The sequence below is a fragment of the Canis lupus genome, chromosome 23 (assembly GCF_003254725.2).
Source record: "Canis lupus dingo isolate Sandy chromosome 23, ASM325472v2, whole genome shotgun sequence".
Taxonomy (NCBI): Eukaryota; Metazoa; Chordata; class Mammalia; order Carnivora; family Canidae; genus Canis; species Canis lupus.
The window spans coordinates 11,566,965-11,629,916 of record NC_064265.1 but is presented as its reverse complement, the minus strand read 5'-3'; the positions used below and the strand labels follow the sequence as shown (position 1 = coordinate 11,629,916).

General features: G+C 41.9%; 1 protein-coding gene and 2 long non-coding RNA genes across 9 annotated transcripts; 2 read left to right on the top strand and 1 right to left on the bottom strand.

The window, feature by feature from the left end:
* Positions 1-13,336: 13,336 nt before the first annotated feature.
* LYZL4 (lysozyme like 4) lies at positions 13,337-30,989 on the top strand. Of its 4 annotated transcripts, none has more exons than XM_049099953.1 (6): positions 13,411-13,532; positions 13,847-13,993; positions 16,820-17,021; positions 17,135-17,284; positions 23,702-23,780; positions 30,738-30,989. In XM_049099953.1, the coding sequence occupies exons 2-6, from the start codon at positions 13,928-13,930 to the stop codon at positions 30,853-30,855; spliced, it is 615 nt and encodes a 204-aa protein (XP_048955910.1). In that variant the 5' UTR covers positions 13,411-13,532; positions 13,847-13,927; the 3' UTR covers positions 30,856-30,989. The 4 variants fall into 4 exon arrangements, with proteins under 4 accessions (XP_025316970.1, XP_025316971.1, XP_048955910.1 ...); XM_035704730.2 differs by lacking the exons at positions 13,411-13,532; positions 13,847-13,993 and adding exons at positions 14,470-15,487; positions 25,748-25,812 and having other exon boundaries at positions 30,738-30,874; XM_025461185.2 differs by lacking the exons at positions 13,411-13,532; positions 13,847-13,993 and adding an exon at positions 13,337-13,390.
* Positions 30,990-34,143: 3,154 nt separating this feature from the next.
* LOC112668705 (uncharacterized) lies at positions 34,144-60,875 on the top strand. Of its 4 annotated transcripts, none has more exons than XR_003141816.3 (5): positions 34,144-34,275; positions 43,036-43,183; positions 43,485-43,548; positions 53,162-53,276; positions 60,186-60,874. It is a non-coding gene; the product is annotated as an uncharacterized LOC112668705 (long non-coding RNA). The 4 variants fall into 4 exon arrangements; XR_003141814.3 differs by having other exon boundaries at positions 34,148-34,350; XR_007405295.1 differs by lacking the exon at positions 34,144-34,275 and adding an exon at positions 37,477-37,770 and having other exon boundaries at positions 60,186-60,875.
* On the bottom strand, positions 57,418-58,475 carry LOC125753436 (uncharacterized). Its single transcript, XR_007405296.1, has 2 exons — positions 58,150-58,475; positions 57,418-57,605 (listed from the first exon to the last, which is right to left on the bottom strand). It is a non-coding gene; the product is annotated as an uncharacterized LOC125753436 (long non-coding RNA).
* Positions 60,876-62,952: the final 2,077 nt, after the last annotated feature.

Sequence of the window (62,952 nt, the reverse complement as noted above, 5' to 3'; positions counted from 1 at the left end):
TGTCATTTGCAAATATCTTCTCCCATTCTGTAGGTTGTCTTTGAGTTTTGTTGACTGTATCCTTTGCTGTGCAAAAGCTTCTTATCTTGATGAAGTCCCAATAGTTCATTTTTGCTTTTGTTTCTTTTGCCTTCGTGGATGTATCTTGCAAGAAGTTACTTGCCGAGTTCAAAAAAGGGTGTTGCCTGTGTTCTTCTCTAGGATTTTGATGGAATCTTGTCTCACATTTAGATCTTTCATCCATTTTGAGTTTATCTTTGTGTATGGTGAGAGAGAGTGGTCTAGTTTCATTCTTCTGCATGTGGATGTCCAATTTTCCCAGCACCATCTATTGAAGAGACTGTCTTTCTTCCAATGGATAGTCTTTCCTCCTTTATCGAATATTAGTTGCCCATAAAATTCAGGGTCCACTTCTGGGTTCTCTATTCTGTTCCACTGATCTATGTGTCTGTTTTTGTGCCAGTACCACACTGTCTTGATGACCACAGCTTTGTAGTACAGCCTGAAATCTGGCATTGTGATGCCCCCAGCTATGGTTTTCTTTTTTAAAATTCCCCTGGCTATTTGGGGTCTTTTCTGATTCCACACAAATCTTAAAATAATTTGTTCTAACTCTCTGAAGAAAGTCCATGGTATTTTGATAGGGATTGCATTAAATGTGTATATTAACAAGGCAGGAAACAACAAATGTTGGAGAGGATGTGGAGAAAAGGGAACCCTCACGACACTGTTGGTGGGAATGTGAACTGGTGCAGCCACTCTGGAAAACTGTGTGGAGGTTCCTCAAACAGTTAAAAATATACCTGCCCTACGACCCAGCAATTGCACTGTTGGGGATTTACCCCAAAGATACAAATGCAATGAAACGCCGGGACACCTGCACCCCGATGTTTATAGCAGCAATGGCCACGATAGCCAAACTGTGGAAGGAGCCTCGGTGTCCAACGAAAGATGAATGGATAAAGAAGATGTGGTCTATGTATACAATGGAATATTACTCAGCTATTAGAAATGACAAATACCCACCATTTGCTTCAACGTGGATGGAACTGGAGGGTATTATGCTGAGTGAAGTAAGCCAGTCGGAGAAGGACAAACATTATATGTTCTCATTCATTTGGGGAATATAAATAATAGTGAAAGGGAATATAAGGGAAGGGGGAAGAAATGTGTGGGAAATATCAGAAAGGGAGACAGAACGTAAAGACTGCTAACTCTGGGAAACGAACTAGGGGTGGTAGAAGGGGAGGAGGGCAGGGGGTGGGAGTGAATGGGTGACGGGCACTGGGGGTTATTCTGTATGTTAGTAAATTGAACACCAATAAAAAATAAATTAAAAAAAAATAAAACCAAAAAAAAATGTTGCTGTAATTTTTAAAACCTGCTTAGGTATCCCACTATGCTATGAGCTCTTCTTGACATCTCTGGTGCTTGGCACGGTTTTCTGTCACATACTAGGGCATAATAAATATTCTGGGTGAAAAAACATTGCACAGAACCATAAGCAATTGATCTGAGAAAGAGAAGACCCCCACCCCAGCCCCAGTTTACCCAGTATATTAAATTCCGTTGGTAATACAAGACCCATTCTATCCAGTTATGCCCATGATTCAGTAAGGGCAAATGATGGGGTGGCAAACTCTGGTGTCTTTGCCCAAGGTGGCTCCTTTTCAGGAGGGCTTCTTGGTCAATTTTTCTGGCAAAGGTAAATGTCATATAAGGAAGAAAAGGAAATCCTCTTCCCTGTGGAAATTATACCTTTGCTGGAGGTTGTGTGACTGCAGTATCAGCTTGACCAGCCAATTCTGCGCAGTCAATAGGGTGGGTTGTCAATAGGGAGCCAGAGCAGATGGCCAATGTGCTAAGGTCCCAGACAGATGGTTGCCTAGAGACTTGAGGCAGGGCAAGAGTACAGAGTTGAGGGGATGTGTCAGTTATCTATTGCTGTGTAACAATTTCTTTTCTGATAATATGCCTTTTAGAGATTGTAGTTTTTGCAGAGGGGTTATTTATTGATTAGCCTGTAGTTGTGAAAGGCACTTTGGTTCTTGGTTATCCAGTCTCCAGGCCTTGAAGCTATCCTTGAACTACCCCTTCTCTTGTATTTCACCTACATCTGAGTTTTCTGAAAGGTCTCCAAGGCCAAGTGTGCTGGATATTGTCAGAAATGAGGCCTAGCCCATGGACTCACTGGCTCCTGAAAAAGGAAAAAAAGGACTCTTTCATAATAAGCCAAGGAGATGTCTATCACCTGGTCAGCTATTGACTAATGGTTGCTTAGATGGTAGGGGTAGGCTGGACCCATGGTAGCACCTTCTCTGGCTGCGCAGAAAGCTGAAAAGACAAAAAATGGTGTGTAGTATGGTTTCTCAAGGACCAGCTTGAGGGAGAGGAGCCTGGGAGGCTGGAGAGCCTGGGAATTGGACATGGCAGAGATTCTAGGTCTACAGGAGAGGATGTATCTCAGTAGTGCACGTTCTTCAGAACCAACACATTCCTTTCTAACCCCAGAGCACACAGAAGGTCCAGATAACAAGAAGTACATATAATGCCAATTCCCAAGGTCACCACTTTCTCTCTTCATGAAAATTCGGTTTAGGTCATGGCCAATGAGGAAAGCATGCTGATGCATCATTTCTGGGAGGGGCATATGACACCAGAGCTCCCGGGATCACGGAAACCTACCAGAGCCACTCCCCAGGAAAACCAGAGGGCTCCTAACAGCAGGAATGTGGGTGTCCCATAAGGGAAATGAATATACCTATTTCACGAGTCTAGGTACACTGGCAGAAGCTTGTTTGGGGGTAATTTTGAAGGACATAAATGTCAGTCTGGCCTTGGGATGAATTTGGTGTGTGAGGAACATCAGGTAAATCAATAGTGATTCAATTACTTTCTATTTTTAGAATAAGCTAAAAAGCCAAACAAGGTGAAATAAGCCAAACACAAAGAGTAAATATTGTATGCTTCCACTTACATGAAATACCTACAACAAGCAAACTCGCAAAGACAGAAAAATGAAAGGTTACCAGGGGCAGGGAGGAGGCAGGAATGGAGAGCTATTATTTAATGGGTACAGAGCTTCTGTCTGGGTGATGAAAACATTTCGGAAATAGCGGTGATGGTTGCACAACATTGTAGATGTAATGAATGCTACTGAATTATACACTGAGAAACAGTTAAAATCACAAAATTTATGTTACACGTATTTTACCATAGCTTAAAAAATGTAATATTCCCAAAACCATCCAATTGTGTATTCTAAATGGGTTAATTGTATAGAATGAAATATATTTCAACGAAGTTGCTTTATTTTTTTGTTTTCTTATTTTTATTTATTTATTTTTACATTTTTAAATTTAAATTCAATTTAGTTAACACAGTGTATTATTAGTTTCAGGGGTAGAATTTAGTGATTCATCAGTTGCATACAACACTCAGCACTCATTACATCAAGTGACCTCCTTAATGTTCATCATCCAGATACCCCATACCCCCACCTACCTTCCATCCAGCAACCCTCAGTTTATTTCTTAGAGTTAAGAGTCTCTTATGGTTTGCCTCTTTCTCTGTTTTCGTCTAATTTTATTTTTCCTTCGTTTCTCCTATGTTCATCTGTTTTGTTTCCTTAAATTCCACTTATGAGTGAAATCAGATGGTATTTGTCTTTCTCTGAATGACTTATTTTGATTAGCATAATATTCTCTAGTTCCATCCATGTCATTGCAAATGGCAACATTTCATTTTTTTATGGCTGAGTAGTATTCCTGTAGTATTCCTGTGTATATATATTTTATCCAAATGTTCTTTGTTTATTCATCTGTCGGTGGACAGCTGGGCACTTTCCATAGTTTGGCTATTGTGGAGATTGCTGCTATAGACATTGGGGTGCAGGTATCCCTTCAGATCACTACATTTGTATCTTTGGGGTAAATACCTACTAGTGCAATTGCTGGGTCATAGGGTAAATCTATTTTCAACTTTTTGAGAAACCTCCATATTGTTTTCCAGAGTTTCCAAAGCACCAGTTTGCTTTCCTACTAACAGTGTAACAGTACCCTTTTCTCCACATCCTTTCCAACATCTGTGGTTTCCTGACTTGCTAATTTTGGCCACTCTGACAGATGTGAGGTGGTATCTCATTGTAGTTTTGATTTGTATCTCCCTGATGCCAAGTGATATTGAACATTTTTTCATGTGTCTGTTGGCCATTTGTATGTTTTCTTTGGAAAAATGTCTGTTCATGTCTTCTGCCCATTCTTGACTGGATTTTTTTTATTTTGGGGGTGTTGAGTTTGTTAAGTTCTTATAGATTTTGGATACCAGCCCTTTATCTGATATGTCATTTGCAAATATCTTCTCCCATTCCATAGGTTGCCCTTTAGTTTTGTCCACTATTTCTTTTGCTGTGCAGAAGCTTTTTATCCTGATGAAGTCCCAATGTTCATTTTTACTTTTGTTTCCCTTGCCTTGGGAGATGTGTCTATCAAGAAGTTGCTGTGGCTGAGGTCAAAGAGGTTGCTGCCTGTGTTCTCCTCTAGGATTTTGATGGATTCCTGTCTTACATTTAGGTCTTTCATCCATTTTGAGTTTTTAAAAAAGATTTTATTTACTTATTTGACAGTGAGAAAGAGATATTAAGAGAAAGCACAAACGGGGGGCGGGGAGAGGGAGGGGCAGGCTCCCCACTGAGTAGGGAGCCCGATGTGGGACTCAATCTCGGGACCTCAGGATCATGACCTGAGCTGAAGGCAGACACTTAACTGACCTACACCCCAATTTTGAGTTTATTTTTGAGTATGGTGTAAGAAAGTGGTTCAGTTTCATTCTTCTGCATGTGGCTGTCCAATTTTCCCAAAACCATTTGTTGAAGAGACTGTCTTTTTTTCCATTGGATATTCTTCACTGCTTTGTCGAAGATTAGTGACCATAATTGTTGGTTCATTTCTGGATTCTCTCTTCTGTTCTATCGATTCGTATGTCTCTGTTTTTGTGCCAGTACCATACTATCTTGTTGATTATGGCTTTATAATATAGCTTGAAGTCTGGAATTGTGATGTCTCCAGCTTTGATTTTCTTTTTCAACATTCCTTTGGCTATCTGGGGTCTTTTGTGGTTCCATACACATTTTAGGATTGGTTATTCCAGCTTGGTGAAACATATTGATGGTATTTTGATAGAAATTCCATTGAATGTGTAGATTGCTTTGGGTAGCACAGACATTTTAACAATATTTGTTCTTTCAATCCATGAACATGGAATGTTTTTCCATTTCTCTGTGTCTTCCTCAATTTCTTTTTTTTTTTAAAAGATTTTATCTATTTATTCATCACACACACACACACACACACACAGAGGCAGAGACACAGGCAGAGAAAAGCAGGCTCCATGTCGGGAGACCAATGTGGGACTCAATCCAGGGACTCCAGGATCACGCCCTGGGTGGAAGGCAGGCACTAAACCACTGAGCCACCCAGGGATCCCCCCTCAATTTCTTTCATAAGGGTTTTATAGTTTTCAGAGTAAAATCCCTTACCTTTTTGGTTAGGTTTATTCCTAAGTTTCTTATGGTTTTAGTGCAATTGTAAGTGAGATTGATTCATGGATTTCTCTTTCTTCTGCTTAATTGTTAATGTATAGAAATGCAACTGACTTCTGTGCACTGATTTTATATCCTCTGACTTTGCTGAATTCCTGTATCAGTCCTAGCAATTTCTTGGTGGAGTCTTTTGAGTTTTCTACATACAGCATCATGTTATCAGTGAAGAGTGAGGGTTTGACTTATTCTTTGCCTATTTGATTGCCTTTTATTCCTTTTTGTTGTCTGATTTCTGAGGCTAGGACTTCCAGTACTATGTTGAACAATAGTGGTGAGGGTGGACATCCCTGTTGTGTTCTTAACCTTGGGAAAAAGCTCTCAGTTTTTCCCTGTTGATGATGATATACACTGTGGGTCTTTTGTATATGGCATTTATGTTGTTGAGGTATGCTCCCTTTATCCCTACATGGAGAAGAGTTTTTATCAAGAAAGAATGCTGTATTTTGTCAAATGCTTTGCAAAATCCAAAAGTACATTAAAAGGATTATTCACCATGACCGAGCGGGCTTTATTCCTGGGATGCAGAGGTGGTTCAGTATCTGCAAATCAATCAATGTGATACACCACATTAATAAGAGAAAGGACAAGAGCCATATATGATCTTCTCAATAGATGCAGAAAAAGTATTTGACAAAAACACAGTATCCTTTCTTGAAGTTGTTGTTGTTTTTTCAAAAAGGATGGGACGCCTGGGTGGCCTGGAGGTTGAGTGTCTGCCTTTAGCTCAGGGTGTGCATGATCCTGGGATCAGGGATCGAGTCCCACACCAGGCTCCCTGTGGGGAGACATAGCCTCTGCCTATGTCTCTACCTCTTTCTCTCTGTGTCTCTTATGAATAAATAAATAAATCTTTTTTAAAAAGGGCAACAAAGGGTATGTCAACTGAAAGAGGAATGAAATCCAATTACTGACACACAGAATACTGAATTTTAAATAAAGATAAACACAGAGAAGATCTTTGTTACCCATGAAAGAATTCAAAATGAAAGGGATAGTTCTGATGGTCTCTGCTACTGACCAAGATGGAGAGCCATGAGCTTTTCTCACAACGTGAGTGGGTCAGGGCTACTCAAGACATAACTTAAATTGGATGAATCCAAGAGGAATGGGAAAGCCCTAAGGTGGGCTGGCTTCAGGTACAGCCAGATCCAGAATTCAAATTATGTCACCAGGACTTAGTTTATCTTCGTTTCTTGGCCCTGCTGACTGTCGAGTTGGCTTCATTTTCTGTCTTCTCATGGTGGCCTTTGGCAGTGGCAGGATCAACCTTCACAGTGACACAACCATTTTAGAATCTTGCCTCTTCTCAAAGATTCATGGACACTGGAATATGCTTCTTTTCTAGAAGTTTTTATCAAAATCTTAATCTTCCTTCTGATTAGTGCAGCTTAGGTCACTTAATCATTCCTGAACAAATCATTGTCCCCAGAAGAATGTGATGTGCTGATTGATTTAGGCCTGGTCATGTGCACTCCCTCCTCTCTCTCCCCCACCTCAGAACTATGCATGGAGCCCTCTGTAGATGGTGGGCAAGTGAGGGGTGGGTGCATTGAGGTAGAAAATTTAGAGTGTTCATACTGTGGAGGCAAAGTATGAATCCACCTTACAGAAGTTGGGAGCACTCTCAGTAATGACAGAGACAGACTTGTCCCCAAGAGATGTACATTTAGCACAAAACAAGTGGGAGAATCTTATCTCTTAACATTACTGTTTGGGCTTGCTGCCTTGAGGCTGGTTCTGTTAATCTGTGCACATAAACTTTTCCCTTCCTTTTTGCTCGGCTTACTACATTTTGTTTTTGATGTATGTCTTCCCATTAGCCTGGCAGTTCCTTCAAATTTAAGGGCAGAGGATGTGTCTGGTTCCTCACTGAGCCCACCTTAGATACAGTACATAGTCTATGCTTAATAACTGCTCTTTTAGTGATTGAAAGAATAAGGAAAGGCAGAGAAGTAGGATGTTCCAGTCTGACTGGTGGGAGAGCAATTGTTATGATCATTGTCTAACTTGACAGGTCAGCTAGTTAGTTGTGGAAATCTAAGCACTCTTTCCAATTTTTTAAAATGAATTAGTTCTAGAAAGTTCTCATTTCTTTCATGCAGCGAAGTTGGTCAAAACTTGTTTGGTAGGGCATGCTTTGTATGTGTATATAAGTGTGTATAACTCTAAGCATAAGAACAATTATTCAAAGTCTACTTTCTGCTCTGTCATTAAAACTTTTAAAAATATTTTAATTTTTTTGAATAGGCAATTTATTTATTTGTTTTGAAATCATGGCCAACTGTAATAAATTTCTTGCCTATTTTTCCATATACATAATAAGCAAATATGCATGGATATTACTCTGTTTTGCAAAATGATAGCATACTGAGATACTGATTTGAGGCTCCTTCTAACTTAACAATATTTCATAAATATTTCCATAATAGTATGTGGAGAGCTGATTCCTTGATTCCAAGGCTGAAAAGAATTCCATCCAATGAAATCACTTCATAACTTTTGTAATCAACATCTGTTGATGGAAATATAAGTTATTTTTAATAGTTTCCTATTTTAACCTAATTCATGAATGAATAGGGGTGGCTGTGTTCCAATAAAACCTCATTGTCCATTATAATAATATATAATAATAACAATAACAACAACAACAATAATAATGATAGCATGCTTTGTGCTTTCCAGGGTACTCTAGTGAATGCACTTAAGTCTTGCACAGGAATGGAAATATGGACAAATAATAGTGGAAGTGTGGGGGAGACAGAGGAGGGCTAATAACTAGACCTCCCCTAAAAGAACTCTGTTCCCTTCTTCTGACTCCAGGAGAAGAGACATAGTCCCTCTTGATCAGAGGTTTTCTGAAAAGCATAGGAACTCAGGATTATCTTTGAAAAACTACTTAAAAGTACATAAAGTTGAAAATATTCTACAGTGATGAGTAGTAGTGGTGACTTTTGCAAATTCAGTTGAAGAGTTAAGAGGAAGTAGATATGTGCCATTACTACTGATCTGTCAACTATGCAAATATAAGGCTTTGCCCAGCTGAACCAGGAAAGTTGGTCATTCCAGCTAAGTTAATAATCAAACTTAAGATGAATGCTTTGAAAGACTTGAGAAAAGCAAATTATTAAAAACCATTTTACTAAAGGGATAATTGTGAGTAATTTAAGAAAGTTTAGAAAAATCTTGAAAATCTAGAAAGGAAATCTAGGAGATGTTGCTTTGCTTTATGTCTTTAAGTTCTTGCTTTGCCTTAAAGTTATGGAAACTATAAATGGAATATGGCATCATAAGATTTACACAAAAACCTCAAGCAGTGCTACAGTCCATGACACATATCTTAGAAAAGGCCATCGCTGAAGATTGTTGAACCAATGTGCATTTATGGGTTCATCAATTTAAGTTTTAGTGTTTATGGCCTGTTTCTTTTATGATTCTATATTTTATCACTTTTAATTAATAAACTAATAACCAATAATAATTGAGTCAGCCAGAAGGGCTTCAATGTTTCAAAAGGCTAGCATTATCCTTAGTCATTTCAACATCTTTTAACTCTTTGGAGCTAGAAGGGATTTTAAAGATAATCCACATGGGCAGCCTGGGTGGCTCAGCGGTTTAGTGCCGCCTTCAGCCCAGGATGTTGGGCTGGGCTCCCTGCATGGATCCTGCTCTTCCTCTGCCTGTGTCTCTGCTTCCCTCTCTCTCTGTGTTTCTCATGAATAAATAAATAAAATATTTTTTAAAAAAATTTAAAAATATTTTTTTAAAAACCTAGGAGGTTGCCTAGGCTCCAGAGATGATGTCCTTGACCATGACCTCATTATGAATAAAGGAGCAAAATAATGGCTTCTCCCACTGCTCCCTACTATAAGGCAGTTCTGTGGGGGTCCAGATGAACACTCTGATAGGCAGAATAATCATCTCCCAAAGATGTTCACACTCTTACATCTGACACCTCTGAACATGTTATTTACATGGCAAGAAGGACTTTACAGATTAAGGACTTTGAAATGGGGAGATTATCTTGATAGCGTGGGAAGCCAATTTAATCACTTGAGTCCTTATAAGTGAGAGAAAGGTGAGTCAGAGATACAACAATGTAAGAAGAGGCAGGAGGGAGTCAAAGCATGAGAGGGTATTGATCCATCATTGCTGTTTTGAAGATAAGGAAGGGAGGTAGAGCCAAGATGTGCAGACAGCTCCTAGAAGCTGGGAATGGTCCCCAGTTTACAGCTAGCAAGGAAATGGGATCTCAGTCCTATAGCTACCAGGAATTTTATTCTGCCAACAACATGAATGAGCTAGGGAATGAGCTAGGGATCTCTTTTAGGACCCTCAGAAAGGAGCTCAGTCCTACCAATACGATGATTTTAGACTGGTGAGACTCATGTCAGAATTCTGATCTAAACACCAAGGAAATACAAACAATTTTAAAAACATATTATGAACAGCTATACGCCAATAAATTAGGCAATCTAGAAGAAATGGACGCATTCCTGGAAAGCCACAAACTACCAAAACTGGAACAGGAAGAAATAGAAAACATGAACAGGCCAATAACCAGGGAGGAAATTGAAGCAGTCATCAAAAACCTCCCAAAACACAAGAGTCCAGGGCCAGATGGCTTCCCAGGGGAATTCTATCAAACGTTTAAAGAGGAAATCATACCTATTCTACTAAAGCTGTTTGGAAAGATAGAAAGAGATGGAGTACTTCCAAATTCGTTCTATGAGGCCAGCATCACCTTAATTCCAAAACCAGACAAAGACCCCACCAAAAAGGAGAATTACAGACCAATATCCCTGATGAACATGGATGCAAAAATTCTCAACAAGATACTAGCCAATAGGATCCAACAATACATTAAGAAAATTATTCACCATGACGAAGTAGGATTTATCCCCAGGACACAAGGCTGGTTCAACACTCGTAAAACAATCAATGTGATTCATCATATCAGCAAGAGAAAAACCAAGAACCATATGATCCTCTCCTTAGATGCAGAGAAAGCATTTGACAAAATACAGCATCCATTCCTGATCAAAACTCTTCAGACTGTAGGGATAGAGGGAACATTCCTCAACATCTTAAAAGCCATCTATGAAAAGCCCACAGCAAATATCATTCTCAATGGGGAAGCACTGGGAGCCTTTCCCCTAAGATCAGGAACAAGACAGGGATGTCCACTCTCACCACTGCTATTCAACATAGTACTGGAAGTCCTAGCCTCAGCAATCAGACAACAAAAAGACATTAAAGGCATTCAAATTGGCAAAGAAGAAGTCAAACTCTCCTTCTTCGCTGATGACATGATACTCTACGTAGAAAACCCAAAAGCCTCCACCCCAAGATTGCTAGAACTCATACAGCAATTTGGTAGCGTGGCAGGATACAAAATCAATGCCCAGAAATCAGTGGCATTTCTATACACTAACAATGAGACTGAAGAAAGAGATATTAAGGAGTCAATCCCATTGACAATTGCACCCAAAAGCATAAGATACCTAGGAATAAACCTAACCAAAGAGGTAAAAGATCTATACCCTAAAAAGTATAGAACACTTCTGAAAGAAATTGAGGAAGACACAAAGAGATGGAAAAATATTCCATGCTCATGGATTGGCAGAATTAATATTGTGAAAATGTCAATGTTACCCAGGGAAATATACACGTTTAATGCAATCCCTATCAAAATACCATGGACTTTCTTCAGAGAGTTAGAACAAATTATTTTAAGATTTGTGTGGAATCAGAAAAGACCCCAAATAGCCAGGGGAATTTTAAAAAAGAAAACCATAGCTGGGGGCATCACAATGCCAGATTTCAGGTTGTACTACAAAGCTGTGGTCATCAAGACAGTGTGGTACTGGCACAAAAACAGACACAGAGATCAATGGAACAGAATAGAGAACCCAGAAGTGGACCCTGAACTTTATGGTCAACTAATATTCGATAAAGGAGGAAAGACTATCCATTGGAAGAAAGACAGTCTCTTCAATAGATGGTGCTGGGAAAATTGGACATCCACATGCAGAAGAATGAAACTAGACCACTCTCTCTCACCATACACAAAGATAAACTCAAAATGGATGAAAGATCTAAATGTGAGACAAGATTCCATCAAAATCCTAGAGGAGAACACAGGCAACACCCCTTTTGAACTTGGCCACAGTAACTTCTTGCAAGATACATCCACGAAGGCAAAAGAAACAAAAGCAAAAATGAACTATTGGGATTTCATCAAGATAAGAAGCTTTTGCACAGCAAAGGATACAGTCAACAAAACTAAAAGACAACCTACAGAATGGGAGAAGATATTTGCAAATGACGTATCAGATAAAGGGCTAGTTTCCAAGATCTATAAAGAACTTCTTAAACTCAACACCCAAGAAACAAACAATCCAATCATGAAATGGGCAAAAGACATGAAGAGAAATCTCACAGAGGAAGACATAGACATGGCCAACATGCATATGAGAAAATGCTCTGCATCACTTGCCATCAGGGAAATACAAATCAAAACCACAATGAGATACCACGTCACACCAGTGAGAAAGGGGAAAATTAACAAGGCAGGAAACCACAAATGTTGGAGAGGATGCAGAGAAAAGGGAACCCTCTTACACTGTTGGTGGGAATGTGAACTGGTGCAGCCACTCTGGAAAACTGTGTGGAGGTTCCTCAAAGAGTTAAAAATAGACCTGCCCTACGACCCAGCAATTGCACTGTTGGGTATTTACCCCAAAGATTCAGATGCAATGAAACGCCGGGACACCTGCACCCCGATGTTTATAGCAGCAATGTCCAAACTGTGGAAGGATCCTCGGTGTCCATCGAAAGGTGAATGGATAAAGAAGATGTGGTCTATGTATACAATGGAATATTCCTCAGCCATTAGAAACGACAAATACCCACCATTTGCTTCGACATGGATGGAACTGGAGGGTATTATGCTGAGTGAAGTAAGTCAATCGGAGAAGGACAAACATTGTATGTTCTCATTCATTTGGGGAATATAAATAATAGTGAAAGGGAATATAAGGGAAGGGAGAAGAAATGTATGGGAAATATCAGAAAAGGAGACAGAACATAAAGACTCCTAACTCTGGGAAATGAACTAGGGTTGGTGGAAGGGGAGGAGGGCGGGGGGTGGGGGTGAATGGGTGACGGGCACTGAGGGGGGCACTGGGATGGGATGAGCACTGGGTGTTATTCTGTATGTTGGTAAATTGAATACCAATAAAAAATAGACCTGTCCTACGACCCAGCAATTGCACTATTGGGGATTTACCCCAAAGATACAGATGCAGTGAAACGCCGGGACACCTGCACCCCGATGTTTATAGCAGCAATGGCCACGATAGCCAAACTGTGGAAGGAGCCTCGGTGTCCAACGAAAGATGAATGGATAAAGAAGATGTGGTTTATGTATACAATGGAATATTACTCAGCTATTAGAAATGACAAATACCCACCATTTGCTTCAACGTGGATGGAACTGGAGGGTATTATGCTGAGTGAAGTAAGTCAGTCGGAGAAGGACAAAAATAAATTTATTTATTTAAAAAAAAGAATTCTGATCTATAGAACTTTAAGATAATATATTTATGTAGCTTAAGCTTCTAAGTTTGATGTATCTTGGTACAGTAGCAACAGAAAACTAATACATTGCATTGGGGACAGACCCTTCTCTGCTTCAGAATGTTCTGGCACGTAGCAACTGATGTCATAGAAAAGATTCTAGAAGAGCAGGTTATAGAGAAGCACTTGTAGTTTAGAAGCTCTTAGGTGAAGGTAAGTGGGTTATCAAGGAAGTAGAATCTGAAAAGGCCAGGGAACCGAGTGCAGGTAGAGCAACTTCCCTGCGAAAGGTCAAAACTGCTGCAGTTGCCCTTCCCTGAGGAGGCTCTACCTCTGCAGAGGGACTGGTGAACTGGTAAGCTGGTATAGGGTAGGTAGGAATAGGGACAGATATGATGATACCCAGGTGCAGGAGACACTCAGAAAATCCATTTATTGCTTATATGATGACAATTCTGTTAGGAAGAGTTGGCTTTTTCCCCATTCATTCATTCATTCATTCATTCAACAGAGATTCACAAAGCATCTCCTATACACTAGGCTCTAAGTTCTGGGGATAAAGCAGAGAACAAAACAGACCAGGTTTCTGCATTCCTTGTGTTTACACTCTGGTCTAAGACATAAACAAATTAAACAAGGTAATATCTGAAATTTACTTATATTTTGAAGAAAATAGAAATGATTTTCTGTGATAAAGCGGTGATAAGAGAGCCCTATTAGATATGCTGAGCTCACTTTTGAGCTGAGACCATGACCAGAAAGAGCAAGCTCTGTGATGTTCCAGGCAGAAGAAACAACAGGTGCAAAGAACCTATGGTAGGAATGAGATTGGAATGTACAAGAAAAAGAAATGTGATAGGGGAGTGTGGTGGTGTGAAAGTGAACAAGGGCAAGAGAGCTGTGAAAACAGACTAGAGTGGTGCTCAGGGGCTAGAGCAGGAAGGATCTTGTCGGCCAGGTTGAGGAGTTGGGATCTTATTTAAAGTGCCAGGGGAATCTATTGGAGATGGATGATGTGGCTGGATATATGTTTTTAAAGAGGACTTTCTAGTTGCTATGTGGATAATAGGGCATGGGGGAACAGGAGAGGATTGTGGACTATCAGAGTATATCTAGGAGACTCTACAGAAGTCAGAGATGATGGTGATCTGGACTGGGATGATGGCAGAAGGGATGGTGAGAGGTGGATTGGTTTTGAAAGAACAGGGGGAAGGGCTCCCAGTGAATTCACTGCAGGGGAAGAGGGAAGGAGGGAAGACTCAGCATGCCTTTTATGAGTATGTCTGGGAGACAGGTATCACCTGAAAATATCATTTGCTCTACTGGGAAATGTAAACATGGACTTCTCTTCCAATATGCATTAAATTTCAATTATTAAGCTAAGAGCACGGATGTGTGACCATAGTTCAAAAGATAAGTGTTTGCTGGGGATTCAATACTTTGTATATTTCATTCATTTACTTTTAAAGTGAACACAATTAGGTAAGTATTATTTTATTATTTAGATGAGGGAACTGAGGTACAGAGAGGCCGAGTAACTGTTTTAGATCACTCCAGGGATTCCTAAAATCAGAATCTGGATCCAGGCAACCTGACTCCCAAGTCTGAACACTTAAATGTTAGGCCCTCCTCAACAATGTTTTTGGTTTAATGGTGATGTCTGTAACTAATTATGTGACTTGAGAGTTTAAACAAATATTTAAAAGCAAAATTCTTTTAATTCAGGAATACACTTATTTATTTCTAACTTTTCCCCAAGTTAGACATTTAAGTCATTGGTTCACAATAGGGGATGATTTTGTCCTCTAGGAGGTGTTTGGCAATGTATGGAGACATTTTTATTTGTCGCAACTGCGGGGGAGGATGTACTGTATATCTAGAGGCCAGGTGTGCTCCTAAATAAACTCTAGTGCACAGAAGAGCCTCCAGAGCAAAGAATTTTCCAGCCTAAGTGCCAAGGTCAAGAACCCCTTGTGCAGGTGAAGATAAGCTGGAGGACATGCATACACCTGTCAATGATGACAAAGAGGAGGGTCCAGTTAGTTGTCCAGTTGATATATATTTATGCAGTGTTGCAGGCTGTAGGGCATGCCAGGAAGAATATATGTTATAATTTCCAAATGCACATCCTAGTCTGAGGGATAAGACATGGAACAGAACAGGACAATCATCTGCTAGCTGTTCTGGAAGTGATTTTGAGAGCAGTAGGGTCTCAGAGAGGGAATATCCATGCAGGATTGCATCAGGCTTCAAGGAGGTGGCACCTGGAGCAGACACCTGAAGATGGAGCATTTGGTGGAGAAAAGCATGGTAGGGCCTTGTGGATTGGGAAGAGCCATGTGTGGAGAGCTAAGAATTAGCAGAAGCATGGGCAGTGAGGTTTGGGTAGGCAGAGAGGAACAGAGAAGGAGCAACATGGGAATTCAGAGTTCACTGAATTGATTCCTCCTGATGGAGGGAGGGCAGGGTAAGGCCAGGTTATGGAGGGCTCAGAAAGCCAAGTGTGGGTTTGCTATGATAAGGAATAGGGAACTAGCAGCATTCCCAACGTGGCATTGTGCACATGCTTTGGGGACATTCCTCACTCATGTTAGAAAGCACCACCTGGAAGAGGTGGCCTGGAGGAGTGGAGACCAAGAGGCTGGACTATGACTCAACTTGCAGTGATTAGGGTGCAGGGAAGGGGTTACGTGAAGGTGATGAAGGGATGAAGGGGGTTTAGGGAATAGAGATGAGGGGGATTTAGAGGATGATGATGAGGAAGGTTCAGGGGATGGAAATGAGGGAGCTTTAAGGTGATGAAAATGAGATCAGGGGATGGAGATGAGAGGGGTTTAGGAGACAATGATGAGGGGGGTTTAGGTGGTGACAACAGAAATGGAGGAGAAGCTCAGGAATCAATTCTTTGAGCATCCCACACATGACCCCCCTTTTCACAGATGAGAAAAGAGAGGCCCTATGAGGCTAAGGGCCTTGTCTATTACTGCCAGTGATGAATCCCCCTATGACATGGCAGGTCTGGGCTGGACTGGGGTTTGTCTCCTTGTGTGGACAACCATAGAAAAGCTCAGAGGAGTTTGATCTATAGATAATCTGGAGATAAGACTATGGCAAGGGTAAGACCACAGCTCTGAATGTATTCTAGGATAAAATGCAATGGTGGAAATAATTCAGCGTAACAGTAGTGATTATTCTTGAGTAGTGGGACCACAACAAAGTTTTCCCTTCTTTTTCTGTTTTTCAACATGTATCTAATGGACAAGTTGTACTTTCATAATAAAGGGGAAGAGAAGATTTGAGCATGTGTATCTAACATGAGAGAGAAATGAGTGAGAAGAAAATCAAGCAGAAGCCACTGGGTTTTGCTGGAGGGAAAGAATGTGTGTGTGGGTGGGGTGGGGCGGGGAGGTGACCTTTTCAAGAGCTGTTTCCTTAGAAAATAGGGTGTCCAGAAGAGAAGGGGAGGCAGGGTTTCAGGTGTCTTGGTTTTGGGGTAATGTGAAGCCAAGGATTAGAGTGGGAAGAAGGATCATGGTAAGCCAGGTGGGACTCCCCTTTTTCTGAACACATTAAATCACCCGCCCCCACCCCCAGTGCCCTTCTTTACCCTCAGAGACACTAGTGTCCTTGGGATCCTGGCAGGACTCTGTGACTCCACCGGCTTACCCGGCCACTATTGCCTTAAGCTGCCAGGAGCCTGAGAAGATGAAGGCATCTGTGGTTCTCTCCCTCATTGGCTACCTAGTGGTTCCAAGTGGTGCTGCTATCTTGGGGCGCTGCGTGGTAGCTAAGAAGCTCTATGATGGAGGCCTGAATTATTTTGAGGGCTACAGCCTTGAAAACTGTGAGTAGGCTCCTCTCAACCCCGTTCTTCCTCCCCTCCTTTCCCTCTGGCCCCTGCCCAGGCATCCCCAACTCCTCCCTCCTCCAAGCCACCCACCTCCTGTTCTATCTTAGGGGTGTGCCTGGCTTATTTTGAGAGCAAGTTCAACCCCATGGCCATCTACGAGAACTTGCCTGGTGGCTACACTGGCTACGGCCTCTTTCAGATTCGCGACTGGGACTGGTGCGACAGGGGCAGGAACCTCTGCCACATGTCCTGCTCTGGTAGGTCCCCCCTACTGACACACTTGGGCACTGGGGGCTGCAGCACAGAGCTCAGAGGCCAGCCTTCCAGGGGGGCCAGAGTTTATAGGTTTGGAGCAGGGAGGCAGAGGGCCTGGCAGGCTTAGTGCTGCACAGCAGAGTACACAGAGAGGAGAGTCGGGTGGTGGCCAGGGACAGAGTCATGGATTCCCCCATCCAGATGGGCAGAAAAGGCATCAGGATGTGGAGAGGTGGTGGGGAGGAGGCTGCAGGCATCAGAGCCCACCTGAGCCTGAAGGGTTCGAGCAGAGGGCTCTGCTCTGCATGGGCCTCATTTCACCCATGCTCAGCCACACACTCTTCTTCAAATGGAATAGATGCTGCCACTTGGACAGGCACAAGGGGTCACTGGGAGGAGGCAGAAGTAGGCCATTCCAAGAGAAGCTTTCCCTGCTGCTCTTAGGGGTCCCAGGTACCTGTAGTCAAGAGGATGCCTGGCCCAAGATCCCCTCCTCCTAGCATTCACTGAATACCTACGAAGTGCCAGGCCTCCTGGAGCTGACATTCTAGTGCTTGCTAACTGCCAGGTACTCCTTTATGCTCTTCATGGGTCTGAGTTCATCTAATCTTCACAAAGATCCCCATGACATGGGCACTGTTATTATCTCACTCTTTAAATGGGGAGACTGAGGCCCAGAGAAGGTAAGTACATGCTCAAAGCCACACAGCTGGTAGGTGTTATTGTTGAGGGGCAAACTCACACAGCATGGCCCCAGAGTCAGAGCCAGACTAATGGGCTGCACAACCATGCCAGAACTCTCTCTGACACCTGAGGCTGTCATTCTGCAGCAGGAGGGTCTGAGAGCCTGGCACTCTCAGGGTCTCCCTAATGAGCAAAGCTCCCTTCCCCATGATGAGTGAGAAATGTTCCAGAACCTGTGCCTTCTGAGCTGGGTCTTTAGGAGACAGAGTGGAGAGGTCATGGTAAAAGCTTTTAACTTTCTTATGTGGTCCAGAAGGAAGCTGCTTGATATTGGGCCCTATGCTTGGCCTTGGGATTCCAGAGAGGAGTAAGATAGTTTCCAGATTCAAGAAGAAGCAGAATTGCAAAGTAGGAGGGAAAGGTGCAGAAAACACATAGGAACCCAGTGAGAATCCCAACGGCCCCCAATATGAGTGAGCTACATGAGCCTGTGTAGGTCCCTTCTCAGAGCTTCCTCATCTGTGAAGTGGGGATGATACTAACTACTTCTTAAGGTTGCTGTGAGCATTAAATGTGATATTGTATGTGAAACACTGTGCAAGGCCCGTAGGAATCATGTGATCAAAGCTAGGGGACACCTACACATTAAGAACATAATTTAATTACTGTGATAGAACATTCAGTATTGCCCTGAGCTTCCTGGTAGCCAAAGAAAAAAGAGAACCCCACTGGGCCCGTAATTTATATCTCATAAGAAGATAGATAGATGATAGATAGATAGGTTGCCAGACTCTGACAGGAGAAACAAATAATTACCTGTAAAGGAAGTGGTACTACTGAGTGCTGTGATAAAAATATGGTGGATTAGATATCCTAAAAAACCCTCCTACTAGACAAAATGGGAAAAAAATTCTGGGTGCCTGGCTGGCTCAGTTGGTAAAGCATGTGACTCTCGAAATTGTGAGTTTAACTCCCATTAGGGCATGTAGCCTACTTAAAAAAAAATTAATTAATCTACTGTAGTATCTGGCTGAGCTGGCAAGAACATAAAATCCTTAAAGGTTAAAATGAGAAGTGAGAATCCAGACAGGTAAGTGAGGATTGAAGTCGATGGTGACCTGGGGGGACATCAGCTGATTCCCTGTGGCCTAAGGCACAGGTTTGACGTCATTGTGTAGATAGGGCCTGAGCAAAATCAGGAGATGCATTGGAGACTCCACCAAAAGCCAAGACCCCAGAAAATCAGCTGAAAGGTGAGCTAGAAAGTCCTGAAAGCAAAGACATTCCAAATGGGGAAGGGTGGGGGGAACAGTCTCTTGGGAATTTGTCACCACAAGCCAGTAGGACTCACAATGAAGTAAGGTGTCATGGAGAGGTACGAGGCCCTGTGCTAAGTCCTGGGGGGCAGTTCAGAGGAATTGTCTACTGTCCTTGTCCAGCAAAGTGAGGGACAGAGAGAGCACAGGCTTTGAGGCCAGACAGAATCTTGGCTCCACCTCTTACTAGTTCTGAACGTTTGTTTTCTTATCTGTAAAGTAGAGGTAATAATAGTACTTACCTCACAAGGCTTTTGTGGGTTTTTAACATACTACAATGTATATAAAGTGCTGAGCGTAGTGTCGGGTGTACTTCCTGGTGTGTGATTAATACAACTTCATTCAAAGAATTTATAAGGTAGCTGGGGATTAGGGTGTGTGTGCATGCGTGTGTGTGTGTGCATGTAAGCATGTATGCACACGTGTATCTATGTATGCACATATGTATATTTGTATATATGTATTTAACATATTAGTGCTGAATTGAAGTGACATTTTATTCAGAAGAGGGGAGAAGGCACCGTGAGCTATGTGGGCAATGACAGAGTTTTAAGGACTGTCCTTATGAGCAGATGAACATGAACAAAGTCTAGGAAGAGGAACTGCATATGATGCATATGGTTCCCAAGCTGTGGGTATCAGGGGCAGAGCACCCACTTTAAGGGCAGGCGCTAGCTTTGTGTCCTGCCCCTTGGTAGGTCTCTAACGGTGGGGTCATGGAGGAAGGCAATGAAAGGTAAGGTTGTTTTTGTTTCTTTTGCCTTCGTGGATGTATCTTGCAAGAAGTTACTGTGGCTGAGTTCAAAAAGGGTGTTGCCTGTGTTCTCCTCTAGGGTTTTGATGGAATCTTGTCTCACATTTAGATCTTTCATCCATTTTGAGTTTATCTTTGTGTATGGTGCAAGAGAGTGGCCTAGTTTCATTCTTCTGCATGTGGATGTCCAGTTTTCCCAGCACCATTTATTGAAGAGACTGTCTTTCTTCCAATGGATAGTCTTTCCTCCTTTATCGAATATTAGTTGACCATAAAGTTCAGGGTCCACTTCTGGGTTCTCTATTCTGTTCCATTGATCTCTGTGTCTGTTTTTGTGCCAGTACCACACTGTCTTGATGACCACAGCTTTGTAGTACAACCTGAAATCTGGCATTGTGATGCCCCCAGCTATGGTTTTCTTTTTTAAAATTCCCCTGGCTATTCGGGGTCTTTTCTGATTCCACACAAATCTTAAAATAATTTGTTCTAACTCTCTGAAGAAAGTCCATGGTATTTTGATAGGGATTGCATTAAACGTGTATATTGCCCTGGGTAACATTGACATTTTCACAATATTAATTCTGCCAATCCATGAGCATGGAATATTTTTCCATCTCTTTGTGTCTTCCTCAATTTCTTTCAGAAGTGTTCTATAGGTTTTAGGGTATAGATCCTTTACCTCTTTGGTTAGGTTTATTCCTAGGTATCTTATGCTTTTGGGTGCAATTGTCAATGGGATTGACTCCTTAATTTCTCTTTCTTCAGTCTCATTGTTAGTGTATAGAAATGCCATTGATTTCTGGGCATTGATTTTGTATCCTGCCACGCTACCAAATTGCTGTATGAGTTCTAGCAATCTTGGGGTGGAGGCTTTTGGGTTTTCTATGTAGAGTATCATGTCATCGGCGAAGAGGGAGAGTTTGACTTCTTTGCCATTTTGAATGCCTTTAATGTCTTTTTGTTGTCTGATTGCTGAGGCTAGGACTTCCAGTACTATGTTGAATAGCAGTGGTGAGAGTGGACATCCCTGTCTTGTTCCTGATCTTAGGGGAAAGGCTCCCAGTGCTTCCCCATTGAGAATGATATTTGCTGTGGGCTTTTCGTAGATGGCTTTTAAGATGTCGAGGAATGTTCCCTCTATCCCTACACTCTGAAGAGTTTTGATCAGCAATGAATGCTGTATTTTGTCAAATGCTTTCTCTGCATCTCAAAGAGTTAAAAATAGACCTGCCCTACGACCCAGCAATTGCACTGTTGGGGATTTACCCCAAAGATACAGATGCAATGAAACGCCGGGACACCTGCACCCCGATGTTTATAGCAGCAATGGCCACGATAGCCAAACTGTGGAAGGAGCCTCGGTGTCCAACGAAAGATGAATGGATAAAGAAGATGTGGTCTATGTATACAATGGAATATTACTCAGCCATTAGAAGTGACAAATACCCACCATTTGCTTCAACGTGGATGGAACTGGAGGGTATTATGCTGAGTGAAGTAAGTCAATCGGAGATGGACAAACAGTGTATGTTTTCATTCATTTTGGGAATATAAATAACAGTGAAAGGGAATATAAAGGATGGAAGAAGAAAAAGACTCCTAACTCCGGGAAACGAACTAGGGGTGGTGGAAGGGGAAGAGGGCAGGGGGTGGGGGTGAATGGGTGACGGGCACTGAGGGGGGCACTTGACGGGATGAGCACTGGGTGTTATTCTGTATGTTGGTAAATTGAACACCAATAAAAAATAAATTTATTAAAAAAAAAAAAAAGGAAGGTAAGGTTGTAGAAGCGGAAAGGCATGTTGGGGCAAAGAGTGAGTAAGCCAAGGGTTTGGGGTTTTGTTTTACCGGCAACTAGGGGGCGCCTAACCAATGTTTTCAGGAAAAGCAATCAGACTGGATTAGGGAAAGGGGAAGATTGATACGCAGTCAAGAAGGAATTGCAGTAATTCAGGTAGGAGGTCTCAGCTTCCATATTCAAAGAAGAGAATGGGATGATGAATGCCTAGTCATGTTGGCCCCTCAGAGGCACCTCTGGGCCATCTCAAATGGTGTTTCTTCTACCTGGAACACTTTTCCTTCTGTGATCCCTCCATCCCTTTTCCTTACCCTGATAGGACTCTTCTAGATGTTCCGTGGCCCAAAACCCTTCCCAACCCTTTGAGTCTGATTGGGTGCCCCCACTTACCACTCCCACATCAAGCTGCATTCCCCCATCATTCCAGGTATCCTTTGTATGATAACTGTCTACGATCTTTATCTCCCCCTTTCAGACTGCAGGTTCTAGGAGGACAGGCTATTGTGGACAGGCTATTGGCTATTGTGGACATTGCTGCTAGAAACATCGGGGTGCAGGTGTCCCGGCGTTTCATTACATCTGTATCTTTGGGGTAAATCCCCAACAGTGCAATTGCTGGGTCATAGGGCAGGTCTATTTTTAACTGTTTGAGGAACCTCCACACAGTTTTCCAGAGTGGCTGCACCAGTTCACATTCCCACCAACAGTGTAAAAGGGTTCCCTTTTCTCCGCATCCTCTCCAACATTTGTGGTTTCCTGCCTTGTTAATTTTCCCCTTTCTCACTGGTGTGACGTGGTATCTCATTGTGGTTTTGATTTGTATTTCCCTGATGGCAAGTGATGCAGAGCATTTTCTCATGTGCATGTTGGCCATGTCTATGTCTTCCTCTGTGAGATTTCTGTTCATGTCTTTTGCCCATTTCATGATTGGATTGTTTGTTTCTTTGGTGTGGAGTTTACGAAGTTCTTTATAGATCTTGGAAACTAGCCCTTTATCTGATACGTCATTTGCAAATATCTTCTCCCATTCTGTAGGTTGTCTTTTAGTTTTGTTGACTGTATCCTTTGCTGTGCAAAAGCTTCTTATCTTGATGAAATCCCAATAGTTCATTTTTGCTTTTGTTTCTTTTGCCTTCGTGGATGTATCTTGCAAGAAGTTACTATGGCCGAGTTCAAAAAGGGTGTTGTTGCCTGTGTTCTTCTCTAGGGTTTTGATGGAATCTTGTCTCACATTTAGATCTTTCATCCATTTTGAGTTTATCTTTGTGTATGGTGAAAGAGAGTGGTCTAGTTTCATTCTTCTGCATGTGGATGTCCAATTTTCCCAGCACCATTTATTGAAGAGACTTTCTTCCAATGGATAGTCTTTCCTCCTTTATCGAATATTAGTTGACCATAAAGTTCAGGGTCCACTTCTGGGTTCTCTATTCTGTTCCATTGATCTATGTGTCTGTTTTTGTGCCAGTACCACACTGTCTTGATGACCACAGCTTTGTAGTACAACCTGAAATCTGGCATTGTGATGCCCCCAGATATGGTTTTCTTTTTTAAAATTCAGGACAGGGATATATTGACTGCATTTTCCATTCTACTTCCACTGCTTCTTTACATTGCTTAGCACAGAGTATTCACTATACATATTTTTAATGAAAGTATTATAAGAATTACAAGAGAAAAATCTATAGATTTTGTAAGAGATGACCACATGCTACCATCTTTCAGGGTTGCCTTAGAAAAATCTAGGCATAGATTTATCCTTGGACTCACATGGAAGCCTCTCTAATGTTAGCACACTAGACCTTCCCTGACATCACTCTAAGTGGTGCCAGTTATAGACTTGTATTGTTCCACTTTATTTTCTCCACAGCTTTACTGAATCCAAATTTGAAGAAGACAATTGAATGTGCCAAGAAAATTGTAAAAGGAAAAGACGGGATGGGAGCATGGTAAGTGGTACATTTTTTAATAGTGTATGTTGATGTCCTCCACCCATTATCTTTAATCCTAATCTTGGCCTAATCTTGGTTTCTGAACATCTGTAGTCTCAAATGAGTGGGATCTTAATCATCATGCTAAGCAGTAGACCACCACTGAGTTCTGCAACCCCAAAGTCTCAGAAGGAAGGACATAATTATCAAATTGCCTTAAGTGGAATGTATTTTTTTCCTTCTTAGATCTTGCTTAGGGTTATACAGAGGGCTAGGATGAGTATCCTTGAAATAAACCTCTGTGGGATGCCTGGGTGGCTCAGCGGTTGAGCATCTGCCTTTGGCTCAGGGTGTGATCCTGGGATCTGGGATTGAGTCCCACATCAGACTTCTTGCAGGGAGCCTGCTTCTCCCTCTGCCTGTGTCTCTGCCGGCCCCCCGCCCTGTCTCTCATGAATAAATAAATAAAATCTTTAAAAAAGAGAATCTTATAGGAATTTAGATGAAAGAAATAATCAGAGATATACACAAATATATGTATTTTTAAGATTTTATTTATTTATTCATGAGAGACACAGAGTCAGAGAGGCAGAGACACAGGCAGAGGGAGAAGCAACCTCCATGCAGGGAGCCCGATGTGGGACTTGATCCTGGGTCTCCAGGATCACACCCTGGGCAGAAGGCGGCACTAAACCGCTGAGCCACCCAGGCTGCCCTCCTATAAGGTACTTAATGCATGTTGTGAAATAACTCTCCAGCAAGTTTGCACCAATTTATATTCATATTAAGAGTTTAGTAAAATTCTATTTACTGCACTCTCATCAATTATAAATCTTTGCCATTTGAAAGGCATATAACAATTTTATCTTCTTTTGCATTTTGTGATATTTCATTAGGGTGTTTTCCTGTTATGTTTGCTATATATTTATATTATTTTGTGATTTTTTTTCCTGCGGCCCTTGTCCTTTGCTTATTTTTAAATTTCAGGTCCTCATATTTACTTGTAAGAACACCTTACATATTAAGTATTATATTAGGTGTATTAGCAGATAATTATATATTTGCTACCAGAAATAACTGCAGCTCTGATTTCTTCTTTAAGCAGATATTTGCTTCAGAAAGCCATCTAAAATTTACAAGTGGTTGGGCCTGTATTTGACTTCTTTCACTCAATACTTGTTCATACTGTTGTGCATAGTTCTAATTTGTTTGTTCTCATTGCAGTATAATATTCCATTATGTGGATATATCAGTTTATATATCCATTATTCTGTTGGTGAGTATTTGGGTAGTTTTCACTTTTTTAGTGCTGCCATGGACATTCTGTACTTTTCTTTTGGTGAATATATAAATGGATTTCCATTGATTTTACCAAGGAATGAAATCACTGATATTAGGATATGTATATTTTCAGATCTGGTATATTTTACCAAACCACTTTCTAAAGAGATTCTGTTTACACTCCCATCAGCAGTCGCAGTTTTCAGTGGCTCCAAATTATTGAGAATGCTTGGTATTTTTTGTTTATTCTTGTGACTGTAGTGGTATTGCACTGGGTTTTAGTTTGTATTTCCTTGGCAGCTAATGGGATTGAGCACTTTTTCTAATGTTTATTGGCCATTTAGATATCCTTTTATGTGAAGTGCCTATTCAAATCTTTTGTCGGTTTTTCTATTGTATTTGTCTTATTAACTTATCAGGAATTATTTATATATTCTGGATAAAAGTTTTTATTGGATACAAGTATTGCATACATCTTCTTTCATTCTGTGAGTTACCTTCTGCTTTTCTTAATGGAGTCTTGATAAAATGAAATTCTTAATATAGTCTAAATTATTATTACTTTCATTTTATGGTTATTTTAGAGAAATATTTGTCTATTCTTAGGTCATGAGGGTATTCTTAACTTTTTTTTCTAAAAGCTTTATTTAATCTTTCATATTTGGCTCTACAATACCTTTTTCTTGCTTTATTGCATTGGCTAGGATCACCAGTAAATGTTGAATAGAAGTGATGATAGTGGCATCCTTGCTCATTCCCAATCTCACAGGTAAGTTTGATATTTTATCATTAAGTGTTATATTTTCTTTAAACGTTCTGAGATACTCTTATTCAGATTGAGTGTTCTTTCCGTTTCTAGTTTGTTAAAGTTTTTAAAATCATGAATGGGTGTTGAATTTTGGTTATTACATATTTAGTATCTTTTCAATTCTATGTTAGCCTATCCATATTTTTTTTTTAATTCAAGTCTTTGCCTTTTTAATTTCTCTTCTCTTCCATGGCTTTCTCCAGAGGTTATGCCTGGTTACATCTGATTGAGGCTCTCAGTTTTATAAAACTTACTTTTGGATTCTGTAGTATGTTATTCTCATAAAAATGTTTCTCTGAATTTCATGATGATGCCCTTTATCTTATACTAATATTTCCCATAAGGACCATGTTAGTTTTATTTTTCCTTAAATAAGGACAGGTTTACCTATATTTAGTATTTGCCTAATAGACAGGTTATGTGACTTTTTCTTGTTTCAGCTCACTGTTATTTTAGTAGTGGTTCAGACCCACTTCACAAATGTCCATCTGGGCATAGACTGCTGTGCAAGACTTCTGGCCCAGTTTCTGTGTTGCAGATTTTCCTGATATGTGTGCCTAGTCCTCTCTCATAGGCTAAGCCAGTGGAGTACATGAAAACTCCATTTCCAGCATGCACTTCTATCATCTCCATTGATCATGGTGGGCCTACACTATCCACTGTCTAACCACCAATTTCCACCATCTTTTGCCTTTTCTACCCCACATTTCAGAATTGAATGCTTGGTTGTTTCAGGGCACTGTAGTCACCAGTTAGATTTAGAAACAATGTCATATTTCCTCAGTTCAAGATTGTACATCTTAATATTTTTGCTATTAGGGTTTATCCTGCAATAGCTTCCTCCCACAAAAGTTGTTAGTAAATCACTAATGTATTTTACCATAGAAGGAATCTTACAATAGAGGAAATCTTTTCATGATAGCTATAATTTCTTTACTTCTTTCATCTGTAGGCTTTATATATTTACATAAACATCATCATTTAATCCTCTCGAATCCTTGTGCAGTGACTATTCTTATTCCCCATAAAATGAGGACACGGAGGCATAGAGGTACAACAAGTTACACGTGGCCATAGCGTTGGAATTAATTCTAGATCTTTGCTATTCTAGACCTCAGCTTTCACAAGTCTACTCAGAGATGGGGGGTGGTTGGCCTGGGAAATCTGTGCTCCATCATGTGGAAGGCAACTGAAGGACTCTATACAGTTCTTCTGTGGGGGCAACTCATGGCTTCCAAACAAGTCAGTGAGTGCTGGAGGGGCAGACCTGCAGGTAGATTAATTTTACCAGTGGAAATCTTGAGTGGTGTTTCTTACAGTGACCTCTGGGCCCTGTAGGCAGTGGAAACCTCGTTCAGAATGTGGCAACAGGAAGTGTGTCAATCTCAGAGGTCAGCTTTTTGTTGTTGCTTTTTTGTCTTTTTCTGTGCCTTTTGGTGCTAAATTCAGTTGGAGATTTTTGTCTGTTTTTCTTGCCTCTGTCTCCAGCATCTTGCTCTGTGTCTGGCATATAATAGGTATGCCCTAAATATTTGTTGAAAGATCGAGGCTGCATTTGGGCTATTACCTAGAAGCCATTACATTTTTTAAAAGAATTTATCATTTATTATTTCTGAAAATAAAAATAATACATGTGTTTAAAGATGATAATCAAAAAGTAAACTTCTTGCTCTTGTCAGCAGCCTCCTGAAGGTCACAACTATTAATATGTCTTATAAATCAGAGAAAAATGTATAAACATTGAGAATGAGAAAAATATTTTAAAATACACATGAAATCCCAACATATACACTGATTTGCACCTAACTTTTTTTTTCACTTATTAATAAAATCAAATCTTGGTATATCATCAACTAAAGGTCTCTGCCCTCTAAATGCTGCAGGTAATTATCTGCCAGTCCCCTATCAATGAACATTTAGATTTTTTCCCATTTGCCAGGTGCATTTAAATGTGGGTAGAGAGATTGCTAAACTGGCATTCAGAGAGGGGCACCTCCAATATACTGCATGATGGGGCCTGTGTTCCCCCAGCTTGCCAACCTAGAGCAATAAAATTTGTGTGGTTTTTGGAAATTGAGACTTAAATGATGCCATTCTATTTTGCTTTGCAAAATATTTTTAAACTACAAAGAATTTGAGCATCTTCTCGTGTGTTTGTTGGCCATTTTTCTCTAAACTGATTATTCACATGCTTAGCCCATTTTTTTTATTTTATTTTTTAAATAATAAATTTATTTTTTATTGGTGTTCAATTTGCCAACATACAGAATAACTCCCAGTGCTCATCCCGTCAAGTGCTCCCCTCAGTGCCCGCCACCCAGTCACCCCCACCCCCTGCCCTCCTCCCCTTCCACCACCCCTAGTTCGTTTCCCAGAGTTAGGAGTCTTTATGTTCTGTCTCCCTTTCTGATATTTCCTACCCATTTCTTCTCCCTTCCCCTCTATTCCCTTTCACTATTATTTATATTCCCCAAATGAATGAGACCATATAATGTTTGTCCTTCTCCGATTGACTCATTTCACTCAGCATAATACCCTCCGCTTCCATCCACGTTGAAGCAAATGGTGGGTATTTGTTGTTTCTAATGGCTGAGGAATATTCCATTGTATACATAGACCACATCTTCTTTATTCATTCATCTTTCGATGGACACCGAGGCTCCTTCCACAGTTTGGCTATTGTGGACATTGCTGCTAGAAACATCGGGGTGCAGGTGTCCCGGCGTTTCATTGCATCTGTATCCTTGGGGTAAATCCCCAGCAGTGCAATTGCTGGGTCGTAGTAGCCCATTTTTCTACTGGGATGTTAATGTTTTCTTTTGTTTTTATTGATTTTAGATGTGTCCTTTATAAATCAGGGTTATTAGACCTTTATCCATGATATCTATGTGAACTACTTTTCTCAGGTTTGCTGTTTGTATTTTTACATTGTCTATGGTATTTTCATATAGGAGTTTTACATTTTCACAGAATCAGATCCTTCAATATTTTGTTTCATGCATGGCTCCTGAATTTATATGAAACTGCACTCCAAGTTTGTAAAGAAATGAAGCTATGTTTTCTTCCATATTAGAACAGTGCCTGCCCATAGGATGCCTGGGTGGCTCAGCAGTTGAGTGTCTGCCTTCAGCCCAGGGCATGATCCTGGAGTCACGAGATCGAGACCCACATTGAGCTCCCTGCATGGAGCTTGCTTCTCTCTCTGCCTGCGTCTCTGCCTCTCTCTCTGTGTGTCTCTCATGAATAAATAAATAAAATCTTTAAAAAAAAAACGTAGAACAGTACCTGCCCAAAATGAGCCCTATAATTGAATTTTTGTTAATAAATTAGAAAAGAGAATTCTCATGGTTTTATGTTTTTATACTTAAATTGCTGACCTTCTTGGAATTTGTTGTCATATAAAAAATGAGGTGTAGGGATCCAGGTTTCTATTTTTCAAATGGTTAATCAGTGTTCTGAATACCACTTATACATTAATCCATTTTCCTTACTAATTTAATGGATTATACTTTAAAGTGGGAGTCCCCTTACTAGTGTGTCTTCCCAGTGTTTAAAATATCTTTCATACAGTCTCTACTCTGCAATTAATTGGAAGCATGGCTGGCTCTCTAGGGTGAGCACTAATGAGCTAAAATCATCTTTATTGCACAACACTAAGTAGAGATATGCTGGGCCAGGCTGATTAAAGCCTTCTCACTTGTTCAGGACTCCCAGCAAAGTGAGCTTTTATTAAACTAATAAGCACCCACGTCTTTTCAAAGCTCAGATAAAGCAGCTCAGCAGAGTTGAGGCAGACAGAAAAGGAGAAGACCAAGGGCCTGCACACCTACAGGATTCCCTTCTTCAGTGCCTGCCCTGGGCTGTGGAGAGCCCTGCAGTTTCTGAAAATATGTATGTGTGTGTTTTCCCCACTGCTTTATAGTTGTGAGGGGCTAGGGAATCAGATACCCCCACCCCTTTTTTAACTTTTTTTTAAAAATTTTATTTATTCATGAGAGACACACAGAGAGAGGTAGAGACATAGGCACAGGGAGAAGCAAGTTCCTCACAGGGAGCCCGATGTGGGACTCAATCCTAGGACCTCAGGATCATGCCCTGAGATGAAGGCAGATGCTCAACCGCTGAGCCACTCAGGGGTCCTAGAACCCCTTCTTTAACTGTGGGACCCCCTACCCTGGAAGACTCATGGGGGCCTGCCTGGCTAACAGACAGCTTAGTAACCAGGATTTCTAATGGCTTGCAGCTGGCCTGGTGAACCCTACAGCTTCTAGGTTGGGATAAGAGGACCTGGGGTTTGGGTGCTGGCATGGGGGCTGAGAATAGAGGAATCACTTTTAGGGGCACGAGGAGAAAAAGTTTGAGAGAAACAGTCTAACTGGCCTAGGCAGGGTTGAGGAGCTAGGGAAGAAGCACGTGCATGGAAAGGTGAAAGAAACCCTGGCTTAAGGTCAAGGATTCCCATTTCAGATCAAGGGCCTGCCAAGGACTCACCACCTGAACCTGGGCAAGTCATGGAACTTCTCTGGTGCTCACTTCAGAGAATTTATGAGTACTTCTCTTATCAAGGGCTAGGGGAGGGTCTCCAAATTCACAGTGTGAGATTTATGGATTTATGGATTGAAGGGGGGCCGGTGGTGTGAGCCTGAGGATTTAGGGGACACTAGCATTCATGCTAGGATGTGCTGGAGTCAGCAAGAGAATCATACTCGAGATGCACAAAAGAAATGTGCATCTGCAGCAGCTGGGTGGCAAGCTCCAACCAATGCTTCAAGGGTCAGGCCAGGGTGTAAATGGGCTGGGTGGGGAGGAGACTGGAACCCTGCAGATCCTGAGCTCAGACACTGGGGAGCCCCTCCTGTTCACTTTCCCTGCTTTCCTCTCTGCAGGCCCTCCTGGTCCCTGAACTGCAGGTTCGCTGACAATCTGGCGCGGTGGTTGGATGGTTGCAGACTTTATCGGCAAGGGTGGCCCCGACAACACTCTCCAGTGGCACCTTCCAAATGAAGATGCTTTTCTGTAAGCTATCTTCCCTCAATCCTGTTGATTATCTCCCCGCTTGGCAGCTCCAGATGGAACAGGACAAATTCTGCTTTATCGGGGGATGCAGAATGCAGAATAAACCAGCTACTTACTCAAAAGGACCAAAGGTGTCCACTTGTCTAATTATACTGTGATTGTTACTAGCATAACCATGGAGGATTTGAAGGAAGGAAACTATCTGGACAAGATGTATCCATGAATGTCAATATTAGGTAGGGAAGGGAAGAAAAGATAACAGTGAAAGAGGGGTCAAAGGCAAGCAGGGCCACCAGTCCCAAGCTGTGCCCATGCTAGGACATGCAGGAGGAAGTGACACTACAAAATCCTCCTTGTACTTCTATGGAGATAATCAAGTGACAGTTGCTCTCTTTTGTAAGAAGTTAAGTTTTTTTTTTATTAAGATTTTTATTTATTTATTCATGACAGACACAGAGAGAGAGAGAGAAGGAGGCAGAGACACAGGCAGAGGGAGAAACAAGCTCCATGCAGGGAGCCTGACACGGGACTCGATCCCAGATCTCCAGGATCATGCCCCGGGCTGAAGGTGGCGCTAACCGCTGGGCCACTGGGGCTGTCTGTAAGAAGTTAAGTTTTAAAAATTTATCAGTAACACATACTTGCATTAGAGAAATTGAAAAGTATAGAAATGAAAAAAAAAAAGAAAAAGAAAAACATAGAAATGTTTAAAAAGTCGTCCCATGATCTTAGCTCCCAAAGGAAATAGCTATCATGCTTTGGTTGTTATTCTCTTTGGGTTTATTCTTCCTGTAGAGGAGCCTTTATTCCTTACCAACAATGCTCTGATAATGTTACAGAGTTTGATACCTCATGTTTTAGAAAGAAAAAGCCATGCTAATAAATTTTAGAAAGAAAAAGGCATGCTAATAAATCTTTCCCCTCCGTGTATTGTGATTTTAAATAGAAAGGGATTTATTTCTGAAGCTTGGAGGCTTATAAAATCCTTGCACCGGGGGCCAGTCTGGGCTTCCAGAGCACCCCTGCCAGAGCCAGGGGAGCAGAAGCAGCAGCAGAGCTATGCTATCTGCTCTTCAGAGGCCGGGTACCCAAGTGTGGAGAGCACAGTTCCTAACCTTTCAGCACTGCACAGGAGGGAAAGAACTGAAGTGGCATTGAGAGAGCTGTCGGCAGCATAGGCTTCACCATGGATGTTAGGGATTCTTTAAAATGAAAAACTTAGTGCCAGTTAATATTCCACTGTATGAACCCACCATATTTGATTTAACTTCTCCCTACATTAGATTTTTAAATATTGCCATTTTTTAACCGTTACAAAGTATGCTGTAGTGCCAGTTTGTGGCTGCCTTTCATTTGTTTACACTTTCAAAATCACATGAGTCACATATATTTAATGAAGAAAACTTGGAGAGTACAGATGGTCATAAAGAAGGAAATTAAAAATACCCATCATTCCCCACTGGAAATGGAAGTCTGCATCATTGTGATGCAGCCACAGTCGAGAGCCCTGGGGTAGGGATGGTGTCGGTCTTTTTATGTGTCTGCTTTCCTGACTTTGGTGTGCGCACATACACATTTTTCCTTACAAACATGAACTACCACTGAACAAACAGTTTGTATCTTGCCTTTTTTCATGCAGTATTTTGTGGCCTGGTATTTCCAGGTTTATGATAGGAAACCCAGCACTGTCTTGAACAACCTCACAGCATTCCTGTATGTGGACAAACTAATGGATATCACCTTCCTTTGTTAACTCTGCTCTACCCAGACACCAAGTAACGGACCTCAGGGAATCATGGCCACCAAAAGGCAGGCAGAGCTGAAAGCAAATCAGTCCTTCTTTTTGTTTCTTGGTGCTTTCTGAGGGGGGAGAAGAAACAGCTATAAATCAGAATTTCGGGGCAGAGCTTTGACTAAGTTCAGTAATGATTGATCAGCTTATCGAATTGGTTTTTGTGTGGTATTCTCCCCTGTCTAGGGAAAAAGGTATTCCAGAGTTCCCAACCACAGGGCATGAATCGTACAGTAAAATCCCTGCTGCTGGGTCTACACTTGCAAGGTCTACACTCTGAGACCCTAAGAGCCACTTCCTTATTGAGTTGGGAATCCCATGCTGTTACTGAGGGTGGGCCCGGGAGTGATAATGCACCTGACCTCAACCCAGCCTTTCCCCAGACATTAATGACAACCTGCAATTGATTAAAACACTATCTCCTCAAGTGCCCAATCCAGCGTGCTGCGATCTCCTTCCAGCCCATTACTTGGCCATGGTTTATCACTGGCCTCTAATGGCCACTCTGTCAACATGGGCGTGAGACTCGAGGACAAAGCAAATGTTAGTATATCGATTGGAATAGTCTCTCTGGGGTTTCCCAACATCAACTTCTGGCTTAGCACTCTCAAACCCACTGGTAGTGGGCATTGCGAAGAGCACTCACTCTGGGGCCAGATCTCCCTGCCCGGTGTAGGGAATGATGAATGCTTTATTTAAAAATCTTACTGGTGTTATATGCAACCGATGAATTATTGAAAACCACATCTGAAACTAATGATGTACCATATGTTGGCTAATTGAATTGAAATTTTAAAAAAGTCTCAATGATGACTCCCATTACTATTACTTCTAGTACCAGTGGCTACCATATGAACCCCAACCTTACATATATTACACATAGGCCTTTACATACAAGATTTTCAAACTTTGCAAAACCTTCCAAGGTAGGTATGAATTAGAACCATATCATGGGTGGAAAAACTGAGGCTTGGAGGGACTAAACAACTTGGCTTTATTCCAGCTTGGTAATAGATGGAGATGGAATGGGTATCTCCTCAAAACCTATGGCTCCCCCACAAGACCCACTCCACACCCTAGTTCTGTTAATTTTGGTGTGATGGTGTTAATTTTTCACTCCACCATTAGCTAGAAAATTGGTCTCCAGCTCTTCAATGAAGACTTTGCACTGGGGGCACCTGGGTGGCTCAATGGGTTAAGCATCTGCCTTCAGCTCAGGTCATTATCCTGGGGCCTTGGGATGGAGCCCCATATTGGGCTTTCTGCTCAGTGGGGAGTCTGCTTCTCCTTCTCCCTCTTTCCCTACCTCCGCTTGTGTTCTCTCTCTCAAATAAATTAATAAAATATATTTTTTAAAAAAGACTTTGCCGTGAAGAGGTTTTAGGTAACCAGCATGGAACAATGGGCCATTGTCACAGTGTACAATTCACAGGCTGGGAAATTGAGGTCCTAAGAAATGAAGTAACTTTCTCAGCTACATAAAATAAATCAATAGAGAAGGCAGTGTGGTGACTTGCCATGTTTCCCAACTTCTATCATGATGAACATCACCTAGAGTGGCTGTTAAAATGCTGATTCCTGGGTCATACCTCATTTCTACCAAGCCTTGTCTCTAGGTATGGGGCCCCAGAACGTGTCTTTTTAAAAAATATCTCCAGCTTTATCTGATCTTTGGGACACGGGAGAAGCTGGTGAGTAGCAAGAGTATGGGTTGGGAAGATGCAAAAGACATAGGGTTGTTACTGGGTCAGCACTGACTGTTAGGTCACTCTACTCTCTGAGCCTTATTTTTCCAATCTATAGGGTGAAGTGAATGACCCTGGCTTGGCCAGCCACACAGTGGCCATGTTGAGGGGTGGCAATGAAGTGATGGGGTCTTCTGATTCCTGGGCCCTTTGCCTGTCTTCCAGTGCTACATTGATATGAATGAGCAAAGGTGCTGCTGAAGATCTACCATCAGGAGGGTTTAGGGTGGTGTGTGCATGGGTGTGTCTTCACCATCTGGTGCCATGGGTATCCTTCAGATGACTTGGCCACAACAGTTACTGGAATTGAGAATATTGAGCAATTGACATTGCTCATTCTCAGGACACTGCTTTCTAGAATTCCCATTAAGCGGTGGCTGGTTTTCGTTTTGAAACTCAAATTCTACCTACATCTAGGGTTAGCGGCCAGGCGTCCCTGGCTCCTCATCATTGCTTCCTCCTTCCTCCCTAGACTTCTAGCTCCTTTGAAGCAAGTCTGCCCCTCTATTCTCCTGTCTCTTGCCCTGAAGGTTTTGGCTCCTGGCACGCTGTTGTCCACCACTGCTGAAGGCATTCTCAGTAGCCTTAGCATTTTTGTAGACAAGCCACCAGCACACTGACATTTCATTTCCTTAACATCATTGTCTGTAAAGATCTTGTTCTCAACCACACTTCAGCCACAACCCCTATGGCCATGCATTCCTCAGCCTTGTCATTACTAGTAGCTCTGTCACCTCCAGAGCCTCCATCTTAACCCTACGCGCTTTGAACACCACCTCATATCTTTCCATGGCATTCCCTCCCACAGGTCTCCAACTCTGACAATTCTTTGATTCCATTGGAATCTCAAAGGATTGATTTTCTTCCCCTTGCTCTGTTCCTCACCTTTCTTGTGTCCTCACTTGTCTCCTGCCCTGGCTTAGATTTCAAGGCCGCCTTTGTGATGCCAGCATGAATCCACTTCTCCCTTACTCATCTTTCATCTCTCTGACATACCCACCTGGCTACTCAACCTCAGGTAAACCTGACTCTTCACCTGCTCCATGTTTGTGCCCACGTAGCTCTACATACTTAGAGGAGAAGAAAAAGAATCCCACAACACCATGTTGACTGGTGTCACTTTAAACTCTTGCCAACCATTATCAAGTGGGCCTTTACATTTCCAATCTATTTCACACTTTCTCCTGTCTCGTTAAATCTCCAACATCTCCTCCCTAATCCACCCTCTTAACGGATGATGTTGCTTCCTATTTCACGGAGGAAATAGAAGCCTTCAGATAAGACCATCTGCAGGCTCCCACCACACCTGCCCCCACATGCTCCTCCCTCCCTTCTGTGCTCATGGATGAACTGCTGATGCTCTCGGTTAAGGCCAGCCTCTCAACTTGGGTCTTGGATACCACCCCTTCTCGCTTACTCTTAGAGTATACAAGAGACAAGTGATACTGGACTATTATCTTCCTTACAAGATTGCTTTTGTCCTCATAAGAACATATTGTAATCTCTCCCATTTAAAAAAAAATCCCTCTCATGACCTCTCATTTCCTCAAACACTCCTCAAAAGAATTGTCCAGGTTCCCTCCCCTCTCTGCCTTACTGCTCATTCTCTTCTTAATTCAACTCTTTGGAAACACACCTATTGTGGTTATCGATGATCTCCACATTGCCAAATCCTATGATCAATTCTCAGATCACATCTTGCTCTCAGCATCATTTGACATTGTTGATCACTCCTTCTTAGAACACTAAGTTCACTGTCATTGGGCCACCATACACTGCTGGAGCTTCTCCCATCTCATAGGCCACTCCTTCTTCACCTCTTTTGTTGGTATCTCTCCTCTTCCTGGTGGATGTTGGAGGGACCCAGTCTCAGTCTTTGGGCCTCTTCTCTATTTTCACCTACTCCCATGTTACATAACATCAGTATTCATCAGTATGCTTATGACTTCCAAATATGTATATTTCCTCCCTGGTATTCCCCTCAAAACGTCAAATTCACATACAAAAAAATACCTGTTCTACATCTCCACTTGATCATCTAATAGACAGACATCTGTACATCACAACTGCAGTAGAAAATAAATATGAATAAAAAGGAAGCCAAAGGCAGGGGGGAAGGAAGCCAGAGATCTCAGGCAGACTTCTTGTCCTCAAATTTCTGGGTCACATAGGATGCACATGTCTCCAGGTATATGAAGCATTTCAGTATCAGGAAGCCTACTCACAGTGGGGTATCTTACAGTGGCTGGTCATGTAAGCACACTTCAGCTATGTGATCAGCACTAACCATTCAAATCTGCCCTGCTATCAGAAGTAGGTACAAACCATCAATCTAATTATTTTACTAAATAATGCTGACAGGCTGATTCATCTTGTTCCAAAGTGAATCACTTGTCTTTAGGTAATATATTCTACATCACTGGGCAAGGGTCATTTGTCCATAGACAGGCATGCGATCTAGACCATATGGGATTAACCCGAAATGTTTGCATAACACGACAACAAGAAATCTTTTTAAGCCTATAGTGGAGCTGACTGAAACGCTGCAGGTAGGACAGGCAAATATTCCCATGACTATATAAATAGCTGCCTCCACCATGATGGAAGAGATCCAGTATAATCAACCTCCCAGCAAGTGCACAGCTGGTTCCTCTGGGGAATGGTGTTATATCCAGGACATAGGCAGTAGTCTCTGCTATGGGAAGCTTGGGCAGTTCAGTCTCGGTAAGGAGAAATCCATATTGTTGAGGACATGCATGAACCCCATTCCTCATATCATAGCCACTTGATTTGCTCATTGGGTGTGGCTAGAAAAGAGACTGCCATCATCCACAACCCTTTTTGTTAACCAGATTATTGAAAGCTGCTTCTGCCAGGGGTGCCCTGTGATGAGCATTCACATAGGACACAGATGTCTTTACACTCTGTACCCATTCCAAGAGGTCTATCTGCAAATCTTTCTCAGACTTCTTTGTTACCAGTCTTCCATTTTTGTTCCTCTTGGATTTCTGATCATCGAGCCAAACTCTTAGTACTTCCTGTGAATCACCATAGAGATCTACCTCTAACCATCCTTCTTTCTTTCCTGTAGATGAGACTCGCTGTATTGCTTAAAATTCTGCCCACAGGGAGATTTCTGTCTGTGTGATGCTATAGCAGTCTACACCTCCTTGGGGCAGCACTCTGTGTAGATCCATCCATCAAGTAGGCCCCAGATTTGTCTTCTACAATCACCTGATCATAAAGGACACCCGGTGAAGCTATAGGTGAGGCTGGAGGGAGAAGAGGGACTATGGGAATCTGAGCCTGAGCACCTGCTGAAGCAGCTTTCTCGTGCCTTCAGGACCTGACCAAGCCCAATAGTAGGTCTGTCACTTTTACTCAGTAATGGTGTGCTGCTGCACACTAGAGCCACCCTTGTGGCTTGGACAATCAGAGAGCACGTAGGTCACAATGAGCAGTTCAGCTCACATGGTCACTGGTCTCCTGTAGTCAGCCCTACTGGCAACGGAGGAGCTGCTTCTCAAAAGGAAAGCAGTTATTTCTGGAATAGAGCACAGCTTTGCTTTGAAGCCCTTAGGCACTAAGCTGTGACTCTACTAGGGCTTTCCAGAATTAGTTGCTGGAAGAGTTAATGGAGCAAAGTTAGCCACCTCCAGGTTCACCCCTGCAGTTGGGGTACAAGGAGGCAGAAAGTCTAGGCTTCCACTAGCATGCCTAGAATTTGCAGGAAACTGCTTGCTGTCAACTTCTGCAAAAACTTGCAGGTTTGAGTGAGGTGGCCGGGAGCAGAAGATGTAGCCTGACTCAGGAACTTGGCCTGCTGAGTCTCGATATGCACCATTCCAGATGAAGGACAGTCTGTTCCCTCCCTTCTAAATCTCCCTTCAGACTCACTGAGAGTCTATTGCTCAGGGGTGAAGCTTATACTGCAACTGCTTCCCATTGGCACGGGTACCTCCCAGGCCTCTGGCTCCTACAACCCAAGGGAGAACATAGAAATGGGTGTACTGCTTGTTACACTCTCTCTTCCTTGGTAGGACATTGATTTCCTTGGAAAGAGACAAAAAAGACTGTACAAATCCTAAGATCTGACTTAATGAGGTTAATTTGTTAAGTACTTACTGCAGTGAAAAACATTTAAGTGAATGAAGTTTAATTGTTTCTTTTAATTATTCATTTTTACTTCGAGTTATATAAGCTCATGATTTAAAGAGCAAAATAGGTTTGGCTGTGAAAATCAGCCTTCTCTCATTTTTCTCACCTTCCTCAGGAAAGAAAAAAAAACAAAACAAAACACTTTCAACTCTTTCAGCCAATACTTTGGTATTTACATCCAATTCTCTGAAGAATGGGCTTTTATCTTGCTCCTTGGTTTGTGTGAAATTGGGGGTCTCCTTATACGAGGAGATAGAGGTTTAATTCTCTTTTGCTCCTTTGTTGCCACCACACATACGGAGCCCGTATGGCTCCCATCCTACCAATATGGTCCAATTATAATTTGGGTTCTTTCAACATTTGGTCTCCATCATGGCTATGCAAATGGTTTTCACATCTAGTCTATGATTACTTCTTTTTCCTGGACAACATTCTCTCCTCTTTAAACTGTTTGCTTCATTGTTTGCTTAGTTGCCTAACTACTTCTCACTCGTTCAGCCCCCAACTTTTCCCCAGTTGTCCAATTCTTCTCTCAAAACGGGTAGATTCACTAGATTTTCTTTCTGTTTGTCTTCTTGAAGAACTCTCTCTCTTGGCACATTCTGTTTCAGTCTTTACTAGTATTTTGTCTCCAGCACACCTATTGTTCTGAAATTTTCTTTTAACCACCATCACTTTTATCTCTCTCTGGGTTAGAGCCTTTCTTTCTTGGTTTATTCCCTCATTTTATTGGAGCACATCCTCCATATGCTTCCTTAGACTGAATGGAACTTTTTTGAAGTCTTTTGAGACTTTGTATGTCTGAAAATGTCTTTGTTCCACCCTGACACTTGGCTGATATTTTGGCTGGGCATAGAAATCTAGATCAAAAATAATTTTCCTTTAGAATATTTATTAAATTGCTCTTGATTAGTCTGAAGCTATTCTGATTATGGTTCTTTGTATATGACCTGTATTTTCTTTTGGAAGGTTGTAGGATAGTCCTCAGTATTTCAAAATTTCATGATGACATGCCTCCAGTACTTAAAGTTTCAATATAATGCAACCTTTCAATCTGGAGATCTATGTTCTTCAGTTCTGGGCAATTGTCTTGGATTATTTTGTAGATTGTTTCTTCTTTTCTGATTTCTCTGTTCTCTCTTTCTGGCCTTCCTGGTATAGGGATGCTGTGCATCTTGTATTTTTCATTCATTCATTTAATATTTTCTTTCCATTTTTTTCTCTTTGATTTTTTCATCTTCTTTCTGGAAAGTTTCCTTATCTTTTTTTTTTTTTCAGAACTTCTATTGATTTTTCATTTTTATTGTCATGCTTTTAACTTCTAAGGGCTTTGTTTTCTGAACTTTTTTTCTTTCCTTTTAGTACCCTGTTCTTGTTTTGAAGATGTAATATGTTTTTTTTTTAATGATGGATTTTGTTGTTACTTTTTTGCAGCATAAAAATTTTAAAATTATTTATTTAAAGTTTTTTTTTTCAAATGTCTCTTGATCCCTGCTTGCTGGTTCATGTTTAAGAGTGGGAAAGCAGGATCCCTGGGTGGCTCAGCGGTTTGGCGCCTGCCTTTGGCCCAGGGCGCGATCCTGGAGTCCCGGGATGGAGTCCCACATCGGGCTCCCTGCCTGGAGCCTGCTTCTCCCTCTGCCTGTGTCTCTGCCTCTCTCTCTCTCTCTCATTCTATGTCTATCATAAATTAAAAAAAAAAAAAAAGAGTGGGAAAGCAAGGAGCTGACTGGGAGCTCGAAGGCTGTGGGTGGACTGTTCTTGGAGAGGGTGAGCTTCACCCCAGGATGGTCTGGCTGGGTTGTATCCTTGTGGGCATTACTGGTATCAGGTCTTCAAGTCTGCCTACTTAGGCTGGTCATAGTTCCCAGAGAAGGCTGACAGAGTCTTCTATCTGGAGTGGATAGACCTGGCTGCCCATTCTTGGAGCTAGTTTGGGAAGAAAGTTAAGGAGTGGGCAATGGCTCAGATGTCAAGTATATGTGTTTATTGAAATCCCCTGATTGTGATATGGCACTCACATTCTGAACCATGCCTGATATCCCCAGTCCAGAAACTCAGCCTTGCCTTCCTCAGGTAACAGAATGATGGTTTTCCATGAGAGAGGCAAGGTAGGCATTGGCTGCATGCGTGGAGGGGGAAAGGAGAGGTGGCCTTTAACTGATTCTTAAGCAGACTTTGGGCCATGTTGTTGGGCTGGCGGGATCAAGGGGGATTGGCCCCCACCACCTCCTCCACCTTGTTGCCCCCACCTCAGAACTCTTCCATCACCAGCAGACGGTCATCAGGGGGAGACTGGACCTATGCAGGAAACCTGAACCGTACTTTACCCAGACCCCATATAAGGGGTTATTAAGGCAGTTAATGCCCCATACCAATTTCACCAGTAATATGCCTAATACCTATCACCCCGTACAGACACACAACCCTTAAAAAGTCCTCTTGCCCTCCCCTGCACACGGCTCCCCCAGCCTGCGACTGCCCCGCTCTCTCCCTCCCCTGCAGGCCGCCCAACCTTGCTGGAGAGTGTGTCCGATTAAATGCCTGTTTCAACCAACTTTTGCCTGGCCTCCCTCTCTATTTCATTTCACTATGGATTGGATTAAACCTGACACATGTAGCCCTCCCTTTCTCCACACTCTCAGAGTAATCAGTGGCAGGCATTCCTGGCCTTGACGCTGAGGATCGGCCCAGCCTGCATTTGCTCTGCTGCTGGCGGAAGGCCGGCTTTTTGAGAGCACTCTCAGTCAGTTGCCACACAACCATTTGCTTTCTCACTTCTAACATGCTGTCAAATGATCTCTTCTGCTTGTCCTGGACAGTTTGTGTATTTTAAAAAATCCATTAAGCTAAAACTGGGGCAGTTTATGGAGAGCAGGGACCTTGGAATGCAGTAGATCTGAGTTCTAGTTCCAGCCCTCTGACTTACCGTAGAAAGTCCTGAAAGGTGATCACTTTTCCAAGCCTTAATTTCCTGATCTGAAGAAATTGGGAAATTTGTAGGGGAGTTGGGAATTAACATAATAATTAGGGTTATATGAGGATAACATGAGATGTACATAGTGCATGGTACACATTAAACAGTCAATAAATTCTAACTAGTATTGTCTCAATTAAGAAATATTAATTTTTTTGATAATTAAATATCTCTATGACATATAATTTTGAGTAGAGTAAAAGCCTGGTAAGGGATGATTTGTCCAAGACTATCTCTTCCCTGGCACTAAAATTGTCTATAAAGTTTATACACACACACACACACAATTTCTGTATTGTTGGGTGTGGACTAATTTAGTACATTCAAAGATGAAGGAATACCTTTCTAAAACTTGTTGAGCAAGAAAATAGAGAAGTGGATCAGTCATAGGGACATTGCAGAGCCTGATCCATAGAAACTATTATTGGTTATTGCTATTAGTAAAATACTTTGTAAATGCAACATTGAGCACCATTCCTGGCACAGAGCAGGTAATCCATAAGTGTTCTCTGACTGTGATCTGTTTTTCTATTTCTTCTGTTTGCTGGAATGTAATTGGCTAGCTCTGTATTGCTACAACTGACATTTAAAAAACTTTATAACTGCTTGTTAGAATACAATGTGATCCAGAGGATGTTTATTTTCCCTGGAAGAAAGCCCTACATTTTAGCTTTATGTGCTTTATAACAAGAAGCACAAGTCTGAGTGGAACCCATTTGGATTCTTTTTTTTTTTTTTTCCCATTTGGATTCTAATGAAAGCCAGTGACTAGAATTCAGCCTTCGGGAGGTGTTTTAAAGGGCAAATGTAAATAACAGTTTGTATTCCTATTTCTTTTGGCAAAGGCAGATTTATTTCTATAGAATTTTATCTACTACAGTGATCTCTGTAAAATGAAATGGGAACTGGCAGAGAAGCCAGTAAATCACCCAAGCTTTCCCACAAGCTCTGGTCTTTAAAGTACTTGGGACTTGGGGTCCCTTTTTGTCATTCTAGATAGATTTTCCTTCCAGAAATTTCTAATTTATTATCCCAGCAATAAATTCTGGCTTTTCCCAGATGCACTGTCATTTCAATGTTGGCTTTCATTGTTCCCAGCTTCTTTCAAAGTTCAGAATCAAGTGCAAACTTTAAGCCAGTTGGCTTTGATTGCTCTGTATGGCCAGCAAAGAAAATGGCTCAGCTCAAACCTTTCTCATTATTTTTAAATGTAATTCTTAAATAATTTTTAATGAGTTAATTAAACTCATTAAAATTTTTTTTGAAAATGAATTCATGTAGATTGAAATACTGAAATCTAACAAAGACAAATTCAAGATTTCATCCAGGTCATGAAATAGGCATTTATACAGAGGGTCAAGTTTAAAGAACTGGGAAGGTCCAACATCGGTCACTGTATCAGTTACCTCTTGCCACCATAATGCTTTATAACAAACTATCCATATGTGAGTGAGCTCTAACAATAGGTATTTATTTTTTTCTCTTATGTCTGCCAGTCATCTGGGGCCATCCAATTTAAGCTCAGCAGGGCTCAGCAGTACTTCACTACAGCTCACTGCTGGGTACAAATGTGCTCCATTAATTTTTCATTTTTCTGGAACTACTGAATTACCTTTGGGGGCCCTTCCCATGAAAGCAGCACAGGTAAGCCCAACCATACAAGCACATTTCACTCCATTCATGTCATATCTGCCAACATCCCATTGACCAAAGCCCATAACATGGTCAAATACAAAGTTTAAGGGCAGGGAAGTACACATCAACCATTAAGCCAAAAAAAGTCACATAACCTAGCCCAACATCAGTGGATCAGGGCAGTTTATTCCTCCCATGGAAGTGTGGTGGGGAGTGTAAATATTTGCTAAACAGTCATCCTTGACCCACCCATGTATCTCAGAAGCTCTGAGAAAGATAAATCCTCTAATCTAGTGGTCTGTTCTTTCAGTCTAGTGGTTCTCAAAGTGTAGTCCTTGGACCAGCAACAATAGCACCTGGGAACTGGTTAAAAGGTAAATTCTTGGGCCCCACCCTAGACCTGCTGGATCAGAAGCTCTGAGGGTGAAGTACTTATCATACACAGAGAGAATACTCTGATTCTTTAATAAAGGTGGAATGGGTTTACATTATAGAGGGAAGTATTATTTAACATGGCTTGGCTGACCACAACCACTTTCACTAAGGAACTTGGCAAATTCAAGGGTTGCCCAGCTTTGAATTTTATTCACTCCAAGCTTCTTTATAGGAGGCAGAAAGACCCTGAGCATAAACTCTGCTTCACAACTTACCAGTTATGTGACTTCGGGCAAATGACTTATACTCACTGAGTTTCAGTTTACTCACCTGTAAAATAGGGCATTAAATGTTTCCCTCCTTTGGAAAGAATGTCTGAAGTGTAGGCTTAGGCCTTTGGCCATAGTTGATGAATCCAGGGTCGGCACCTGTCCCCAGTGTGATACTCTGATGACTTTTTTGAGGAGTTTGGGATTTTGCAATGAGAAGCACAGAGTCTGGAAGACAGCTGGGCTGAGTCACTTTGATGGCACAGTTCTAGAGATATCTAAGGAAATCACTCTCAGTGCTGAAGTATCTGGATTTTTTTTGTTGGTTCCTGCTCTTCTTCTGGAATCCATGGGCTACCATGACTACTTCCAATAAATATCCCCCTCTGCTTAAGCAAATGTGGTAGATTTAAAATATGGCCCCCCAAATTCTTTGACATTTCCCAAGCCCCCATGTTGAAGGGGAAGCCCAAGCTGCCCACAGAAAAGCTCATGTGGAGAGAAACCAACAACTGGCACCATCTTATCTGCAATATAACTGAACCACTTGGGAAGTACATCTTTGTGCCTCAGTCCAGCTATCCCAGTTGATTCCATGAAGAGGAGAGATAAACAATCCCTGCTGAACCCAACTTTGCAGATTTGTAAGAAAGGTAAATCATTACTGTTAGTGTAAGCTACTCTATTTAGAATGGCTACTTATGCAACAATAGATGAATGGAATAATCATAGCCAATAACTATAGCTTTGCTTGTTTTTCTTTCTTTTCTGTTGCTTACAACCAGAAGCAGTAGCATAGAGATTAAGCACTTAGATCTGGGCTCAGGTGTCTGGGTCCAAATTCTGCTTTGCCATTTGCTAGTCATGACTTTTGGGCTGGTTGTGACATCTCTCTGTACTTGGATTTTCTCATGTGTTAATTCTTACCAGGTTGTTGTGAGAATTAAGTGAGATAATGCATGCAAAGTATTTAGCGTTGTTCTGAATCCGTACAAATTAACCTCTCTCATTCTTTTTGATACAGTTTTTGGGAATGGGCTGCAAAGTAACAGAGTTTCCCATGTGGAAGCAGCTGAATTGAAATGGGGTGGGAAGAAGTGAGGACTCCCTGATCCCAGCAGGAGATAGGCAGGTCTTTTACATATAGGGTCCAACACAGTCCTACCTCTCTTTGTCAACTTGGGGCCGGACCATGTGGCCAGTGGTTAAGCACTTGGGGGCTGACCAGCAAAATATCAGAGTATTTCAGAAGTTGGAGATCATCTACAGACTTTAGTAAATGCCTCCAGAAAGGGATAAGCTCCAGACAAGCTGGACCACCACCTGAAAGCTGAGTGACAACAGGACAGAGACACTTGCTGCTGATGCTCTGAGGCCATTGGGGGTCAAATAATCATGCCTTGCTAAATTTCAGAGGCTGCTTATTCTGATGCCCCTAAAAGAGTGCCCTGATGAAAATGCAGGCCCCTGGAAGACATAGGCCAGGAAGAAGCCTAGGAAGGCAGGGATGCTGATTTTGCACATATTTCAACACATTCTGCTGGGTCCCTGGAGACTTGCCACTACTACCTCCAGAATTATGGATGAGTCCTCACTACTTTTGTCTACACTGCATGTCCCCACCCCCTTGGCCAATCCTGAGAGTTACAGGAGAGAACTCAATCTTGCTCCATCCACCTTATTCTCTGTCCTTGAACTGAAGGGCCTAGATCTTAGGTTGCTGAGTCATGGTAATGTCGGTACAATGTAGAGGCAGTGAGCAAATCTGCTACGGTGTCCACAGCTTCTGCCCTTTTTCCAACCAGGTTAGCTTTTCCTTTTTTCTCTGTGGGATCCAGCAGGATTTATCCACTGATGACTGCTTTTTATTTAAGCCTCTCTCTTGTTTGCCACCTAAGAAACTTAATGTAAAGGAGATTTTAAAAACAGCAAGACAGCAAACGATCTACTCTATGGTACAGGCACATGGTGATGGCTCAAAAAGATAATACATAGTTAAGTTTACCAGGGCTGTACCTGCACAAAGTAGGTCATCAGTACACTCTCCCTTCAGCCCCTTCCTTCTCTTGGATGCGCTCTGGGGACACACTCATTACCACAAGAGGCCAGACTGCTCTGGATCACTGTTCTCTTGCTTCAGGAGCCTGCAGCCCTCTGCCCATCTCATCTACATGCTAATGCAATTTCTGAGCATGATATATCCTAAGCGTGGCTAAAAATCCTGGGAGATTTATTACGTTTCCTAGTTCTATAGATCAGAGACAATTTTTTATAAATTCTTGCTTTTACTGAACAATTTAATATGCTATTGTCTAGGCAACAGAATTTGCCTCAATTAGATTTTCAGGCTAATATGGGGAGGAATTTTCCCCCTTCCTCTCTAGCAGTATTAGGGAAGGCCATAAGTCCTGCTCAAGAACAAAATTTGCTGCTGCCTTGCGAGGAACTTCAAACCTGACTCTGGCAGTTGTGCTGTATCCTCCCTTCTGCTCCAAGACTGGTGTCTGGTTGGGGTGGTTGAGGCTTTGCCCATGGGAAGAGCCCACTCCCACAGTGGGGACTGGGCACTGGCCACGCAGAGTGATCCCCCCCAGGGGACACTGACCTTGGAGAATGAATCACTACCCGCCCCGGGGTCTGGTCCTCAGCGGCGTAAGCGCTGAAATTCAATCTTTGAAGTCCAGAAGTTATTGATGCTTGAATAAACATTGCCAGTGAGGGACCCAAGATGAGAACAAACCAGAAAGAAAATTTGCTAATTTTAAGCAGACTGAAGGTTCACATCAGCAGGGCCAGCACGTTCTGTCCCTGGGGGAATCACTCCTCAGGAAGCCAAGTTATCCCATGGTGGCTTGGTGAACATGAGACGAGAATATGAGCTTCTCATGGCCCCAGGCTGGCCTGGGCAGAGGGTGTGCAGGCCCTGCCAATGTGCAGCCTCTGCCCCTCCTTGTTTGGGCTTTTGTGGTTCATCAACCTTCATGGAGGGATCTGTTCTTCCTCAAAGGGCTGATTCTTTTGTGGGCCTGAGATTTTTCTGGGGCCTCTACACTTCTGTTCACTCCATCATGAGCTAATTCCTGGCTTAATCTCAAGACAGTCTTAATTTCTTCCTTTCCACACTTGGGGCTCTGTTAGTCACCATGCAGTTGGAATCTTGGTTTTGACTGGACTTGAGAGTGGGCAGGAGGCAGGGGTCAAAGTTGACTCAGGTGATAGATCTGGGTAACAGACTGGCTGGTGGCACCGTCTGAATCAATGCAATAGCCTCTGTTTTAAAGAATGTTATGCTACAGGCAACAGAATCATTAGCTCATTTAATCTTCCCAAAATACCTACAAGGAAAGTATGAGTATATTTCCCAATTGACTGAACAGTAACTTTGCTGATTTACTTGTTTAGTCTAATTATTTAGTTTTAATTGACCAGTTTTCATTTTGTACTTATAACAACATTTACACAGAGCATTTACTGTGTCCTTGCTCTCATTTCCTCTGCTACTGCTGGGTCCTAAGGGTGGAGAGAGGGGAAGTGGAGGGAGAGAAAAAGTGTAATATATTCTTTAATAAGGAGAGTTTTATGAGCGCATCCTTCACTCATGTTTTCTTATTCATAAGGATAATGTATTTATGAATCTTTATAATAAAAAACACAGTCTTGGGATGCCTGGGTGGTTCAGTGGTTGAACTTCTGCCTTTGGCTCAGGTGATGACCTTGGGGTCCTGGGATCAAGACCCACATCAGGCTCCCCATAGGGAGCCTGCTTCTCCCTCTTCCTATGTTTCTGCCTCTCTCTCTCTGTCTCTCATGAATAAACAAATAAAATCTTAAAAAAAAAAGGACACGATCTCATCAATGTATTCTCCTTATGCCCACCCCCCCTCCACCACCAGCTTGCCTCTCTTTTGTCCCCTCTCTTCCTGTCAACCTCCCCCACCACTCTGTCTTGGCACCTCAGTCTCCAGCTACAGCAGCAGAGAGCTGGGGGAGATAATAGTTCAATATTTCATAAAATCCTGTATGGAGTCAAGATGAACTGATCAATGAAAACAGAATACTTCAAAGGATCAAATTATATACTGAATTGCTTGTTTGGTGGACTAGGTCTCAGTGTTTTGGGAGACCTGTTCATCTGACTTGGCTTTTGGGTAACTATCCAGATGAAGTCACCTGGAGTCATTTTCCAAATGAAGAAGCGGAGGCAATAACAAGTGTTAGATCCACAATTTAAATAGCCTTGTTTGGGGGCACCTGGGTGGTTCAGTCTGTTAAACGTTCAACTCTTGGTTTTGGCTCAGGTCATGAGATAACCTTAGGGCTCCACACTCAGTGTGGAGTCTGCTTAGATTTTCTCTCCCTCTGCCCCTTCCCCACACCACCACCCCCAACAATAAACAAATAAATCTTAAAAAAAAAAATAAAAAGGCTTGCTTGAAGGTTGGTGTCTTTGTGCCATTCAGCAGGACAAGAGCATAGAAGACAGGACAGGATAAAACCCAGGATGTTTTTCCTGTGTCTCTAAAGAACTGTATTGGGGTGGGGAGTTGATTTTCAAGTATCAAAAATGCAAATACCTGAAGAGGCCAGGAAAAGTGAGGAAAAGATTGGCAGGGTAAAGGAATTAGAAAAATCTGATTTACTCTAAAAACCCCCCCAAACAGTGCAAAATGTGATAATATGTGGCTCCATCACCTGGCACTAATGATAGGGACAGGTAAGGACTGTGGTGAACTCAAGAGGGAGCTGCCATCAGTATTATAGATCTTTTGATTTTTCCAAAGCGCTGGAAATCCTGATTTTAACATCAAATCTCCCAAGTTTTAAGTGTAACTTCAAATTACTTTGCAGCACCATGGGGGCCAGTCTAAGAAAATCTGGAGGCTAGATCTGGTCTATAAATTTGCAGCCACGATGGTTAGCATGGAGCTATCACCAAACTGGAAGCTGAGTCAACACCATGGATTCCATGTAGCTGTGGGGGTCTGCAAATTCTGATTATGATGAAGAAGTCAAGAATAATCTCAATGCACACAAGAATAACATTTTACCACCAAAAAGAAATCAGTTTCAAATACGTCACCTGGTATGTGGTGTGCTGAATTTAAAGAGCAGCTTTGAAAACAACAATCTGGTGCTGAATCCCAGCCCTACCACCTACCTGCTGTGCAACCTTGAGCAAATCAATTAGCCTTTATTTCCTCATATATAATTCTTGTGATGCTTCAATGCAATAAGATATGTAAATCTAGATGAGCAGCAGATAGGAGGCTCTCAAGAAATGGTACTTGCTAAAATATTAATAGTGATGATTATAATTGATAATCATGATAATTGTTATCAGTATATATATTTATGAACTCCAAAGGAAGCTCTAATGGAAATTGGCTACTAAAAGTTCTTTTTGTATGTGATTTTTCTGTGAAGTTGGCGAGGCATTTTGATATTTCTTTCTCATTTCATTATGCTTACATTGGAAATCACAAAGCCTTGTACCTTTTTATAATTGTATTAGAAAAGGATTCAGGGAACTCAAATAATCCATTCAAACCCAAACCCAGTGGGAATTTCTGACATTTGGCTTACAAAGCATAAGGCATCTCCAAATACTTCTCTCCACTGACCATTAAGGGAGGCTGTGCCTTGGGAGGATTCACACAGAATTCAGCCTTTCTTACACACACACACACACACACACACACACGCACACACACACACCCTTATCCAGCACTCAGGACCAGATCTTTAGCTTTAGCTCTAGGGTGGGAGTGGAGGAGGGTATGTATGGGAAACAGGGACCCTTATGATTTGAAAAGAGTGAGAAAGGTTCTCAATGCAATTCCAAGTTGCTCCAGGTCACACAGAGAGAAATCTGACCTGCTTCACAGTATAACCAACATCCAGGAATGTGGGGCTTGGGCTTCCAGGACAGTTGATGGCAAATGTCCAGGACTCCTAACATCATTTCTGACTCACTTCCCACCTCCACAGGCTACCTATACCAGCTCCTGACTTTTAGGTTAGACATCCTGATTCTAGTCCAAGCTCAGACCCGATATGACAAATGTGGCTTCCTCTTGATGAGTTTTGGGTCCTTGTAGCAGACCCTATGGGGGGCTCAACTTGACCATTCTCTTGCATGTGGACCCCATGATTTCCAATTTCCAGCAGCTGTAACTTGATGCCTCTTTGGTTACTTAAGCCCACTGAGCAAGCACCAGGAACAAGCTGTGCTGTAGGGTTAAGTCTTGCCCCCCCTTCCAATAGCTCTCAATCAATGATGGATGGGAGTTGGGGTGAATAAATACTCCAACCTCCTCACCTTGTGCAGGACAGAAAACTCAGAAGTTTATTCTATCCTGTGTCCCAGAGATCCTGGGTGGGGCTGAACTTCAAATGTTCATAAAGTAACCTACATGTTAAAGCACTCAGTATCACTACCATCCCTTTTTTTGACACATGCCCTGCTCTCATACTGATGTTTTCTAGGATCACCTCCCAAAAAAGCATTACTCGGGTCTGCTTCTGGAGTAGCCCAGTCTAAGACAGCCTTCTTCCTTCCCCTATAGACTAGGATACTCACTAACCACCTGATTGTGTCAGACACAATATTTACCTCACATCAGCTCCCCTGAGATGGGTGTCATTATTACTCCTACTTATAAATGAGAAAATGGAGGCCACAGGGGCATCAAGTGGCAGAGTCAGGATTTGAACTCAGAACTTTTTGGTTCCAAAGTTCTGCCTGCCCCATCATATGATATTCATCTGATTTCTTCCATCCTGGATCTCTCTTCTGCCTAATCAAGCCTTGACTACAAGGACAGAAGTAGGCATGACTGACCAGTTACTGTGACACTAATTATCGCCATAAGTAAAAGAGCAGGAAATTATAATTCAGGAACTGAGTGTACCAAGACAGCTGGCTCCAGCCCACAGAGGCAGCAGCATTATTATTTTAAGAATCCTCCTGGGCACAGAAGAGCAGCCTTTGTGTCTGTGGGGGTTGGTACAGGGATGGTGATGCCCTCCCCATCAATAGGCTGTGTAGGAAGACCCATGGAAAATGGAAAAACCCAGCTTGGACCTTTTCCGGTCTGCTACTCCTTGTAAGAAATAGAGGACTAACAATCTGGAGATCTGGCTTCCAAATCTCAACCGTCTGTGTAAATTTTGGCTTCTTGCTTCCCCACACTGGACCTTATTTCATGGGTTATGTGTACTGAATCTATGATGGTCCCATCAAGTGCAGCAGGCCAAGTGAATTTTAAGTTTTGGATGCTTCATTTGGATTTTTCCCATAGTGTTTGGCATGCCTGATCCCAGATCCAACGTCATCTTTGGATAAGGTAAATAAGATGATAATCATGTCCCATTTGGGATCAAAGGAAGCACGTCATTGGCCAAAAATAGATTTCTACTATGTTCTGGCTTGAGATTCTAGAAAAGACGGATATTTGCTCATGCCTGCATTCAAATAACCAATGATACTTTAAAGTACACCTTTGCTCAGCCCTGAGCTTGGCACCAAGCGTTCAAAAATAGCTGATACAAGGCTGTGACCCTAAGTGTCAGGACTGGAAAGTGACTAGCAGAAATGAGTGTGAAAGAAGAGAACCTGGACTCTCTCTGCTTCTCCTGAGAGATGGCCTCAGTGAGTCTCCCTCTAGTGGGGAATAAACTATAGCAGCCCTGCCAAGGAAGGTAAGCTCCATCTGGACCAGGGACAATTGCTTCTAGTACTGGCAGAGGGGAGAGAGCCTCCCAGGAGAATGAGGGAAGTCTTTATAGAGCAGACTGTGTTTGAATGGAGCCTTGAAAGTGGCACAGGACTTCAGCATCTGGAGATCGGAAGTGGATGTTCCAGGCAAAGCAAATGTATGCAAAGTCTCCCCAGACATTGTCCAGGGCACATACTGTTTCAGTTGGATGCCACAGAGGCTGAAAAAAAAAGGTGGGGGGGAAGGAAGACTGGAATAGACTTCTCAGATCATATGAGAAAGCTTCTGAATTCAGACGAAGGAGTTGGTGGTTTGGTAAGATATTGGTAGATGAGCTCTACCAGTCAGGGTTCTGAGTTATAAGCCACAGAAATCAATCCCAACTAATTTTAGCAAAGAGAAGACTTTATTAGAAGGATACGATAAAGCTCACAGAATTGAAAGAAAAGCTGACCAACTCAACTTTGGAAAATACAGGGAACAGGAAATCTAGAAGGAAATAGTGATAAGGAGCAATGAATGGTGTGATAGTTGGGTATTGCTGCAGTACAGCTACTTAACAAATAGCCCTCAAAGCCCAGTGACTTATGACCATAAACCTTTTATTTTTCTTGTTCATTGTTCTGAGAGTTGGCTGTGTTGGGTCTATTTCAGGCTACAGGTAAGTTCAGGTGTGCAATACATGTCTCTGCATTTTTCTTGGACCAGTGACTGCCTGGGGCTTGTCTTTTCATAACAGAGGGTAGAATAGCAAGCCAAACTATCAAAGAACATTTAAAGTCCCTACTCCTGTCCAGTATTGCTGAGTAATATTCCTTTGGCCAGAGCAAGTCCCATGGAAAAAGAGAAGGGAAAATAAGAAGGAATGGGAATCCACATGATGGGTGGGTACGTGTGTGTGTGTGTGTGTGTGTGTGTGTGTGTGTGTGTGTGTGTGTGTTTGGGGGGGTGGATCATTTCAAGGTACTATAGCTATTAAATAGGGGCAGTCAGCCAGTAGGATTATAACACTGGAGGTCAGAAGTTTCTGTTTCCCTCAGAAACTCAGTGAATCTAGCTTTTCCCCATTTCTGGCCACATATCTCCTTTTTTTTAAAAAAAATTATTTATTCATTTGAGAGAAAGAGAGAGAGAGAGAGCAAGAGCACTAGTGGGGTTAGGGGTAAGAGGAGAGGGAGAAGCAGACTCTCCACCGATCAGGGAGCCCAATATGGGGCTTGATCCCAGGACCCCGGAACCATGATCCGAGCTGAAGTCAGATGCATAACCTCCTGAGCCACCTAGGTGCTCCCACACATCTCCTTCTAGTGATGGACAATGGATGCAGAACACTCTGGAGGTGTTAATTTAACCCTTAACTTCATAGTGGAGCCCCTTGAGAGGTTTTTACACATTCTCAGACCCAAGTGATAAAACTGACCCCCTCTCCTGGAGTATCCCTCATGCCCAAATTCTTGAGTGCAGAATTGAACCCTGTGGCTTCCCAATATTGACCACTGGTAAGCATCAGGGACCCCAAGAGATGGAGTTACCTATCTCAGAAGCTCAGGGGGTGAGAAGTAAGCGAGTTAGAACTTCCTTTCTGAGTTCACATGGAAAGCACTCACCTTCTTGTCATCCAACAGGTTGGGAAGCAAAGCGTCCAGAGGTTGTACCTGAAAACATTCCTCGCCCCGACTCTGCATCAGAGTCCTGAAAACCTGGGGTTCCCCTGGGAGGACTTTTGGCTATGATATCTCAGTAGGTGCTGCGCCTCTGGCTGGTCTCTAGTTAAAAGCTAAAACTTTTTATTCCAACTGGTGATTTTCCTCTCTGGGCCAGGCTGAGGCTCATGTTTCTATAAGCAGAGCCCTGGTTGCTAGGTGACAACCTGGCTCCCGGTTCTGGAGGCTGCAGAGGCAGAAATGAACCAAAGAGATTTGAAGCTTCCACTTTGAAGACAGAATATGAAACCTAAAAGAGGAGATAAGACCCTAACTTAATTGGAGGGTTATATAACAACCAGGCGAGGTTCTCATGTCCTCCCTGCCACCCTGCCAAGACCAGTGGGATATATTTAAATGCATTTTTCAAAATAGGAGAAAAGTAGGAAGTCGAACTGATAAATATAGTTGGCTCTTTTGACTGGGAGAGGAAACTTCTAATTACATCTCTTTTCTAAGCTCCATCAATCAGATCTACACCTTCATTAGCCTCTGAGTCATTAGTGGAACTTATTAAAACAATTAGATCTGCAGAGAACTGCAGCCATCAGCATTTCTGACAGCTGCGTCGGGGATTTAAACTTTTCATTAAAATTGGATGGAGCCTCTTGCAAATCAATAAGAAATAGCTGAGCGTTCCAAGTGAAAAATGAGCAAAGAACGTGAATAGACAATTCACAAAAGAACCACAAGTGGCTGATAAACAAATGAAACATTTTCCAAACTCAATAGCCACCTGCAAAAATACATTAAAACAATAATGAGAAAGATTTCTAAATCTTTCTAAAGACTGACAAGTGGTCTTTACGCGATAATATACAGTAAATCTGCTATTTTGACATACTATTGGTTGAAATGCAGTTAAAGGAGACCTTTTGGAAAGCAATTTGGCCACATATTGAAAGTCTTAAACATAGACACAACTTTCAGCCAAGCAATGTGGTGTCCTTATTCACAAAGATGTTCACAGAGCATTATTTATAAAAAAGGGAGAGATTTGAAAAAAAATTACATATCTAACAAAGCAAAGGGAAATCATTTAATTATACAAAAACATATTCTCAAGATGGTGAAAGGAAAAAGCAGGTTATAAAGTCAGATGCACTTTATGAGTCCATTTTTGTAAGATGAAAAAGAAAATTGTTTATGCTTCTATAGAATGCACTTAGCTGGGGATTCTCAAACTTTCTTGATTCATGGAACATTTATGCCCCAGGGATTCTTTTATGGAGCCTCTGGATACTGCTCCCTGCCCTGAATTAAAACCTGACAGTTTGGTTTATTAAGTAGTTGGGTCCAAACAATTGAACAGTAGTAGTTTGTATGCTGTTGGATGGAGGTTGCTATGTTTCCATCTGATATTTAAAACACCCAGTAGCACCTTTGTGAGTTTCCTGCTGTGCCTTGGGGGCTCCTCAGCACATCCTTTGGGGTGCAGCAGCCATACAGCTGAAGGTTACCTGTGGCTCAGTCCTAGAACCTGGGCTGCCTGTGTTCGAACTGGGCTCCCTCACTTACTCATGAGTGGCCCATATACAGTAGCTTTTGAGCCTCAGTTTCCTCATCTGTTAAGCGGAGATAACACTAGTACCTTCCTCTCAGGGTTCTTGCAAGCTCTGTGAAATGCTGTGTGCCTGGCTTTCAGTGAGAACTTAGTAAATATTAGCCCCATTTAGCCCTCACAGGGGACAGTAGGTGCCTTGGACTTTTTTCTTTATACTTCTTTTGCATTTCCAAAATGTCATACAGTAAGCATGTATTTCTTTCATAATAAATTCTTTCTTTATTTTTAAATCTGAGAAAGTAGTGTCGTCTACTTCCCCTGTCCTGAGCACTGGGCAGGGGCAGGAGAAAGGGCGGAACAGGTCACACACCCTGACGGCATTCAGGACATTCCCCTTCTGCAGACGAGTGGTGCCTTGGTAATAATGCATCAGGAATGCCCCTCTCTGCTGTCTTGGGCATCTTATTTATTATTAGTGGTAGACAGTGGGCAGCCCAGGTGACTCAGTGGTTTAGCACCGCCTTTGGCCCAGGGTCTGATCCTGGAGACCTGGGATCGAGTCCCATGTCGGACTCCCCGCATGTAGCCTGCTTCTTCCTCTGCCTGTGTCTCTGCCTCTCTCTCTTTCTCTCTCTCTCTCTCATGAATAAATAAAATCTTAAAAAAAAAATTTTTTAAAAAGGTAGCACGGCTGCTCCCCTCCACCCTCAGGTGTCTCGGCATTTGCCTGTGCTCCAACTATCTCCTTGCTGGAAGCACCTTCATGTCTCCTTTGCCTGATTAGTTCCCACACCCTGACCCAGACCCATTCCTCCTGCTCAATCTTGGATGAGCTAGGAAGCCATCCTCAGATGGCCTCAACTTTATTGACATTTTCCTTGTCTGTATCCACTTGCTCTCTCCCCACCTCCCTCTGCCCCACCACTGCATGCTTCTTTGAGGCAAGAGCTGCATGATTTCATCTGTCTGGCATTCAGTGGGTGCTTCATAAATGCTTGTTGATCTGAACATCTTCATGGAAGAGGGAGGGATGTATCAATGGAGATTTATGTTTGTTATTATTGCATTTCTTGGGAACAAGTTACTCTTAGCAGACTCAACTTCTATAAGAAGGTTATGGGTCCTACTAGGGGGTTGGGTGTGGAGATGACTGTCTCCTATGGGGGACACCTTTTAGGGTCATTGGGGCAACCAAGCCTTCATCTTGGGCCTGGAGAGGCACTGACTATTTCTGAGAATGACTAGCTAGCTAGAAGGGGCTGATCACTGGGACATGAGACATCATGTTCACTCACAAGCCATGTGCAACATGTTGCTATCTGCCCACTCAGCAAATGATTACACATCTACTGTAGACATGGCCCTACATGACTAGAAGATCGGCAGGTATGGTTTGAATCTTGAGGGGGAGACACATACACCAGCAACTCTAAGATGTCAGGCCATGGCTGCTGGGACAGAGGCATGAATGAAGCCCTCTGGGGACCAACACAAGTGATAGGGGAGAGTCTAGGGGAAGGAGGAGACTATTGCGGCAAGATAGGTAGTAGAGAGAGAAAAGAAGGGTCACAGGCAGGAGAACAGCAGGAACAGTCAGGAGTGTAAGGTATGTTGAGGATGGAGGGTCCCAATGCAGCAAGAGCACAGCATCCCCCATGCCACCCCCTACTCAAGAGGTGTGTCCAGGTTAGAAGGATGGCCCCAGGCCAACTCCGTGCTCACTGCTCTGCTGAGTCCTAGGCAATGGGGAGTGGTTTCCAAGGGTGGAATCCTGTGAGGTAGATTCAAAAAAAGTCAGGTCAAAGTGTTGACATATGGGAGACACATATGAAGGCCCCCAATCCAGAAGCCTACTTTCTGGAGGTCCTGAGACAAGCCTCCAGGTATAGGATACCAGGGACATGGCATCTCTACTTCCCATTACCCCTCCTAGTATGGACAGAGCCTTTTGTCAAGTGTCTTGGGGAAAGAAAAGAATCTTTCCCCTACTGCTCCTTATTTTACTTCTCATAAGCCTCCAGCAGAGCAGCCTCCAAGAAAATGAGCACATTTAAGAGAATGACATCATCCCAGTTTATATGGAATGGGATTAGAGGGATAAGGATAAGGAATCAGAGTAACTGTTTTGTGTACTTATTAACTTTTAAATTAGTTTTTTCATCATTTCAATATATAATATACATTTATTATGGAAAATTAGAAAAATGCCAACACATAAATGTGAAAAATTAAAACATTGCATTTCTACCATTTATAGATTACTGATGTAACTTCAGTCCAGAGCATACCCTTTGTGGGGGATTAAATTCTTGGTTCCAATTCTCCACTGCCCTGTAGTAGTATTAAATGTCTACACTTCGTCATGGCCTTATAAACAGCTGGCTAAACTACCCTGGCCCTTGATTTCAGGCCTTGCTTTGGCCAATGGGATGTTAGCAGAAATGATGCAATCAATGGCTTGAAGTGTGTTCATGTGGTAGGGTTTTCTAATTTACACTCTTGCCATTCACTAAGAGAAGGACATGCCTCAGGTAGGTGTTGGTCTAAGGAGGAGGAGAAACACATGGCATAGACCTGGCCTCAGCCTGAAGTCCCACCAAAGCCAACCCAGATAATTCCAGATTACTTGCAAATGGAGAGTGAGGAATAAATACCTATTATTGCACACCACTGAAATTTTCAGGTTATTTTGCACATTTTAAAAAAAGATTTTATTTATTTACTTGAGAGAGACAGCATGAAAGAGACAGTGAACATCAGCAGGATCAGTAGGGGGGAAGGGTAGAGGGGAGGGAGAAGGAGGCTTCTTGCTCGGTGGGGAGCTCGATGTGAGGCTTGATCTCAGGAACCCAGGATCACGACCTGAGCCAAAGGCAGATGCTTAATCAATCGAACCACCCAGGCGTCCCTATTTTGTGCATTATTGTGGCAACAAATGGCCCATACTCTCTTTGAGACCTTTTCCTAGACACAATTTTTAACCAAAATGAGAGCATAGTTTTGTAGGTCACTTGTTTCTATTCATATACTTAAATAATTTTTATTTTATCTAATACTCAAATCATATCCAAATTTCTCCAGTTGACAAAGAAAATACCCTTTACAGCTGGTTTATCCAAACCAGCTTCAAATCAAGGCTCTGACACAGCATCTAGTTAGGTACCTAAGCTTCTTTAACCTAGCACAGTCCCCTTTGGGATGACAGTGGCATGTTGAAGTTGAACATTGTGCCTAGAGTATGCCATAGGTGATGCCACGTGCTTCAGATTGCTTTGGGAGACCTTAATGTCTGGGTGACGCTTCTGCCAAGCTCTCACAAACTAGGTAAGTCTAAGCCTAGGCTAAGGCCTGACTGATTTGATCAGTAAAGGTACAAGCCCATTGAAATTTAGACAGAATTACTTACTTCACTTAGGCAGTGAAAGGAAATATGCTGAAGGTACCAGCTTGCCATGATCCTTGGCCACATACCAATGGGGACGACTCTGAAGCCACAGGGGCAGTGACTGTGTGGAATCACAGGACCTGCTGGTGGACCAGTTAAACGCAAACTCCAAGCTGAGCAGGGATACATTCTGTATCAGTGTTTGGAGGCAGGTGGCAGCAAGGATGGAACAGAAGGCCCCATTCCTCAGCAGAACCTGGGAGGCCAGGAGAAATGGTTTCCAAAAAGGCCTCCCAGGGGAGAGAGGGAGGCTAGTGGAAGGTGGCCTCATGGCGGCTCCCTACCAGCCTCTCATCCTGTGTTCTGAGATCACAGGACGTTCTGCCAAGACCAGATTAGCTGCTGCTCAAGCCTTTGCCTGTGTAGATACATTCAAGGTCTCATGACTGGACAGAGCTGTCTTCCTATACCTTCCTGAATGATCCTAAGGTTGCCTGTCGAGTGAAGGTGCTCATGGTCGGAATATATCATTATGTGATGATGATACTTTGGCACTTTACAGATGTTCAGTTCCCTATCAATTGTTCATCTGAGGATGGTAGCAACAATGAATAAAGCTTGTTTTAATCAACCATTTTAATAGTGTTGGTGAAACAATGCTCTCTTTCTTCTGCATCTGTTAGCTAGCATTCTTTGAGGAATTAAGCTTTCCTTCTGCCTCTGGGGCTCTCTGGTGCCTCTGAAATTAAGTTCCTACTAAAAATGCGGGATTGATGCTTGATTTTTACAACTGCATATTCCAATTTTTATTATTAAAAAACTCAAAGATATACAAAAGTTTAAAGAATAGAACTGTGAATACACCTATACTCACCACTCAGATTGGAAAACTGTCTACATTTACTGTAGTTGCTTTATCTCTGTGTGTATATGTTATATTTTTGTTGAAAGTAAATTGCAGGGGATCCCTGGGTGGCTCAGTGGTTTAGCACCTGCCTTCGGCCCAGACTGTAGTCCTGGAGTCCCGAGATCGAGTCCTGCGTCAAGCTTCTGCATGGAGCCTACTTCTCCCTCTGCCTGTGTCTCCGCCTCTCTCTCTCTCTCTCTCTGTCTCTCATGAGTAAATAAAATCTTTAAAAAAAAGAAAATAAATTGCAGACATCATTATACTTCACTCCTTATTTCAGCAAGCATTTCCTCAGAATAAGGATATTTTGTTACATAAACACAATGCCCTTAAAACTCCTAAGATGATTAACATTAATCTCTAATATTGTATTCAAAATATAAATATATATAGTTCAACATTAAATTCCAATTTAAATCTCCCATTGTCCCCCAAATGTCTTTTATATCTTTTTTTAAAAACAAAACAAAATAAAACCAGAATCAAATTTCATGCATTACATTGACTATGTCTGGTTACTCTATTTTATTTTCTTTTTTAAGGTTTTATTTACTTATTCGTGAGAAACAGAGAGAGAGAAAGAGAGAGGCAGAGACACAGGAAGAGGGAGAAGCAGGCTCCATGCAGGGAGCCAGACGTGGGACTCAATCCCGGGTCTCCAGGATCACGCCCTAGGCTGAAGGCAGAGCTAAACCATTGAGCCACCCAGGCTGCCCTGGTTACTCTATTTTAATCTAATTAATCCTCTTCTTTTTCTTCAGTGGCATTGATATTTTTAAGAAACTAGGCCAATTGTCTTGTAGAATGTCTCAAATTCTGGATTAACGTAACTGGTTTCTTTATGGGCCACTTGACTTCTACTTCCATGGATTTCTTTCAGATTCAAATTACATCCAAATGCTTGATTGGCTCCAACTTAAATATTTCTGACATCCCCAGGTAATGCTGCATCCATCATATTGCATCTTTTTAGGAGACACATAATGTCAGGCTGTCACACTGTAAGGGGTGCTGCGTTTAGGCTAATGATGCCTATTTAGGTTAGGGATAACGAGATTTCTCCATTGTAAAAGCACATTTCCCCTTAGTGATTAGTAAATAATCTCTGGGATGATACGTTGACACAGTGTGAATGTGTGTTCCTCAACAGCCTTTCACTGATTGGGCTGAGCAGCCAAGAATAACAGGCCATAGAACAAGGGAAGCAGATGCTGCAGTGAAGCATCTACAAGCCAAGAAACACCAAGGACTACCAGTCCCCACCAGCAGCTGGAAGAGGCAAAAAAGGATTCTCTCTACAGGTTTCAGAGGGAGCATAGCCCTGCCAATGCCTTCATTTCAAATTTCTGGCCTCCAGAGCTCAGGGAAACAGTGTCATCTAGAAGAAAGGATGCCACATGGGGAGTCGAAGATCTGGATTTTAACCTTCTTACCAGCAGTGCATCCTGGGTCTCTGTCTCCTGGTCTATGAAATGGAGCCTATACTTGTCACACTTCTTTCAGAGATGGGGTTGGAAGGATACTATCCATGTGTCACAAGGGGACATTGTTTTCATGGGAAGTACGTAAACCAATAAAGGCTAAAAATGAATCAGTAATTATATAGGGGATTGCAAAATGATGCTTTGCTTTTCTTCTCTGTTTATTAGCTCACATTTATTTTTCTGTAAGGAAGAGCTTTCTCTCATCAAATAGAGATGAGCTAAATAAAGTTCCTACACACACACACACACACACACACACACACAGAGAGAGAGAGAGAAGCAGGGTAAATGTTTTCTTTGTCTTTTGTCAATTTTTAGAATAAGGACTTAATATAATAGTTATCTCCAATAAAGGTGGTTGAATTTTTTCTACCCCCCTTTTAAAAATTATTACTACAGACTCATGTGTCTTTGTGTATTCAATGTTTTAAAATAAATTGCAGTCATTATTCTTTCTTTCTTTTTTTTTGTGCTCCAGTGGTCTCAAGTTGGGCCACTGAGAAGTCTTCAAATTGACTCCCATGACCTGTCCTGGCACATATCTCTTCACGATTCTCATCACTTCAGTGCTTGTAATTAATAGAGCAACGTACCGTGAGTGAATCCCAATCTAAACTATGGACCTTAGGCGATTATGACACATCATTATAAGTTCATCAGTTGTAATAAATGTGCCACTCTGGTGTGGGATGTTGATAGTGGAGGAGGCTGTGAATGTGTAGGGGCAGAAAGTACAGGAGAACTCTTTCTGTAGCTTCTGCTCAATTTTGCTATGAGTCTAAAACTGCTCTTAAAAAAGTATTTTTTAAAGAGATACATTAATTTTTTATTACAAACCAGTAAGCAATTAATAATTATAGAGAATAAAGAAGCAAATAGAGAAATATTATACTCCTGCCTCTGTCTTTCCTTCCTTCCTTCCTCTGTCCCTCTCCTAGCCTCTTCCTGGAGGTAATCACTGGGAACAGAGGATTCTATGGGACATGCATCCATGGTGTGTTATGTGAATGTAAAAAAGAATACGAAAGCCCTTCATGTACCAACATGGAGTGATTGCAAGACATATTGTTAGTGAGAAAAAAAAAAAACCAAAGTGCAGAACAGCATATAAGATGTCAGCTTTTGTAAAAGAAAGATGGAGGGAAAGAATGTACATTAATAACACACTCATATCTACTCTCTTAGCTTTATAGAAAGTAATACTGGGAAGGTAATCTGGAAACTAATAAAAATAGTTGCTCATCGGAGCTGGAATGGGGAAAGTAATGGAGGGATGAGAATGGAAATGTGCCTTCCCTGAATATAGCTTTTTATGTCATTTGGATTTAACTACATAAAAATTTTATATTCACAAAATAAAATTAAATAAGGAAGAAAAAAAGCAAACCTTAAAATTGAAAACAAATTAGGCTAGAGGAACTTAACTGCATAACAAATTAGTAACAGCGATGCCAAGAAAAATGTTTTTCAGACATCTTTGACATGGTTCTTTGGCAGTATGTCCTTTGTGAGATGTATTCCAAGAGAAGAAAGAGCTGCAAGAAAATAGTCGATTTCACTTCACAGTTTTATTAGGAACAGAGCTGTTTTAATTTGGTGACTATTTTAGGTATGTTGTAAGATAAAGCAAAGAAGTAAATACTGGAAAGTATGTATTATGTTTTATAGAGAATAAAACAATTAATTAACCATATTCTAATATTACTAGAGACCTAACATTTTGAGGGTAAGAGAAAAGAGATCCAAATACAAAATAAAATAGATTTAATAGAAAATCTGCATTGTTAAATTTGAATTGGAATAAATATGAACCCATGATTTATATATGTGTACATAAATATGTATAAAGTCCCTAAGGGGCCTGACAGAGTGACTTGTCTCAGTTTTAAAACCAAAAGACATGTGTCCTGTGAACTCCATCAGTTATATATAAAATATGTCTATATCTAAATAAAATAAATGAAAATATAAACATATTTCATATATAATATATGATATGTAAAATACATATATAAACTATATCTACTATATATGATAGTTCTCCTCATTGAAAGGGCCTAGAAGCAATAGTCCCCAAGCCTCTAGATCTTCGATTCTGACCACTATTCCCACTCAAAAGAACCAAGGTTCCTCGGGTTAGGGCTGGGGCAAGGAACAATGAACAGAGTCTGAAACATCTTGTTGGTCCAGAGAACGAGCAAATGTTTAAAGACAGCAGGGGACAATGTTTTCTGGGACATGAGACTTTTCAGTTTGAAAATTAGGACAAGTTGGTCACTCAGTCAAGTCATCTATAGATAGACATTTGGATTACTTCCAATTTTTTGCTATTATAAATAATGTCACAAAAACAAACCTTTTTCATATTTGTTTTGCATTTGTGGATGTACATCAAGAAGGTAGATTCCTGGCAGTGGAATTCTTGGGTTATAA

Excerpts from the sequence above, each read along its gene's own strand:
- LYZL4 (XM_049099953.1), top strand. The coding sequence starts at position 13,928 with ATGACCAGAAAGAGCAAGCTCTGTGATGTTCCAGGCAGAAGAAACAAC. Across the intron at positions 13,994-16,819 it reads ACAGGTGCAAAGAACCTATG|GACTCTGTGACTCCACCGGC; the intron begins GTAGGAATGAGA and ends GGATCCTGGCAG. Across the intron at positions 23,781-30,737 it reads AAAGACGGGATGGGAGCATG|GCCCTCCTGGTCCCTGAACT; the intron begins GTAAGTGGTACA and ends TCCTCTCTGCAG.